Below are 72,089 nucleotides of genomic sequence, written 5' to 3'. Positions count from 1 at the left end.
TTTGGCTGGTACACATACAACAGTACATCATACATCATACCTCTGGAGCAGTAGAAAGAACCTGTATGGAAGTATCCTAACACTTATCCAACTTCCTGGTACAATGGCTTCCTCTTGGAGTAATTAATTAAAATGAAGATTTGTGTGACCATGTATAGACAAGAAATTTCAAATTTGAGGAGCTATTAAGATTTTTTGGGGAGAGTGGATTATGAGTGGATCCTCAATCAGATAACCAGAAATACTACAATGGTCTCAAATATCAAGATACCAATCAAAGGTTCATTGTAACTTACAGTGAAGAGGGAAGTGATGAAGTTTTAAATGGTGTGCTATTCAGCCACAGAAAGGAAGAGGACTCATGCTCCAATTCTTCTCTTTCCTGATCTTCCTAGTATAACTGATATAAATATTTTCAGGTGAGTCTGGATGCAATCCTCACTTGAGCAGGAACTCTGATTTTCTAGATCAGGATGAGGAAAATCCGATTTTCCAGGGTTCTTAAACTACCCGCCTGCAGCTGAACTTGGTTGTATTCATGCCTCACCCAATGCAAAGTTAATATGGAGAACTTAGAGTTAAACCTACTGTTCTGTTACTGTTTCACTTTTACTCATATTCACAAATACTTGAGTAGAGCTTCATTTCATGCAGGAATATGTAAGGTTGACAAGAGGTTTCCCATTAAGCTAGTGTGCATTCTAGGACATGCCACAGAATTCTTTGGCACGTACAGGATATTGTTGCAAACAAACAAATGTAGTGGGATTTTGTTTTGCTTTGTTTTGTTTCTGAGTAGAAAATCAGAAAACAGTGGTGTAGGCAATAATTTGATATTCTTCACAATATATTGAATATCAACAAAGGATACACTTTAAATATTCCTTCTCTTCTTTACATGTCTTGAATTTTTAATTTCCTAGTTACTAAAACAAATTGAGTTAGATCTTTGTTCTCAACTATGTGTGCAATAAAGAACAAACAATATGATGTTAAAGTTGCTGGCAATTTACTTCATTTGTTTTCTAAATCTTGATGAGCTTACTGTAATTATGAGTCATTTTAGTAAAAAACAATAAACATCTTATGTAAAGAGAAAAGAAAGGGGGGGCTCAGAACAATTAGGCACTACTTCAATACCAAATACATGTTATATACAGAGTATTAATGATATCTGTTTTCTCGCATTGCACCAACAGTAATAAAAATGGTTCTAAAATTCTTATCATTTGAATTTTACTTTTTATTTCACAGTATTAAATTATTTGTCTCCCTTATCAATTTGGAAACCTTACTATTCTAGATTTCTCAGTATAATCCTATATATACTGTAACTACACAGAGAGAATACAAGTGAGTAAATAAAATGTATGATTGCAGTGAGGTTTACATTATCAATATGTGTGCACTGATAAAACACCTGGAAAACAACAAAGCAACCAGTAAAATTGGTGCATGGTTCAAAATTGTCATTGTGTGATGCTTGTCACTTACAAAGGACTTACAATGGCCCAGAATGTCCTTAGTTTATTAGTATTTGTGAACATAAGATATTTTCTGCATACAATAGTAGAGATACAGGTCTACTGTCCAGTTTGTGTTTGTGTGTTTGTATATGAAAGTCTCCTTGTTAAGGAAAGCCTGAGAACATTAATGAAGAGGATGGTAAGGTTTTAATTAGTGCAGGGGTCTCCAACCTTGGCAACTTTAAGCCTGGAGGACTTCAACTCCCAGCATTCCCCAGCCATCTCCAGGCTTAAAGTTGCCAAGGTTGGAGACCCCTGATCTAGTGTGATACTCATTTAAGGGATATTCATTTTCTGTCTTTTCTTTTTCTTTCCTCTGTAGTTTCTTAGGCTTCTGAAAAATGCTATATGAAGTTATGAAGTATCTCATGAAAGACCTAAACTGTGAGAGGAAAGCAGATTACATGAAGAAATGTTATGATTGTTAATGATAAGCAATCATAGAGTGTACACAAGTCCTAGAGAAGCCCCTTTATTATCAAATGTAGCAAACCTTTATTTCTCAGTAGTCAATATTCTTGTTAATGACTAAGCAGGATGATTCACATAATGGAACTCATTCCAGATGTCCAGACTGTAAGATAATTTGGACCATAGGGGACTCAATCATTTGCAAACAGGTTTTTTTGTAAGATACTTGATGCATTCAATAATGACAGAACAAAGTGACAATGCCTGCTTCCCCCATTATCTTTAAAATAACATTCAGTATCATTTTTACAGCTGTCTGTACAATAGCTCCCTGCAGCATCCCTTGGCTAGGTGCTTTTCTATTGGACAAGAAGCACAAATTTGGTGCAAGGTCTGTTAAATGTTACCTGCAACATCACAATCAAGCTGATTATTATTTCATATTTTGATTCCTAGAGAGATTTTCTTAAAGACATATTCTTCAGCTTCTAGAAGAATAAAATAATGTCGCATAAAAGCATTTTCTGCCTGTTTAAAGCATTGTGTGAATTCCTGCTTTATATCAAAAATTCTGTCTCTATGCATATACAAACACACATTTTCAGAGTGAAAGACCTGAGATCAATGTTTCCATTTTACAAAGTGACTCCAGCAGCAGACAAGGAGATTTCAGCAGAGGCAGTTAATCATTAAACCTAGTTTCACTGTAAAACACATAATTTAAAAAACCAAGACAGCAGATAGACACAGACACACATATGCACACGCATTATATGTGATTCAATTATATGAAGATAGTAATTAGGAATCAAAGATTCCAAGGGTTCTATTCCCTCAATTTTTTTAAAAAAATACAACTGATTTTTTTAACAAATATTCAACTGAATTTGGTTCTTCTTCAATTCTGTCTTTCCTGAACAACAACAACAACAAAAAATAGCTTTGTCAGAACATATGAGAATTAACTGCTTGAACATGCATCCAAAATCTCATGGATTATGCAGAATTACTTGCATCATCATTTGAGAGGGAGAGGGTATCCTGACAATACATATAAAATGCTCAGCCATCTGGCAAAGCTTTTGATGGGGCAACATTCCAAAAAAGTTCTATGAAGACACAAAAAATACGGGACAGCTCAGATCAAAAGCGATAATTAAATAAACCCTCTGTCTAGTTGCTGAATTTTGTACAACGTTTCTCCACTGGAAACAAATATGGAATTAGATGATTCCTAAAGAATGAAAAAGTTTGATGAATATATCTTTTCTAAAGAAGAAGGAAGCAAGAAAATATGTCAGATGGCGATGGAAACAGCAAGAAAATTAAGTAAGAGACCCACTTTTGTTTTATTGACTATGGTAAGGTCTGTGACTGTATAGAATTAATCAATTAATTCATTAATTTCATAACCTAAAATATGAAATATATTAAAACTACCAGGCCTGAATATAAGCAGAGAAGGGGCTATATAGCCCAATTAATAGCAATAAAAATAATTATTATACTGCCCTGTAAGGTACTAAGAATAGTATTTGAAAACATGGAAGCTCCTTTTTTGTACATCCCCAAAATCATCATCATCATCATCATCATCATCATCTCTTAAATTTACGATAGCCACCATTCCCATAGCCTGGGTAACTTACAAATACAAATACAAACAATAAAAATCAATTAAAACATACAACCTCATAAATTGTAAAGATTAGTAAAAGTTAAAGGTTCCCCTCACATGTATGTGCTAGTCATTCCTGACTCTAGGGGGCAGTGCTCATCTCAGTTTCAAAGCCAAAGAGCCACCACTGTCCAAATACAATTCCATCATCATGTGACGTGCATGACTAAACGCCAAAGGCACACGGAACACTGTTACCTTCCCATCAAAGTAAAACAATCAAATAACAAACCAAACCAGGAGCTGCAGCCTATGACCAAAATCAGGTCTAAGTGCTTTCTGGAATCCTAGGAGAGAAGGTGGTGTTCATAACTTGGGGGATTGGGAGATGCTGTTCCAGAGGGCAAGGGCTGTAAGAGAGAAGACACTAGACACTAGACACTATAGATGTGACATTTATAAGATGATGACATTTATAAGGTACTTGGAATGTACTCACTGTGCCAGAACATATGGGTCAGGCAGAAACAATTGGAGGCTGATGGCCCCATAGATATTCAGGCCCTTTGTTATAGAGGACTTTATAGGTAATTACCAGCACTTTGTATTGCACCTGCCAACCAACGCAGCTTGCATAGCAAAGGTGGAAAATCGGCACATTGCTGCGGGTGCCACTGAATTTGTACCAGCTACAGCATCCAGATGGTTTTCAAGAGCAGTCCCATGTAGAGCACATTGCAATAATCCAGCTGTGAGGTGACCAGAGCATGAGTAACTGTCTGAACCTTCCGGATGAGGAAAAGTTACAACTGGTGCACAAGATGAATCTCTGCTCTTCTGGTCAGAAAATGCTGGTTTGACATAACTATAAAATCTGACTTGGCAAACAGCAACTTCCTACTTTATATTAGAGATAATGCAAAATATCAACCAAGATTTGCCAAGGCAAACTAGAACAGCTATTTCCTTAAGATGAGTCGTTTGCAGAAAATACAACTTCAGCAACAGTCAATGCCTAGAATTGCACTACTATTAATCGTTTCATAGTTCCCATCGCCAATCTGCGCTGGACTGGGTTAGTTTTTTAAGTTATGGGTTTTTTAATGGGTTTTATCTCCAAATTTTAATTGTGGCCAATTTAAATAAGTTTTTTAATTGTATTTTAATTGTATTTATAGTGTATTGTGCATTTTTACTTGGCTGTGAACCGCCCTGAGTCCTTCGGGAGAAGGGCGGTATACAAATTTAAATAATAAATAAATAAATAAATAAATAAAATCTCTTTCCACTTATGACTGTATGACTATAACTTGTTGCTAGCAATCCTTATGATTATGATTGATATATTGATATATTGATCATCAATTGTGTTGTAAATGTTGTACCTTGATGAACGTATCTTTTCTTTTATGTACACTGAGAGCACATGCACCAAGACAAATTCCTTGTGTGTCCAATCACACTTGGCCAATAAAAAAATTATATTCTATTCTATTCTATTCTATTCTATTCTATTCTATTCTATTCTATTCTATTCTATTCTATTCTATTCTAGAATTCTCTGCCCGACTCTACTGTTACAGCCTCAAACCCTCACAGCTTCAACCTCAAACTGTTTACTGTGGTCCTCACCCCGTTCCTAAATGGTCAGTAAAGGGGAAGTGCATAAACTCACCAGCGTGCTTACCGTCCCTGTGTTACTGTTCCCATTTATCTCTACTTACTTCCTTTGTTTCTGTTTATACCTATACCTGCTATCTTGTATATGTTTGAAAAACAATAAATAAATAAATAAATAAATAAATAAATAAATAAATAAATAAATAAATAACTTAAATAAATACCTGAATGGGTGATTTGGGAGACATCTGAACCTTATGCCAAACAAGTCTGGGATTTTTAAAAGTGACCTGAACTGAACATACTCTATCTTCTCCCAAAGTTTCAGAGGACTATAGAAATCCAGAAGTACATTTGAAAAGGCATGTAACATTTCCTTTCAACATTGATGTTTTTCAGGGATGGGGGAAGAAGAATGATAATGGTCAAATTGTTCTTTCTAAGACAATGAAGTGAATCCAAAAGATTCCTAGCAAAGAGAATTTAAGCCAATTTAAGAATTTGTAAATGGGCAGAATTGGGGAACATGCCACCTCATTGATTTTTCTTAACAAATGGGCAGATTTATGTGAAGAGAGACATTTTCCAGAATGTACGGCCTACATACAGTGCATTTTAAGGTTAAGAAATACAACTTTTGAAGCCAGCCATCAGTTCTAAGTCAAAACCAATGGAATTGCTTTGACAATATTGGAGGCTGAAAACCAAGTTGACCCCACTGTTTTTACAAACTGACTCAAGAAGGAAGAAAGGATGTATTCAAATATACACATATCTTTTTTTAAAAAAAGAATCTATCAATGAAAACTGAATCTATTAAATGTAGTAAGCTCTCCTAATCTTATGCCAAATGTCTTCCTGGATAAAGACCTATATTTTGCTAGAGAACAGTAAGAATGATGGACACAGCCTATTTTGGTGATGAAATAGTAGTGTCATCTTTTAAGGTATCTTTTGAACTTTACGTTAGTTTTCATATGGCAGCATCTGAAGTTTGCATGGTGATACCTCATCCAAACACAAAGCATATTTTCTGGCATGCAAATGACTCCATCATTAATTCATTAATCAATGCATTAATTGTCCTGATTTTTTGTTTCTAATTTTGGTTCTTAAGACCTTCCTGTATTTATAGCTAGGTCCTCCCCAAGTACTTCAAAACAAACCCAGTTCTGAAGAGATTTGTCATGCATGCAGCTGTCAATCAGAACAGACATGTCCTATGGAGGGACCATAATGAGCATTCCACAACAGAGACACTACCTATGCTATGAAATATATCAGTGGCCCATGGTGGAAAGGAGGTTTTCCCAGCAGATCTTGCCATGACCAGCTGCACAAATCAATTTTCATTAATTCTGTCTCTTTAAATCTGCCTTTTGTTTTAGAGAGATTGTGATCTGTTTCTGACAACTATGGCAAGATAATTAACAAAACATTGTAGGAGACTGATAAGCACCAGTGCTCGGTATATTTGGCAATTAGTTAAAAAAAAATACATGTCTTCAGGGGACATCATGTACACAGTTCTAGAGTGGTACATGCTTCAAGTACAATTTAGGATAAATGTTTCAGCCTCCTATTAGCACAACACTTCTCTGCCATTCACTAAAGCATCTAATGTGACTCCCACCCCCCACCCCAGCAAAACTTTATTGTGGGTCTAAAATAAATAAATAAATGGTCTAAGGTTAGTTTCTTCCATGCAGAGGCAGCAATTTTAAGAAATCCTAAGAGAAGATGAATCATTTAATGAATTTTAGAGAAGAACTTTACTTACATAAAGTTCAGAATATTTCTTCTGAATAATTTGTGAAGTATACAGAGGCCAACAAAACAAAACAAAACACCAAAAAAACCACACACCCTCTAATATTAATCCCAAAATAGTATTTCCTCATATTTTATTCCTCTGACTTCATGAAAGAATTAATGACTTTAGAGTTTTTAAGGAACACATTCAATTTTACTTAACCATGAATAAATCTGAATTCAATGCAAGGTTATTAATAGCTCAAATCAATGACTTCAAGTAACTATAAAGTTCATTTTGGGATTCCTAAATTGATAACCCTTAGTATTTTAAGTTCTATTTTATGTTTACTTTGAGCCATTTAGTATGTAATCTTAATTTCAATGAGGCAATGCTGCCACTCCATAATACAATTTTATTTTCTATCTATGGGATCAATTAAAACAGAACTTAGTGTGGCGGTGGTTTGATATTCGATGGTTCTTTCCTCCTTGTTCCTCTCTCCCTCTTTTCCTTCCTTCCTTCCTTCCTTCCTTCCTTCCTTCCTTCCTTCCTTCCTCCCTCCCTCCTTCCCTCCCTCCCTCCCTCCCTCCTAGGTGGATGAGAAAGGAAGGTATTGTGAAATTGGCTGGGAAACTATCATGGAAAGTTGAAAATGAAAATTGTAAGACTGCAGCAGTGCCCAAGCAATGCAACAGCAGCCAGTAGTACTGAAGCAGCCACAAGGTTTCCAAATCTCATGATCTCAAAAGTCATGAGTCCCAGATTTTGAATACAGTCTGTAAGTCATCTTGGTTCAACAAAGATTGCCCTTTGATGTACTGTTTTACCTGGTTAAGTTTTAGTATTGTATAGATATTTATGTCCATATTTAATATTTCTAACTGACTTAAATGATTTGTTAATTAGTTACTAGGTTCAACAATATAATTCATTATACACCTAATTATTATATTTGAAGCAATTTACGATGGTTGAAGCAATATCTGAATAGCTGAAGCAAGGGCCTCTGGTGGCTCAGCAGACAAAGTCTGTCTATTATTAACACAGCTGCTTGCAATTACTGCAGGTTCAAGTCCCACCAGGCCCAAGGTTGACTCAGCCTTCCATCCTTTATAAGGTAGGTAAAATGAGGACCCAGATTGTTGGGGGCAATAAGTTGATTTTGTATATAATATACAAATGGATGAAGACTATTGCTTAACACAGTGTAAGCCGCCCTGAGTCTTCGGAGAAGGGCGGGATATAAATTCAAATAATAAAAAATAAAAAAAAATCTATGAAGGTTGCCTGGTTTACTATCTTTTCTCTACTTCTAAACTTATATTTCCAAAGTAGTTCAAGTTCAAGCAGTCTATATTAGAACTCAAACCTTTAAACAATAACAATCATACTAAATTAACTAGTATGTACAGTAATCTGACTCCCAGTGATTATGGGATATCCCAGAGTGCAAGTGGGAAACAATTATTTGAATCTTACCTACTGAGTTAGTAGGTATCCTCTGAAGTAATTCCATGTATTTTGGTCAGAAGCCAGGCAACTGCAGGATTCTGTCCAGGAACCCAGAGTTAGTCTGTAAAGCAATCACTCAACTCATACAGAAGGTTGTATTGCATTAGCAGGAATGGCATGGCAACTGTTTGGTGTTGTATAAACCCATATCTGCTACAGGGAAGAAACCAGAGGAAAGATATCACATAATTTTATAAGAATTTCATGAAAAATGCTTCATCCTCCAAATCATTTAATTAATAAAACACGTGGAGTTGTTTTATCTAATCTTTCTGTACTAAGATAAAACTGGAAATTAAGCTGATGGAATAGCTGAAGGATAGATATAGTTTAAATATAGAGTCAGATGTGGTAGAATATATATATATATATATGTATGTATGTATATATATATATATATATATATATATATATATATATATATATATATATATATATATATATATATATATATATATATTTATATATATATATATATATATATATATTTTCTGAGGTTTTCGCGGGTGTTTGTATGTAGGTCTTTGGTTATTCGGGTTTTCTCCTGCATAAAATTGGAAGTGTCTTGGCGACGTTTCGACGAAGTCTCATTCGTCATCTTCAGGCTTCAGCTTCGTGCTTCTGGGAGCAGTGTGTGATTGCAGCTGTTTCTTCCTTTTTAACTGCTAGTGGGGGTTTGATAATATAATAATCAGAGAAGCCATCGAGATAGAAAAACGCCCACACAGCATGAACAAACGAGATGATACCTCCCGCCTACCAGCCATTTGGAAACCCACCCTTATTGACAAACGAGTCCCTAACACGAGGAATGACACCAGACCCACACTCACGAGGTCCACACAGGATGTCACCACCACACATCCACCCAGAAAGCAGACCCAAACCCACACTGATCAGGAAGCATGACCAAGGACCAGAAGCCAGACCGCAGCTGCAACATTAGCCATTTCAAACCCCTCCAATCCATACATACAGCAGACAGACACCCACTATGAAGATGTAGCACGACCACAAACACGAAGCCAAACAACAGCAATGCAACTCACCAGCTCAAATCCCCCTGCAACTCACATTAATCTGAGCACAACCAAGCCCCCACCCAAACAGGACACACCCCCAGCCAATCAGAGCACAAAAAAACCCCCATCCAATCAGAGCACAGCCAAGCTCCCACCCAATCAGTTCAAACCCCCACTAGCAGTTAAAAAGGAAGAAACAGCTGCAATCACACACTGCTCCCAGAAGCACGAAGCTGAAGCCTGAAGATGACGAATGAGACTTCGTCGAAACGTCGCCAAGACACTTCCAATTTTACGCAGGAGAAAACCCGAATAACCAAAGACATATATATATATATATACACACACACACACACACACACACAGAGAGAGAAACCAATACAGAAATAGATAGGTTTAGTTTTTGATCCTTTATAAATAACCATCTGCATGAGTGATTTCAGAAAAACTATGAGACAGAATATTGCTACATTTTAATTTATTGAAAGTGCCTGGTTATTTGCCAGGTGCAGAAACATTTTGCAATTGGGGCCTGAACCAAATGTGCTTCTGAAAATCAGCTCTAGCGATCAAAAGCAAGTTCCCAGGAGCAGAGGGTAGTGTGGAAGTAAGTTTGAAGCAAATAAATAGTGTAATCTTGGTTTTTTTTAAAAAAGGAAAGAGAACATATTAGAGCATTTCTTCTATGAAAGAGAAAATTGAAATGTTAAAGTAACATTATCCTATAATTTATATACATGAACTGATTTCTTTGAACAGGTATTATACTACTGATATCTGAGGATGGAATCCTTGGGGTTTATAGCATATATTTATAGCATATATTTCAACAATTGTATTGTCATGATTTATCTCCTTCCCACCCAGTGGTGGGTTGCTATTGGTTTGGTCCGGTAATGGCAGTGAGAGGCTCTGCCCACCCACCCAGATGTCATTAAATACAATCTGCGCATGCACAGAAACTTCTGCACATGTGCAGAAGTGTGTGTGCTCCCGTTGCAAACCAGTAGTGAAGGTAAGTGGAACCCACCCCGTTCCCCCCCAGTTCATGTTATGAATGATAATTGTATTAATAAATTCAGGTGAAAATATAACCCTTATACTATTCTTTATTCAAAGTTGTAAGAGTTTATAATGAGATTCAGATTACTGTTATTTTTATTGAAATAAATGTAAGGGTTTGTAAAGAGTCAGAATAAAGATGGAGAAGCTCAGGTTTTTATGGGGATGCTGATAGCCGTAAGCAATGAGATATAATAATTTTTTTCTGCTTTGCTTGAAGCTATCTACTTAATAGGATATGTGCATACCAATTTGTTATTTTACAGGATTGATGCATACCAATTTGTGCAATTTATGCCAGATCTTATGAGCAGTGTTATTTACCTGGATCCCAAAGCAGGATAATAACATATATTAACAATTGCCAAAATCAATTGCCTCAGTTTCTAATTCATTATTTCTAATCTGATCCTTATTCAAATATACATTTTATATATTTATTATGGTTGTATGAAAAACAGAAAGGTATGATCAAATATTGAACCCTATAAATGTGAGAATTGTTGTTTATCAATCAATCATCAAACTACCCTAAAAGTTAGAAGGGCATGATTAAAAATGGGATAAGATCAAAGATAATCATGCAACTAGAATCATTTTTTGACAATTTTCAATTTTTAAGCTACAATAACTAGAATATATTAACTGGTTCATACATAATGCTTAGACTTTTTTTGACTTAGTGTATTATGTGACCCTAGATACTGTGATTTATGGTTAATGACATAATGAATTGTGGGATTCAATTATGGTTTACTGAACAAAACACAGTTAATATAGCACTAGGTACTAAACCTTAACTTACAACCCCAATGGAGCTTGGAATTTTGGCCATTATTGCAGCATTAGTCAAGGCACTACATAACATTATGTAGTGTAAAAGACTAGCTGTGATTCAGTAAGAAAAAGAAGAAGCAAGGCTTGGTTGAGTTTTGAATATGATAACTAGGAAGGGATCCAATCTTTAAGAAAATCACAGGTCATGGTGGCCTGAATTATCACAATGTAGTATGATATGAATAGGTGATATAATGAGGGAGGGGAGAGGCTACCTCTGCTCTGCTATGCAGGGATGAAGCTTGGGTGGCAAACTTCTCTTCTCAAGAGGAATTACAGCAATTTAGGGACAACTGAGTTTCAAAAAACAATGGAACTCATTACAGAAGGAAATACATTAATTGCATGTCATTTTAGCAGTAAGTAACCAAATGGAAGTTGACATGCTGGGGATGGTGAGTGAAATGAAGAGTTTAATTAAACGAAAAAAGGAGAAAAAACAGTTTTTGAAAAAGAGCTATAATCCTAATGAATTACCTGGAACTGTTTTAACTGTTTAAAAAGGGGCATTTTTAATAAGAGTGTTGAAGCTTAACCAAAGCTTTGCTTTAATAGCATTAGGATACTCTAGAGTATGTTTTATTGTGCCATTAACATATACCTCTCTTGACTTGGTCACACAATGAAATAAATAAAAAAGCATTAATTGACCAATAAAGCAAGCTCTGTTGCATGTTGATGTCGACCGTGTAGTGACAAAAGTTGTATGCATAATTTTGTTGGCAAAAGTATCCCCAGACAGTTACTGGAAACCTACAGAAGCAGTTTGCTTAAAGATGGTGTGTGTGTGTGTGTGTATCAGAGAGAGAGAGAGAGAGAGAGAGAATGGATATGTAGATACATACATACATATGCAGAGTATACTGCCCATATTTATTTATTTATTTATTATTTGTCACACAGTATATATAAGCATAAGCATGTAATAACTATACAATATATAAGCATATATATAAGTATGAGTATGTAATAACTATATTAATTGGATATAACGAAAGGAAACAATAGGACAGGAATGGTAGGCACATTTGTGCTCTTATGCACGCCCCTTACAGACCTCTTAAAAATGGGGTGAGGTCAATAGTAGACAGTTTTTGGTTGAAGCTTTTGGGATTTTGGGAAGAGACCACAGAGTCAGGTAGTTTATTCCAAGCATTAACAACTCTGTTACTGAAGTCATATTTTCTGCAATCAAGATTGGAGCGGTTAACATTAAGCTTAAATCTATTGTGTGCTTGTGTATTGTTGCAATTGAAGCTGAACCTGTCAAAGACCTTGGAGTTTTCATATCAAATGACCTAAATGCCAAAGCCCACTGCAACTACATAGCAAAAAAATCTCTAAGAGTTGTAAACTTAATTTTACGTAGCTTCTTTTCCAAAAACTCTACACTACTAACCAAAGCATACAAAACATTTGCCAGACCTATTCTTGAATACAGCTCATCCGTCTGGAACCCATACCACATCTCTGACATTAATACTATCAAACGCGTCCAGAAATATTTTACTAGAAGAGTTCTTCACTCCTCTGAAAACAACAAAATACTTTATACCACCAGGCTAGAAATCCTGGGTTTAGAAAACTTAGAACTCCGCCGACTCCGACATGATCTGTGTTTAACACACAGAATCATCTATTGTAATATCCTTCCTGTAAAAGATTACTTCAGCTTCAATCACAACAATACAAGAGCAAACAATAGATTTAAACTTAATGTCAACCGCTTCAAACTTGATTGCAGAAAATATGACTTTTGTAACAGAGTTGTTAACGCTTGGAACTCACTATCTGACTCTATAGTCTCTACTCAAAACCCCAAAATCTTCAACCAAAAACTGTCTACTATTGACCTCACCCCATTCCTAAGAGGACTATAAGGGGCGTGCATAAGAGCACAAAAGTGCCTACCGTTCCTGTCCTATTGTTCTCTTCATTATAGTATTATATGCATACTTTTACTTATACTTTTACTTATATATACTTTTTCTCTCATGATGAATTATTGTTTATGTTGATGATTGTATATACTGTTGTGACAAAAAAAAAGTAGTCTTCGACAGGAAGGACATTGTAATAGATGACTCTATGAGTTAAACTCAGGTCATGTCGAAGGCGGTGTAGTTCTAAATTTTCTAAACCCAGGATTTAAAGTCTGGTGGCATAAGGTATTTTGTTGTATTCAGAGGAGTGGAGAACTCTTCTTGTAAAATATTTCTGGACAAGTTCAACTGTACTGATGTCAGAAATGTGGTATGGGTTCCAGACAGTCGAGTTATATTCAAGAATTGGTCTAGCAAATGTTTTATATGCTCTGGTTAGTAGTGTAGTGTTTTTGGAGAAGAAGCTACGCAAGATTAGGTTTACAACTCTTAAAGACTTTTTTGCGATGTAATTGCAGTGGGCTTTGGCACTTAGATCATTTGATATGAAAACTCCAAGGTCTTTAACAGGGTGTGGGTCATCTGTAAGGTAATGTCTATCAAGCTTGTACTTAGTGTTTAGGTTCTTTTTTCCAATATGTAAGACTGAGCATTTGCTGGTTGAGATTTGGAGTTGCCAAGTTTTAGACCATTCAGATACAAAGTCAAGGTCTTTTTGAAGGATAATTGTATTGTTGGTGGAGTTAAATAGTTTGACATTGTCAGCAAAAAGAACACAATTACTTGTAATATGGTCACAGAGATCATTAATGTATAATATGAAGAGTGTTGGTCCAAGAACGCTGCCTTGGGGAACGCCACTTTTGACAGGAACAGGATTTGATAGACCATTGCCAATTTTGACCACTTGTTGTCTGTTTGACAGGAAAGCTGTTATCCAATTGTGAAGGGGTCCTGAAATGCCGTAGGATTTTAGTTTTAGGAGAAGTTTATCATGTACTACTGAGTCGAAGGCTTTACAGAAGTCTATGTAAATTGCATCTATAGTCCCTCTTTGAGGGAGATGAGTGATCCAGAAATGCAAAATGTAAACACACACACACACAGAGTGTATATATGATGTGGGTGTGCAGGTAAGGATGTTTGTGTGCACACACTCTATATACAGTATATGATATACGTGAGGACAAAATGTGAGGACCACATGTGAGGACAAAATGTCCTGAATTTGCACTGGATAGTACTGAGCATCTAACAGTCACATTCAACATTTGTAGAAAGCTAAAACAGACAACTTGAGGGATATGCACATTTTATCTCTTCAAAACTGAGCCACTATTGTCAGAGGAATACTGACTATTCTTGGATCTTTAGCCTAAGGGAAAAAATGAACTTCAAATGTTGCTTTGCACAAATTCTAGTGATAACCTAAGAGCTAGCAGGCTTTTTCTGAAACTATGAATTTTACTACTGTAATGTTTTACCTAAGGAAGACACCCAAATAATCATGATTTCAGTGGCATCTCTAAAATAAATATGAAGGAACATATTTTGTATCACATTATTTTTTATTAGTATTGATATTATAACCAAAATAGCTCCCATTTTGGGCCAGGAGATCAGGGCATCTTTTTTTTCCTCCATGCAATTTTAATCTCCCATGGCTTCAGGCCATTGCTCCTCTGTAATATTGCCTTCCTTTCTTGGGTCAAAGAACTCAGATAGCAGATGAAGTGACTTTGAAAGTTATTGCTAGTCATAGTATACATATTAGCCTAAATGTGTTCTTTAAAAAAAATAGTAAGATTTACAAATAAATGGAATGTAGCCTAATACAAACTACAAAAAATATAGAAATCCAAACAGAAACACACAAAAAGAGAAAATAAATGTTGAAAACAAAAGAAAGAGAAGTAATTTCCCCCTTCATCCCAATAAGTAAAAACAATTTTAATAGCTTTTCATCATCTCCTAGTACAACAACATACTCCCTTCAGCTTGTAACTCATCCCTTAACTAAAAAATAAAATCCAAAAACCTCATCATTCATTCTTTATCAGGATATAACCAGTAAGGGAAATCAGATATAACCTTTTTAAAAAAATAACCTTGATCAAAGAAGCTAATCCTGTATTCCTTCCCTATATTTTTAATAATCTTAATTTTAATTCCTTTAAATATAGTCCTAGCATGGAGAACCGGAAGCATCGCGGCAAGACTGGCTGGAAAATAGCAGGCTCCAATCAGCCTTGAGAAAATCCAGCCAGACAAACTGCTGTTGGAGGGTTCTTCGGACTGGATCCATCTGGAAGGGACAGTGAAGAAGGAGAGGCTCCTCAGATGACCAAGAGGAACAGTCAAGTTCCTCGGAGATCGGAGGAAACTCTTCAATCTAATGGTGTGGGTGGCCACTATTACAACCATCAAGAAGCTGGGGCAACCAGAATAAGATTTGTGCAGTGGTGTTTTGGATGGAATATTGGTACCAGGTGAGTGATTGGCCAACTCACAGATAAAAAAAGAAGTATTTGAAAATTTTTAAAAGAAGTCCCGGTGAGGAAATAGCAGCTAATTGGCATTGGGGAATGTTAATGGAGGGAGAAGAACAAAACAGAAGTTAAAGCACTAAAGCCCAGAATGGAGCTTGATATTTGGACTGAAAATTGGATTTGGAGATATTAAAATTATTATAAGAAAAAGAAACCCGAAAAAAAAAGTTTTTGAACAAGATTGTACATAATTTTAAAAGTTTTGAACTTTGAAGGAAGAATAAAGAAAAATTTAAAATAGAAAATCCCTGTAAAGGAAATTTTTCAATTAGATTTGAAATTGGATTTTAAACTGGAATTTGAGATATATAAAATTAAGAAGAGAAAGAAGAAACTTGAAAAGCATTTGATAAGCAGATTTAATACACAAATTGGAGATTTAATACACAAATTGGATATTTTGCAACTTTGTTGATTTGAAACTTGTGGATTGGAGAGAGACATTGCTGGTGGAAAGAAAAGCACTACAACAAACATTTTGAAATTCAGAAAAAATTACAGTGACCTTGAGCTACAAGAGCCATGAGAAGTTTGAAGGAGGATTTATTTTCTTTTAAGCTGTTTGATCTCGACAACCAAAGGAGGTGGAAAATAAGAAAACTGCAAATTGGAGTTAAAAACAAACAAGAATGTCAAAATATGGCAGGAACTAATTGAGATGGTCAAAAAGACGCGTGTATCATTTAATCTTGATAGAAAATGAGAAATTGTGTCAGAACATTGGATAAAGAGGCTAAAAATGAGAAGCAAGAAAACAGCACTGAATATAAAGACATTGATGATGAAAATTTAAATGATTACATTGGGAGTAACAATGAAAAAAAGAGAAGAGATAGGAGGAAACAACCTACAAAAAAGAAGCAAACTAAGGGAAGAAAAGGAAAAGGGGAAAAGGCTAGAGGAAAATATTTTTAATGATTACACTGGGATTAACAGTGGCAAAAATGGAGATGATAGGACAAAGCAAGAGAGAAAAGAAAAGGGGAAAGGATTAGGCACAAAAAAGTTAAATGATTACACTGAGATCAACAGTGGGGAAATAAGAAAAGTGAGAGGAGAAAAGGGGAATAGATCAGATGGGAACTAGACAAGTAAAGGATTTAAGAGTCAAAGGAAGGGTACAGAAGAAAAGACATAATAGTTTTAGAAAGAAATGGAGAATGGGATAAAGTGAGGAAAATTTTAAGAGGTGGATTGCTGGATGGACCAAGAGAAATGGTTAAAAGGAGTAATTAATGGAAAGGAGGAAGGGTAATAGGATATATACCTATAGTAATAAATGTGCTTTATTATTATTAATATTTGTGATTGTAATATGAATTAAATGAATTGTATTAATATCAGTATTGTAAAAACTGAATTATGATATAAATTGTGAAATACAAAAGGAATGGTGGAAGGGTTAATATGACCTTATTACAGGGGTGAAATGATCCCGGTTCGGACTGGATCACCCGATCCAGTAGTGCTGGCGGCGGGTGGTTTGGATAATCAGAAGCAAAAATCCCTGCTCCCCTGTCCCAGCTGAGCCATGCGATCATCAGAGGGTTTTTGTTTTTTTTAGCCAAAGACGTTGTAGAAAAAATGTTTTTAAAAGGTTCTGGTGATCAGGCAACTCATAAATGAAGAGATAAGATAATGAAATGAAATAAAATTAAGATTGGACGTTAGGGCGGATGATAATATTGATTATATATTAAATATTAAGTAGAGATGAAAAGTAAGAAAAATATTATGGCAGAAATTGAAATATATAATTATATTTGGGAAATTCTTATGTTATAAGCTGTATAAATTTTGACTCGGTCAATACTCAATTCAGAAAAAAATGTACTGTTTGTTTGTATGTTTGTTTGTTTCATATATATATATATGTATGTATGTATGTATGTATGTATATATATATATATTCCTAGCACTTGATTTCTGTTAATCTTTTTTTTTTTGTCCCAAGAATCTTTCAGAACAGATTGGGAAGGAGGGGGAGTGTCAGTCCTGGATCTCTTGTAGCTGCACAATGATTCAAAGCTAATTCCCAACTTGATACCTCCTCTCTGCCTGGCTGGGCATTTCCCAATATCAGCAAATTAGGTGTCCAAATGATTTGAAATTATAATTTTGAATTAATTAGAAGAATTCTTTCTGTGAGAAATGGTGTCTGTTTTGGTCTTCTTTTCAGACTTCTTTTGACAGACTTCTTTTCCAGATCCTTTTTAAAAATTACTTCTTATAAACCTTTTCAAGACTTTAACTGATCTCATATGTATTTCTGAAAAATGATGGTTATCTAAATCAGTTTTCTGATTATATACTTCCTTTAAGCAATGCTTTATTACTGGTTTCATTTGTATAGCCAGTATTTTTCCCATATCCTTCTTATTCCTTGACACATTTAAATCCACAAATTTATTTCAAATTTATCCAGTCTTTTGTAACTTCATAAATACACAATTTATCATATCAAGTAATTTCAAAGATGAACAGTGAAAAATATTCATCCAAGCTTTTTGCTCCATACTTTATTAACCAGACAAATTTATTATCCTCTAGCTTCCTCTTGTGTCAAGCCTTCAAGGTTGCATTATCATGTTTACTTTTAAAAAGAACAAAACAGTCACCATTTTCCACAGAAAGAACTCTAATTAATTCAAAATTGTAAGTCCAAGTCCATCAGGACACTTAATTTGCTGATATTAGGAAATGCGCAGCCAGGCAGAGAGGAGGAATCAAATGGGGAGCTAGCCTTGAATCATTGTGTAGCTTGCAAGAGATCCGGGACTGACACTCCCCCTCCCTCCCTAACTCCCATGGAACCTTATCTAACTGTCAAGGGAAGTCAAGCAGTCTGGAAAAATTCCTGTTATTATAGGCAGAAATCAATAAAGCAGTTAGCTTGAATTGTACACAGGTAGATCTGGTCACTTGTGCCTGACAGTTGTTAACGTTCAAAAATCCATATTCTAAGCCCACTTTTGCTATATAATTAAAAAATAATATTTTCCAGAACTTTTAAAATTATATTTTAATTTTTTTAAAAAATTTTTAAAAAATTCTTTCTCCAAGAAGAAAGCAACTCACCCAGTCAATAAAAACTTGCTGATCTGAAAGGTCTTAATTTTATCAGAAACAATGAAAACACAATCCAAAAAATGATTACTGAATGAAGTTCCTTTGTCCTTAAGAGGCTATGTTAGAAGTATGACCTTAATTGATATTCCTTGACTCCCAGCCATTCAACTCATAAACTAACTACAATTCCTTTGTCCTACTCACAGGGAAGAGCTGTCTGAATTATCTCAATCATCTTCTCCTTCCTTGAGAGAGATTTTGCTATCCAGATCTAGCAGCCATCCATGATTTTCCTCATAAACGCTATCCCATCAGCCAGACATCAGTTGCTATAGCTCTCACTGGAAATCCAGTCTGTGTCTATTCTGACTTGAGGCCCCAACTGATATGTAAACTTCAATTCCCAAAATTCCTCAGACAGAAGGACCTTGGCTGAGAATTGTGGAAGTTAAAGGTCACATATTTGTAAAATGCTCATGATGGAAAACAGTCCTCTAGATTAACAAATAATCTGGCCTTCTAGGCTATAGGGTTACAAATAAAGTTGAAATTATGCAAGATACAAGATTCATACAAGCTACCTGCCTCAAATTTATTTGCTACTCCTATAAGATCTCAAAGAATTGCCCTACTGAAGGTGGCATCATGGAAGAATTCCATCTGCAGAGATCTCATAGTAGATGTCTCAATAGTGACACTCCTCTTGTAGAATAACTTGCTACATTGATCTTCTTTTAACGACCCCATAATCTCTTGCGGGGTGGAGTCTAAACAACTGAATGGAACAAGTAGAGTGTTTAATGGCCGGATGCCCTTCCTGTCACCAATATGGAGTTTTGTTCAACAAGTATATTCTCATTATGCCCAGAGAGAGAAATATCTGCCTCTACCTAGGATCGAACTCACAGCCTCCTGATTGTGAGGTGAGAATTCCACCTCTAGGCCACCGCACCACTCAATAACTTGATACACGCATGCATACAAATATAAACTACCAATTTCCTGATGAGCTTCCACAAAAAAGTGATAATGGGTCAGGGAGAAAACATTGAAATGTTTGGGATCTAACCCTGTTTGAGATCAGCTCCTGCTAGATTGTTTTATGATGGTTGATATTGTTTCCTGTTTGTTCTTTTGGTTTGCATTCTTATTTTGGCTGCACACTGCTTTGGGCCATTTGGAAGGGAACAGCAGAAATATCAGTATTCAAAAGAATAAAAATCAGGTAGATAGGTTTAAGAAAACACAAATAATTGACTGGTGCCTGCATTTTTGGGGAGAAATGAAGGATTATGTTATCCCAATTGAAGGTATCTTGGGAGGATGAAATTGCTGTGTTTTGTTTTGATGGTTGGCTTGTTTTTAATCAGTGTTATCTACATTTTCACCTTTTGAAATATTGTGACAAATGATACTGAAGAAACAAAAAATAATTCTGTTTGGTTCATTACAAAAGAATGTATATAGAAAAAGAAGTCTTCAGGTATAAAAATAGCAGAATCCTTGAAGTTGGTGGGCTGAAAATCCTAAGTTTTACAACATTTTGTCATGTACTATTGCTGTCCTTTTTTGCCACTTATGGCAATCTCAAGAAAGAAATCTCAGCTGAGCTAGCAAATTATTAGATATTTGTGTTCCACTGAAAGTTTGGCTCTCTAGTGACAAGAAGACAAGACTGAAGGCATAACCAAAGCCTGTTCTAATATGTAATATTTTAATGAATTCTTGGAAGAAATGTAAACACACACTGACCTAGTAAAAGCATCCTATTTTAATGATCTTGCCATCCAGAATGTGCTGTCACAAAAATAGTTTGTGTTATGGCTGCTTGGTTTGCAAGTTAAGCTTGATCAATTGTGAATAATAAATGTATATTTTATTTACAATGATGCAAAATGAAAAGTTCTTTCAGTATGTGGAGGCAGGTAAAACTTCATTCCAATTGTATAAGGAAGCTTCAAGGTAACTAGAAAGAGGACCAGTTTTGAGTAACTCATACAGAATATAAAAACGTGATTGGCTATTTAAAAGGCAAATCAGGAGGCAGCAATATCTCTATGGGGTGGTTCAAAAGCGAGAAGATCCCAGCAGGGTTTTGATCATGATACTATGACTACCAGGGACACGGTGGCTCAGTGGCTAAGACGTTGAGCTTGTCAGTCGAAAGGTTGGCAGTTCAGCAGTTTGAATCCCTAGTGCTATGTAATGGGGTGAACTCAGTGGTGGGATTCAGCCAGTTCGCACCACTTCAGGAGAGCCGGTTGTTAACTTTCTGAGCAGTTTGCTGAACTGGTTGTTGGAAGAAATCATTAGGGCAAAGAACCGGTTGTTAAAATATTTGAATCCCACCACTGGGTGAGCTCCTATTACTTGTTCTAGTTTCTGCCAACCTAGCAGTTCGAAAGCCCGTAAAAAATGCAAGTAGAAAAATAGGGGCCACCTTTGGTGGGAAGGTAACAGTGTTCTGTGCACTTTTGGCATTTAGTCATGCTGGCCATATGACCACAGAGATGTCTTCGGACAGCGCTGACTCTTCGGCATTGAAATAGAGATGAGCACTACTCCCTAGAGTCGGGAATGACTAGCACATATGTGCGAGGGGAAACTTTACCTTTTATTATGACTACCATTTTCCTCTTTTGACAACCCATGTAGCAGACTTACACATCAAATGTTTCTAATGTTTATTTACTAATGTTATTTATTAACATTTACAATACTTTATTGTAAGCATAAAGTGTTCTGGATATGATCACTGCACAGCTTAAGGGGGTCATTGAGTGAGAAGCAACTCATTTATCCTTTCTGCCCAACTGGTTTTTATGTTTGTTTTCCTTCCATATGCAGGTTTTAATTTTAACTCCCCAGCACCACCACCTGAGCTTATAAAATAAATGCATAAATAAATAATCAAGTGCAATTAAATTGAACAAAAACTAAGGATTAAGAGTAAAGAAAAATACTAAATCTAGAAGAGGTTGTGTTAATTTACAAAGAGTGACTCTCTGCCAACAATTAAGTAAATCAAATTGGGAACTAAAGCAATTTGCACATTGCTTACTTTAGCCCTAAGATAGCGTGATAAGGTTTTACTTACCTATGTCATTTGAATATAAGATATTGGCTATTTTTAAACAGAGCATTACCTGAGAAGCTAATTATATGGCAGTATTTGCCTTCCTTCTTCCATTAACTCTGTTCTACCTTTACCCTTTTGATTGTTTTAATGTAGATGAAATCTAGAGATCTCTTGAGTTTGAGATAATGAAATTGCAAATAGCTTCAGCCATTGAAAAACTATTTCTGAGCCCTGAAAAAGAAGTTACATATACCTGCATCTCTATTTGGCAAGAAGAAAGACAGGAAGTGACACAGACCTGGTAAAAGACCATTTGAATGCTATAGTTGCTATATGTGAAATAATACTTCTATTTGGAAAATCTCTTGGGAACTCATTAAAGTATTTGACATGTGCAATGCTATAAAACAGGTCACCACTTTTTTTCCCCTTAAAGAGACAGGCCTCTTTTCCCATTAAAGATAAACATAACACTATAATTGCCATATGAAAAGTTATTAAAGAATTGTAATACAATAAATGTTTTTTTTACAGAAACAACAAATCTGAGCATTTTAATTTTTAGGCAATGCTTGAGGATACTGACTGCTTCCTTGGGACTGGATGGTAAAATACACAAAGCATATTGACACCATCCAATTCCTAAGTTTTTTATGACCTTCCCCAGCAGTTTCATGCAGATGTCAAAACAGTATGTCAGACAAAATGGAACTCTGTGGGACAACGCAAGTCAGTAGTCAAGATAATGATCAATGGTCCTCTAGCATCATACTCTGAAGTGGACTGACAAGAAACACTGCAAAGAAGACACTATCTAAAAGGACACAGTGATCACCAAACTCATCAAGAGCCTTGGAGAATTAGCTGTTCCACTATTTTTCAATCTATTTTGTGGCATAAGTCATCCATCAAAGCAATCAAAACAGTGTCAGTGAACATTACAAATGAAACCACATTTGAAAATATCCAGAAAACCAGTATCGTCCAGATGTTTCTGGAATTGCTGCTACCTTCTCAATCACCTTTCCCAGAAATGTTTGACAAAATTTATGTCTTTATCTTTTCTTAGATGTTCATTGATTAATACTATGTTTACATCAGTAGACAGTACTGAAATATTAATCAAAATGCTTTGGAATCAGAGACAGCCTTAGATTTATTTTGCAGCTTTAATAGGTGATTTATGCTAGGGTGTTTATATAGATATAAGGCCCATTGTTTTCAGTGGTTCATCTGTGAGCTGACAGCCTGCAATCAAATGGAGCTCCTTATATAAACCTAAGAGTTTTTGAGTCTATTAATATGCTAGTAGTGGAACCTTAAACCTTAATTCATCCGAACTACCATATACCATGTACACCACTGTACTTAGCCGGAAGAAATATATTTAAGTCAGAGAATATCCCTCTTCATTTAATGTGTGTTAGGGGAGGGAGACACTAGGGATATCTTGGACAGTGGGACTTGTAAGGCCGCAGTTCACTTCAAGCAGGTTAAGCTAATTCCTTGACATTTTCCATGATACTGCACTTCCTAGATTTTCTTGTCTCATGAGTATATCAGCCATCTGTTCCCTAAGAAGTGTACTCAGGATTGCCATCTGCAATGCTGTGAATTGGCAGTTGGTAGGTAATCTGATAGTAGCTGCAATCATGTTTTATTTGGTTTTTCTCTCTCTCTCTTTCTTTCTTTTATCATAAACTATATTTATTATGCTACTTCTGACATGGACTCACAAGATGCACTGCAAAGAAGACACTATCTAGAAGGACACCATGCTCAGAAACTCACCAAGAATTCTAAAGATAATTCTTAATCTATAGCCTTGCTCCCTGTTAGGTTCCCATCTGCCCTTGTTTATTGTTCACCATAATCTATATTCATCTTACGAACATAAGCATGGTCACTAGCCTTAACAGCAATTTAACAGGAGAGCTTCACGGCTTGCAAGGATTGTGTGGTGTGCTGTACAACAAAGGTTTTGTCACTTCTGAATCTCAAACAATCTAATGGAAGCATTAATGAGGATGGAAAAAAGCTGATATTATATATTGCAAAATAATTTTCACTATTTCCAAGGCATTATGGCCTCCCAACACATCCAGAAACATCCCAATAGAGAAGATTCCTACTGTAATTTAAAGAGGAATAAAAGCAAAATCCAGAATTGCATGCAGATTTGCTGACCTCAGTTTCTCTCTCAAGATTCATCATTGAGGGGAGACAAAATAACTGCACTTCCTTCCCGGTATTGCACAAGGTTTAGCATTAGATTATCAACTTTCTTCTCATCTAGCCTGACATTTCAGTTTTCAGCACTCTAAAGCAATTTCATTACTGAGCTTAAGATAGCTGAATTCAGGTTTTGCAAGGTTAGAAAGTCGCTTATCTTGCCCCCGAGTTCATTGATCACATATTAATATACCAGAGCTATACAATCTGAGGCCTCGGGGCTATACGATGCTCTCCGGAGCCTTGAGCACAGTCCTCAGAGACCATTAACACCTGTTGCTAAATTGTATTTTTTAATGTAACAGAAAGGGAAAATTACTAAATACAAGACTGAAGAGTAATCAGATTAATTTTAATTAAATTGAAATGTACAAAAGATAAAAATCAAATTAGGTTTTATCCTGACCCTACTCGTTACTTCTGAGAACAAAGCCCAGGCATGCTGCCCTAAGGTTAAGTGTACTTCTTGGGATGAAAAGAAAGTGTGCACTTCTGTTTCAAATTAAGAAATACATTTCCCAATATATTTTTTTATCCTCCTTTCATGCTTTCTTATAGTCTGCCAGGGTAGCTCACTTGCTGATTGATTGTACAGTTGGATGAATTTTATAGAAAAGCAAGTGCTCTCGTGGAGGATGGTGTATCAAATTTCATATAAATTGCAGCAGGGACTTTCAATTGTATTTCTTTCAATTCTAGCGGGAGGGGCAAATTATGCTTAGTTGTTTGGGGATGAAACACAATAAAGATTTAGCAATAACAACCACAGCGGCAGGGAAATGCCTGTGCCAAACAGCTATGCTGAAGGGGATGAAAAAGGAAAGAGTATTTTACAAAATTATCATGTTTCCTCTTGAAGTTGATGGGGCTGTGACTATGGGGATAAAGGCGTAAATGTAAGGAAATGGCTTTGGCCTTTTTTTCTTCTTCATAAAATGCATCAGTTGCTAATATAAAATCAGCTCGGGGACACAACTCACAGTCTTTGCACAATTTCTCTGTATGAGAGGTGAGTAACAATGAGGTGGAGTGGGTGGTAAAATTAAGGATCTATTTCATTCTTTTCTTCCCTTTGTATCCAAAGACATTGTGATTGGGGTAACCTGATTCTAATGGCTACTTTGATTCCAACAAAGATTAGGAGAGGTCAGAGCAGGGTAAGAATATGGTATTAGGTAGCATCAGTGAAGCATGGTTATGTTTGTTTTTATTGTTATATCTGGGGGTTTTATTGCTGGGTTATAAGCTGCCCAGAGTTTGGTTTTAAGTTAGGCAGCTATACAAATATTTTGAATAAATCTATTGATTGTTAAGTCCAGTATCACCTCTCTGCCTCATCATGGAGGTTTTCCGGTTTTTTTAATTGTTTATTTAACAGACACCATCTTGGTGTCTGCGAAATTCAGCAGCACAGTGCTAAAGAAAACAAATTAGTTACAGAGAACTGGGGGAAGCCCAGAACTGGGGCTCATCAGACATTTTTTTTCTAGAATTGTTTTATTTCTATATTCTTTCATTTTAATAAAGGAAAATGATGCTTTAATTTTACTTCCAGTATTTTCGGTTGGCTGGTCTAATATTTGTTTTGAGACCATAAACACCCACTGTGCTCTGTGGTTGAGCCAAGTTATGATTTTATATCTTCTCCATATGAAACCTGAAGAATTAACTGCCTCTCAAATGCCTGTTCCATACTGTCCTTGATTTTTTTCCCTTCCTTCTTGCCTCAGTCACACTGAAAAGGGTCTGTTGCAGATTGTATTCTCCCTAACCCCATTAAAAAGATAAGATGTCACAAATTTCCAACACAGTATTTGGGAAATCATTTCACAGTCAATTAGCCTTGCTGAGCTCTGCTTCATTTTGTGCAACATCATTCTTTCTTTAAAAAAAAGTTACTTTATTTCTGTATCACATTTCCTGGAATTATATGCAATGAAAAAATAGGGAAAAGATTGTTTTGGTTTGCCTTTTATTGGCAATACTGTAAAAAAAAACAACTTCCTACAAGTTTGTCTTTTTCCACACCCAGCAAAGTTAAAATTCAGAAACATGAGAAATTCAAATGCATTTTTTCCAATATACTCCCTTCTTAATTTGCACACAGCTGAATTGTGATTTTCTCCCATTACCATCTTTGTTATACACCATTCTATTTCATTTTATTGCTGCTTGAAAAGCTCATAAAAAGACTGTATCAAGAACAGAATTGGGGCACCTACATAGTATAATATCTCACAGCAAATGGGTCTTAGTCTATTTCATATTTCTTGCTTCATCAGAATACGTATTACAAGTGATAAGGCCCAAGTTAAGAATCAAATATTGTTTTTTCAAATAGCCATCCAGCAGAACCAGTGGTGAATGAACTGAATAAACTCTAGTTTTATTGCATAGAATGGAACACCTGTCTTTAAAAAATATAAGATCCATCCAGGATAATATTGCTAACCTTGGTGTTGTCTCATGACACAGTTCCCATGGCGAGTTCCAAAGAACCATTTATTTTGTTTGCTTGTTTGTTTAGAAAATTTATACATAGCTGCCTATATACTCATAGCGACTCTAGCCTTCTTTATGGGCTCAGATTTTGTTAATGTTACCAAATGATATAGAAAAGTACTTGGAAGTACAGTGGCCACCTTTGCTTTTGATTCCATCTTTGTTAAAAATTAGCTTGTGCGCATGACTTTTCATAGGAACAGCATATAATAACGCAGATAATATGGCACTGAGACTTAATATGTATTTGTGCCTGATAACAAGCTACAAGTGTAAAATTATGTCTTTAGGCAATATTGTAATGATACAGGTGTTGACATCAATGCTTGCAGGAATTAAAAATGGTTGTATCCCAGAGGCATTCATAAAGACCTTTATGAAGGAGGATATGACCATTATCTTTGAACCATTGGGTTGTGTAACTTAAGAAATTTCTTTTAGATTAGTGGATCATTGTCATTCCAACAAGATTAAGGTCATTGCATATAGCTCTGCTCTGATGTAGATCTACATGTCCTTGAAAAAATAGGTTTATAACATTGGCACAATTTTAGAGGATGGTTTGTTGATGGAAGCCTTTGTGATGTTGGGAGCACAATGTCTTTTAATAATTGTCAGTGTATCAACTACATCTACTCCTGGCTAGTAATTGCTTGACCAGGTGAGAGGCCACATATTACGATATTATCTCCCTAAGTGGAGTACTTCAAGCTGCTCTTAAAACTTTCTCTAGTGCATAATATGGATGCTGCCAGATAAAAATCATATTAGCCCAAATAAAGATAGTCCTTGCTGAACAACTGGCGTGTTTAGCAAGTTATGACAGTGCTGAAAAAATTAATTTTATGACCAGTCCTCACATGTAAAACCATTGTAGCATGTGATTGTCTTTTCAGTGCTTGATAGTTGCCTTCTTATATACTTCAAAACCTCGCTTTTGTTATTTATATTTCTCATTTAACTTTTGCTACTTAAATGGTATCACTTAATGCACAGTCAGATTCAAGGAAATGTGAAAAAATGTAAAAAAAATGTAGAAATTTATTTGTCTTTTAAAAATAAATTTACATGTACTAACTGATTATAGATGTTTTTATTAGAATATCTGTTTGTAAAAAGTTTCCTGGTTTTACTCTTGAATTTTCCTTTGAAAAAGCAAATTTAGAAACATAAACATTTATTTATTTTAATCTTTATGAATCTCTTTCAGATTTATCAGGTTTGTCTTTTATTTGTTTCAAGAAAATCTGGTAGGGAAGTAACTATGGTGTTAAAAAGGTAATCTACACCAACTCCTTATACCAATTGGTAGGAGTTTAGGAGCCATTCCTATGATAAACCTGAAGGGGTTCAACAGTCACCTACAGGGAATCCCACCCATAAACTTTTTATTTGAGTGACAGGAATGGAAAATACCTTCTGTATTATGGAATTCCATTTGCAAATCATTATCCACCCATTCCTAAGAAGACTGACTAGTATCATTATTATAATAAATTCAGCATCAATTCCAAACATTTCTCTTTTCTAGAGCATTTAAATTGTCCTACTGTATTTTTTTAAGGGATGTGGTGCCTCAGTGGCTAAAACACTGAGCTTGTCTATCGAAAGGTTGGCATTTCAATGGTTCGAATCCCTAGTGCTGCTGCTTAATGGGGTAAGCTCCCATTACTTTCGCAGCTTCTGCCAACCTAGCAGTTTGAAAGCATGTAAAAAATAGTATAAAAATAGGGACCATCTTTGGTGGGAAGGTAACAATGTTCCATGTGCCTTTGGCATTTAGTCATGCTGGCCACATGACCATGGAGATGTTTTTGGACAGCGCTGGCTCTTTGGCTTTGAAATGGAGATGAGCACCACCCCATAGAGTTGGGAATGACTAGCACATATGTGGGAGGGGAAACTTTACCTTTACTGTATTTTTACTGGTTTTATTTTTACTTTTATATTCTTGGATTTTTTTGCTCTTGTTAAACATGTTTAAAAACTATCCTTCATTACTTTGAGTGGTGCAAGTTGAGTATAGTTTTGTTCACAAGGCACAGTTCACATTATGTTTCAGTAATCTACTGCTGGATTAGTAGACTGGTGAACACATAATAATTAAAATCCTAACTAAGGACCTACAAATTATTAAGGCAACGTCTAAGCATACAGGCAGTTCCAAGTAGGGTGGCTTTTTTTATATAAAATTAGGGTGTTCAGGACTGATAAATTCAATATTTCCAGATATTGGGGAAATCCTTTAAGAATTGCTCCAAGAGTTCCAAGTGATATAACAATGGGATTCTTTTTCCATAAGCTTTGATGTACAAGCATTTCACAATTTTTTCCAATTGTTTTTCCTTAATTCTAGCATCATCCAGTATATCAACATCAATGAGTCAGACTTTCTTCTTTTCAATAACTGTTAAATCAGTCATGATATGAACAAGATGCCTGTCTGTTTGGATTTTAAAATCCCCTAAGATCTTAGCCCACTTATTTCCAGAACCTTCTCAACTTGATAGTCTCAGCAGTTTTTCCTACATTCAAATCCAAACCTCTGACAAACTTCCCAATGAATAATTCTGGCTACTTGGTCATGACACTGCTTTGGTCAGCTTATTAAATTTTGCTGCATCAAATGGCAATTGTTTCATCCTTTTTTACTACAAAGGCAACCTTTGCTTGTTATTTCTTACATGCTGAACTTTCACCTTCATGCAATTAGTTGGCAAAGCTTGTTCTTGAGCTGCTAAAATAAAGCCTTTAGTCTCTTTCTTTAACACTGACCTTAACCAACTTCATGTGTTTTTTAATCAGCTTCTCCTTCTGTATTTTTCAAGTATTGACCATACATTGGCTTGTACTTCCAAATAATAAATTGGTTTCCAATTGTTTCTGTTTTCTGTATTCAATTGTCAGTTTAAATTGTTAGCTTGCCCAGGTATTTGTAGCGATCATCTTCATCCCTCTCTTGATGCTATTTCCATAGGGCAGTGATAGCAAAACTTTTTGGCACCGTGCTGAAAGGAAGAGCTTGCGCTCACTCGTCTGGGTCGAAACCCAGAAGAGAAGCTGCCAAGGGCGCATGCGCATGCCCGAAAATGAACTTCTGGTTTCATTTAGCTAGCTAGTCTTCAAGTTTCCGGTGCGCATGTTCGTGCAACAATCAGCTGGCCAGAGTACATGATCATGCAGGAAAACAGAAGACCAGCTCTTCCAGTTTCCGGCACTGCCACATGCACGAAGGCCAGCTGATCATCACGCGCACATGCATGCCAGAAACCTGGAAGAGAAATGGGCGACGCTGCACGTGCCAGGCGACATGGTTCCAAGTGCCATTTCGGGCACGCGTGCCATAGGTTCACCATCACGGCCACAGAGCATCTAGAGTCTTTCAGTTTTTATTATTTTTCCTCTTTTGATGTTGAAGGTAGCGCAATTGTCCAGTCCAAACTCCACTGCAATACCTTGGCTGCATATACTGCAGTGTTGAGCAGGGCTTCTATTTCAGATGATGTTTTTCCATACAGCTTCACATCATCCATATAAAGATGGAAGGATAGCTTGGTGGATGTTTCTGATGTTTCTAATGTTTGATAGCCATGGCCTGACTTGCTCAGTATTGTTGACAGACAGTGAATTGGCAAACAGTGGTGGTGATAGTGAGTCTCCTTGAAAGATCCCTCTCTTGATATTAATCTCTCCCAATCTGTCACCGTTGTCCAAGAACTGTGTCTTCCCCTATGCCATTGATCTTTGCACAAAGCTTCTACTGACACCTGTTATTTCTAGGCACTTATTTATCCAATTATGTGGCAGGGAGTCAAATGCTTTCTTATAATCAATCTATGCTACATTCAAGTTGTTTGTTTGTTAGTTTGTTGTTTCTCTGCTGTTTGGGTGGTTTTCTTTCTGCGCAGATGGAAAGAGCTTGTTTTCAGCTAGATGCTGTTGAACTGCATCAACTACCACACTAGTCAGCAACTTGAAAGTTGTTGGTAAGCAAATGATTTCCTGATGTAGCCCCTTTGGATCTTCCTTTATTAGATTTGCCAGATGTTAACCAATCTTCAAGTTTACTTCCTTCCTGTATGTTTATTATCATCCTTCCCTCTGCTTTCACCCTTAAATTTCCAAACTATTATTTTCAGTCTTTTGATTGCTTTCTCCCCAGATGCTTGACCTCAATTTTTGAATGGAAACACTGTTTCATTGAAAAGGAGATGCTTCTGAGCTAAAACCTCAAACTTCAACAATTTTTAAGGTGCCTGTTTCTGAGTCTTCCTCTTTTCCTTCCCATCTTTTATCCCAGGACAAGCTGCAGCCTCTTCTGAATCTATATCCAGATGCATCAACAGGTACCAGTTAATGCTTTCTATTAGTAAAGTTCAGCCATCTGTTCTGCAACCAGCAGCTTGAGTCTTGCATTCCCCCAGTAAGTCTCAGAATTTCACAGTACAGTGCCAAAGAAAAAATAAAATTATCATTGCAAACCGATACAAGCACAAAATATTCTTATCCCTTGTGCAAAAAAAGGAAGGATAAGATGCAGTGTGTGTGTGTGTGTGTGTGTGTGTGTGTGTGTGTGTGTGTGTAGGTCTTTGGTTATTCGGGTTTTCTCCCGCGTAAAATTGGAAGTATCTTGGCGACATTTCGACGAAGTCTCATTCGTCATCTTCAGGCTTCAGCTTCGTGCTTCTGGGAGCAATGTGTGCTAATCAGAGCCAATCAGAGCACAAAAAACCCCCCCATCCAATCAGAGCACAGCCAAGCTCCCACCCAATCAGTTCAAACCCCCACTAGCAGTTAAAAAGGAAGAAACAGCTGCAATCATACATTGCTCCCAGAAGCACGAAGCTGAAGCCTGACGATGACGAATGAGACTTCGTCGAAACGTCGCCAAGATACTTCCAATTTTACGCGGGAGAAAACCCGAATAACCAAAGACCTACATACAAACACCCGCGAAAACCTCAGAAAACAAATATATATAGATCCATTTCGTGAATTTCGCGAAAACCTCAGAAAACAAATATTGCACCTTTACGGGGAGGAAATCCACCATCTGACCAGGACCTATGAAAAACTAGAAGTCCAAAGAGCTTCCATTTTATGTGACCTTGCATTCCTACGAAACTGCCGAGATCAAAATTTAATCCCCACATGCTTCCAATTGAAATTCCACTCCAACTCTGCAGCCGCCAAACGCATCCTAAAAAGAACAGAATTGGCCCTAATCAGAAATGAACTTCACACAAAAAGATTCCTCCTAGATCAAATCAACAAAGATCTCCTCACACTTCACCTCAAACTCAGCAACAAGATGCACCCTGCACTTTGGGACAAATCCAAACAACTCGCCGTCTGGAGAGCCGAAACACAGACCATCCTCAAGACAGATACACACACCAACAAACTCGGAAGACTACAAGAACGCCAGAAACAAACCCCTCCCCCATCACAGCCACACATGAAACAAACAGTGCATAACATCTCGGATAGGATCCTCACCAAAGCTGAAACCGATGTCCTTTCCAAAGCATTCAACTTTGCAGTCACTCCCAAATACATCCCCACTGAAACCATTATATGCGGAGTAGAAACCAGCCTGACCAAAATCAACCCCGATGACACTAACAGAATCAGACTCGAAATCACCAACATCCTCTGCAGCAGCAAGCCACCCAAAAGCAACTTACCCAAAGAGGAACAGACAGCACTACTTAACCTGAAAAAAGACACCAGCATAATAATCCTACCAGCAGACAAGGGCAACGCCATGGTAGTTATGAACACATCTGACTACCAAACCAAATTAACCAACCTACTCCAAGACCCTGCATACAAGCCCCTAAAAACAGACCCCACCACCTACCTAGAAAAAACCACTAGATCCAAAATAAAAGCCTCCCCATCTGCCAAGAAATCCAACAAAGAATCATTCCCAGAGAAATCATCCAGATGCCCTAAGCTCTGGCCTCCCAAGATACACAAAGAAGGAACCCCACTCAGACCCATAGTCAGCTCCATAGGCTCACCTCTACAAAACCTAGCCAAATTTCTCGCCAAACAACTACAGCCCTATGCAGAATCCATTGCCTCACATGTCCAAAACTCATTCCAGTTCATAGAGATCATAAAGAAACAAAACTTACAGCCCAGCGACCTACTCGTGAGCTTTGATGTCATATCCCTCTTCACCCAAGTGCCAATCAAAGAAGCCTTGACAGCTATCCAAAACAAATATAACCCCCCCAAGCACATCCTAGATCTGACCAACCACTGCCTATCCAACACATACTTCATCTATAATGGACAAAAATACAAACAAATAGAAGGAGCACCCATGGGATCACCCCTCTCACCTGTCATTGCCAACCTCTACATGGAACACTTTGAAACCCAAGCTCTAGAAAAATCTGATCACAAACCCAAACTCTGGCTCAGATACGTAGATGACACCTTCATAATCTGGCCACATGGGAAAGAAAAACTTGACAACTTCCTCACACACCTCAATAGCCTACACCCCAAAATACAGTTCACCATGGAAACAGAAGTTAACAACCAACTTCCCTTCCTAGATGTCTTAGTCTACAGGAAACCCAATGGCTCCCTAGGACACACCATCTACCAGAAGAAAACACACACAAACCGCTATCTGCACGCACTCTCATACCACCACCCAGCACAGATCAACTCCGTAGCCAAGACACTCATCTCCAGAACAAAACGCTTAGCTGACGAACAACACCTAAAAACCGAACTACACACTCTCACAAACGTACTAACATCCAATGGATTCCAGAGAAATAAGATTACCAAACAAATCCAAAAGAACCCCCACTAAAATCCAAGACAGAGAACAAGAAAACGGCACAGCCCTCCTCCCATATATAAAAGGCACCACAGACAGAATCAGCAAGATCCTCCACAAACACAACATCAAGACAGCATTCTGTACAAACAGAAAAAATATCCACCATCCTAAGAAACCCCAAAGACAAAATTGAGTTAGAAAACAAGGGTATATGAAATCCCATGCACCGCCTGCCCCACCACATACATTGGACAAACCAACAGAAGAATAAGTGCACGCATTGAAGAACACAAGAACTCAGTCAAAAAAGAGGAACCAACTTCTTCCCTGGTCCAACACCTTAAAGCCACAGGACATGATATTGACTTTAAAAAGACCAGAACTATCGCCAAATCTGAACACTTTAACAACAGAATAATCAGAGAAGCCATCGAGATAGAAAAACGCCCACACAGCATGAACAAAAGAGATGATACCTCCCGCCTACCAGCCATTTGGAAACCTGCCCTTATTGACAAACCTGTCCCTAACACGAGGAATGACACCAGACCCACACTCACGAGGTCCACACAGGATGTCACCACCACACATCCACCCAGAAAGCAGACCCAAACCCACACTGATCATGAAGCACGATTAAGGACCAGAAGCCAGACCGCAGCTGCAACATTGGCCATTTCAAACCCCTCCAATCCATACATGCAGCAGACTGACACCCACTGTGAAGATGTGGCACGACCGCGAACACAAAGCCGGACAACAGCTCAAATCCCCCTGCAGCTCAGACTAATCTGAGCACAACCAAGCCCCCACCCAAAGAGGACACACCCCCAGCCAATCAGAGCACCAAAAAAACCCCCATCCAATCAGAGCACAGCCAAGCTCCCACCCAATCAGTTCAAACCCCCACTAGCAGTTAAAAAGGAAGAAACAGCTGCAGTCACACATTGCTCCCAGAAGCACGAAGCTGAAGCCTGAAGATGACGAATGAGACTTCGTCGAAACGTCGCCAAGACATTTCCAATTTTACATGGGAGAAAACCCGAATAACCAAAGATCTACACACACACACACACACACACACACACATATATATATATACACATATTTGTTTTCTGAGGTTTTCACGGGTGTTTGTATATAGGTCTTTGGTTGCTCGGGTTTTCTCCCGTGTAAAATTGTCACCACCGCACATCCACCCAGAAAGCAGACCCAAACCCACACTGATCATGAAGCACGACCAAGGACCAGAATCCAGACCGCAGCTGCAACATTAGCCATTTCAAACCCCTCCAATCCATTCATGCAGCAGACTGACACCCACTATGAAGATGTAGCACGACCACAAAGCCAAACAACAGCTATGCAGCTCACCAGCTCAAATCCCCCTGCAGCACAGACTAGACTGAGCACAACCAAGCCCCCACCAACACAGGACACACCCCCAGCCAATCAGAGCACAGCCAAGCTCCCACCCAATCAGTTCAAACCCCCACTAGCAGTTAAAAGGAAGAAACAGCTGCGATCACACATTGCTCCCAGAAGCACGAAGCTGAAGCCTGAAGATGACGAATGAGACTTCGTCGAAACGTCGCCAAGACACTTCCAATTTTACACGGGAGAAAACCCGAGCAACCAAAGACCTATATACACATATATATATACACATACACACACACACACACACACACTGCTCAGATTTGTGCCACTTCCTCTAAATCTTTCATAGGAGAAAAACACTCAGCTAATTTGCTGTATTTGTTTTATTTTGAATATTCCAAGATAACTTTCCCCTACTTTGGCATAACCATTTGAATCAGAGTTATTGAGGAAAAGTCTTATGCTGCAATAGTTACTTTTCTTAAATTAAAAGCAGAGAAGTATATACACCAAAAGCCATTCTGAAGGAGTGGGGGAAAACAATAATAGTTTTTGCTAATATTTAAATTTTTTCCCTTCTCTCTTCCATTTTTGCTATCCTCTCTTATCACTTTAGTTAGTTTTTCTATAATAGCTACTCTGATCTAACTCCTAAAATGTAGAAACATGGTTATTTAAATTGCAAATTAAGAATAATATAGAACAACATGGGTATTCCACTGTATATTTTGTTTGCAACTTTGCTTCATCCGAAAATGTTTCTGTTTTTCCAAATAAACTCACATAATTTTTGCTAATGCCTTATCCCTTTGTAGATCTCAGTACAAAGTTGTCCCAGAAGTACATGTTCCTGGCTACTCAGCATTAATACCCTCTTGTGTCTCTTTGTAGAATACAATTAATGGAGGGAGTAGCTTTACCCCAAATAGCCAAAAGCCTAACAATCTCTTTTTCTCTCTTCTAATGAGGTTGGGGTGTTCACATTATGTTAACAAAGTCCCTTGCTTATAGATGAATGATTAAGTTTTCACATCCTATGTTATTTTTGTTTATTTATTTATTTGGGAGAGGTGTAATGCAGGGGTGGGTTTCACTTACCTTTGCTATCAGTTCGCGCTCGCGCATGCACAGATCATATTTGCTAATATCCAGGTTAGTGGGTCAGTGGAGTCTCTCGCTGCTGCTGCTACCGGTTCGCCCAAACCGGGGTGAACTGGTAGCAACCCACCACTGGGGTAATGTATAGACCCAAACACTTTGAACAATAAACATAGTCCATGGCTTAAGGCTGACTATACCCACATGTTGTATGGTTATGTATTAATCACATTTAAATAACTGTTATTTTCCTAATAATCCATGGCAGTGTATATCACATTTTCTTGTTTTATCCTCCCAGCAATGCAACTGAGACATTTTAGATTGCAAGATAATGACTCATTCCCGACCATCTTCAGAGCTTCAGGGTTGCCTCTGAAGTTGATTTGTCTTCACCTTTTAACCTTTTGCTAAAGGCAAATTTCATAGCAACTGTAGCATATGGCACATAGCACGAAGTCAGTATCTTCGTCAGTGTCAAAATAAGTGATGGGACAAAGTTGGAGCTTTGTTATACAGTGACATTTACACACATGTTTTGACTAAGGCTGCAACCGCAGTGACTTTGTGACCAATTAAAGATTTGAGAAACCTAAAGAATAAAGTGTTAAGATAGTTCCTTGTCTGTGAACCCTATGGAATGGCACTTTTAACAAAGAGAGTACACCTTAACTACACAAAACAAGCAAGGTCATGTATTCAGAAGGGAGTAAAAATAAATTTGCTCCCAGGAGTCTGCCCTATGTGTAAATGGAGGGCAGGAGATAATTTAAAAGAGATGCTTGATGCATGAAAAGTATCAGCCTGCATTGCATGTGGCCTAGCACACTATTGTAAGAGGTTGTTAATGTGCACAATAATTGTATAATTTGCATGTTAGTGTGCCCCTGTGCAGCCACCAGCACATAGCTGAAACGTCTTACAAACTGATGTTAAAATACTCAGAATCATGTAACAATAATTAATCTAACATAGTCTGCACCTCATAGAAATAAATTGAATCTCAGCTCAACATTAAAAATGTGCATTAAGAGGGCTCAGTCATGTCCTTACAGATTCAACATAAATTGTACAATTCCATGATTTTCTCCTACCATTTGAATATCGTATTACATTGCACTACTCAGAAAAGAAAAGGAATAAAAGAAATAGATCTGGATAAATGGAAAAATCTGCAATTATCATTGATAGGAAGAATAGCTACAGTTAAAATGAATATATTTCTGAGATTATTGTATTTATTCCAAACAATTCTGATAAAACTGGAAAAATATTTTGAGGAACTTAATGAAATAATATTAAAATATATCTGGCAAGGGAAAAAAGCAAGAATTAGATGCAAGGAGTAGAGGAGGTTTTGGATTACCAAATTGCCAACTGTATTACCAGGCTGTGGCATTAACATGGGTGAAAGAATGGACTGTATTGAGAAATATAAGATTATTAACTTAGAAAGGGCATGACTTGCAACTAGGATGGCATGCCTTCTTGCGGTATGGGAAAAGTAAGATACATGGTTACTTTCAAAGACATTACATAAATAATGCATTATTGTTAGTATGGGAGAAAATTAGAGAGCAACAATATTTCAGGATACCAGTTTGGCTTTCAACCATGGAAACACTGATTCACCCTAACATTATCAACATGGGAAATATCATTAGATATAAAAACATTTTGAATGAAAAGGGGGAATTCAAAAATAAACAAGAATTGAGTGATCAAGGGATTGATATGGCATGGTATTCACAAGTGCAGATACATTCTAGATATGAGAAAGATGCTAAATCGTATGGTTTCTATAAAGAATTAACAGAGTTAGATAAGATATTTGCAGGGACAGAAGAAAGATGATAAAGAAATTGTATAGCTATTTATTGGGCATCAAACTGGAAGATGAACAACTCAAGGAGACAATGATATCAGGGGGAAAAAGAATAGGTTACTCAATAGAATTAGATAAATGGGAGAAACTGTGGGACAGGAACTATAATTTAACAATGTCAACCGCATATAAAGAAAATTTGTATAAGATGTTTTATAGATGGCACTTTGCACCAGCAAGGTTGGCAAATATTTTTAAAGATAAGTCAGCTAAATGTTGAAAATGCCACCAGATACCTGGGTCTTATTATCATATGAGGAGGACATGTGTAGAAGCAAAAAAATATTGGACAAAAATACATACATGGCTGGAAAAGATGACAAAATGGCATATTGATTTAAAACCAGAAATATTTTTCTTGGGGATTTTATCTGAAACTTATATTAAAGGGAATGCATATTTAATTATTCATGTATTAACTGCAGCTAGAATTGTATTTGCACAAAACTGGAAAAGTGAAGATATCCCGACTGATCAGAATGTGATTAGGAAAATATTAGAATGTGCAGAAATGAATAGTTTAACACTTACAATTAAAGAGAAAGAACAAACTGAATATTATATGACATGGGAATTATTTTATTGATGGTTAGAGAATAAAAATGGAAGTTAGAAACAAAAGGAGATTTATAAAATGTAGAAAATGTGTTAAAATAGAGATGTAAATAATATGATTGTTATTATCATGACTATTAGGATTATTACATTTAACATTATTATTATATTCTTATCAGAAGATATGTAAAGAGGGGGAAATTTCATATTCATTATGCTCAATATTACTACTTTAAAATCAGAGAATTATTATCAATGTAATGAATACTGTTGTAAATTTTTATGGTAATTGCACAGTTATTTTTCTAGACAACACACTGTTGAATGGAAGATGGAATGTTTATATATTTTTTTTAAAAAGAAATTCCTAGAATCATGTATAAGCACATGACTGATAAACAACAGCATATAAGCAACAAGAAAACCAAGTCTGTTTTACAACAGCCAATCAAATTCCATCCTAAATCTAAACTGAAGATAGTAATCTCAGTGTTTCTAAATATCCAGACCACTGATCCAACTAACAATTTTCCCCATTCCTAATATGCAAAGTGATTGAATTCAAGATCATTTATTTTATTTTATTTTTATTTATTTATTTGTCCTAACATTATACGTAAGCATAAGCATGAAATAACTATATGATATATAAGCATATATATAAGCATAAGTATAAAAAAACTATACGAATTGGATACAATCAAAGGGGACATTGGGTCAGGAACAGTAGGCACGTTGGTGCTCTTATGCACGCCCCTTACAGACCTCTTAGGAATGGGGTGAGGTAGATAGTTTTTGGTTAAAGCTTTGAAGATTTTGGGAAGAGACCACAGAGTCAGGTAGTGCATTCCAGGCATTAACAACTCTGTTACTGAAGTCATATTTTCTGCAGTCAAGATTGGAGTGGTTCACATTAAGCTTAAATCTATTGTGTGCTCATGTATTGTTGCGATTGAAGCTGAAGTAGTCTTCAACAGGAAGGACATTGTAATAGATGATTCTATGAGTTAAACTCAGGTCATATTGAAGGCGGCGGAGTTCTAAATTTTCTAAACTCAGTATTTCAAGTCTGGTGGCATAAGGTATTTTGTTGTATTCAGAGGAATGGAGAACTCTTCTTGTAAAATATTTTTGGACACACTCAATTGTATTAATGTCCAAAATGAGGTATGGGTTCCAGACAGGTGAGCTGTATTCAAGAATTGGTCTAGCAAATGTTTTATATGCTCTGGTTAGTAGTGTAATCTTTCTGGAGAAGAAGCTATGCAAGATTAAGTTTACAACTCTTAAAGCCTTTTTTGCGATGTAGTTGCAGTGGGCTTTGGCACTTAGATCATTTGATGTGAAAACTCCAAGGTCTTTAATGGGGTGAGGGTCATCTGCAAGGTAATGTCCATCGAGTTTGTATTTAGTGTTCTGATTCTTTTTTCCAATGTGTAAGAAAGAGCATTTTCTGGTTGAGATTTGGAGATGCCAAATTTTTGACCATTCCGACACAAAGTCAAGGTTTTTTTGAAAGGTAGCCATATTGTTGGTAGTATTAAATAGTTTAACATCATCAGCAAAGAGAATACAATTACTTATAATTTACATTGTATTATGTATTAATACAATTAATACATTGTATTATGTATTATAATTGTATTATTATAATGTAATATATTACATTACATTATAATTTATATAAATTACAATTACTTATAATTTACATGCAAAACGTGTGGTTTATCACTGTTAGAGTCACCTTCCATTGAGAAAGTCTTGCATAAACTCAAATATCCATAAGTATAGCTATGGCAGGCAGGACATTACTGCCTTGCACTTTATTGGCCTAGTTTTTATTCCTAAAATCAGTTAGCAGTCTCCATGGAGACAAGGCTTTTCTTTTTAAAAAAAAAATCCCGTGGCCTCCACTTCTTTCTTCAGACAGGCCCTAAAAATACTTTTGCTCCAATTCACGTTTTATAGGGAATTACTTTGATTGTTGCTCAGCTTTGACAGATCTCAGAAAGCTAACGAACAATGCACTTGGGCTAGCAGCCCAATCTGCAGGAATGATGAAAAAGAAAGAAAGAAACTTTGATAATAGCAAACAACTTCCATATTGTGAAGAAAACTTCACGAAGGTAAATGGAAAATCACCAGGAGAATAGCTCAGTTTGAGGGTGGTTGGGAATGATTACTTTTGGAGATTTATTTTTATTTTATTTATTTATTTATTTTGTCACAACAGTATATATAAGCATAAGCATGAAAGTAACTATATAATATATAAGCACATATATATAAGCATAAGCATGCAATAACTATATTAATTGGGTATAATGAAAGAAAACAATAGGACAGGAATGGTAGGCACATTTGTGCTCTTATGCATGCCCCTTATAGACCTCTTAGGAATGGGGTGAGGTCAATAGTAGACAGTTTTTGGTTAAAGCTTTGGGGATTTTGAGAAGAGACCACAGAGTCAGGTAGTGTATTCCAAGCATTAACAACTCTATTACAGAAGTCATATTTTCTGCAATCAAGATTGAAGTGGTTAACATTAAGTTTAAATCTATTGTTTGCTCTTGTATTGTTGTGATTGAAGCTGAAGTAATCTTTAACAGATGTTTTTTTGCAATTAGGTTATGGACTTTTGAATGTTTGCTGCTTTAATAGTCTTACATAATATTATATATTTGCTTATAATCTCCAAGACTGCTTGGAGATAACTTTTATTTTTGTTCCAGAATATAGGATTTTTTTTTTAAAGATAAAGCTAAAGAATACAAATGCTATTGTCTGCACAAGTACTTTCTTTCAAAATATCACACAGAGGCATAGCCCATTGACTTTTGGCTCAAAGTGTGTTAGAAATTTCAGCTCCTTATTCTAAGGCTTATTTTCACTGGCTTTCAGGAAGAGGAAAATAGGGGAAAAATTAAAGCAGATTTTTGAATTCGAACAAGTTCAGCAAGCTGCAAGAAGAGTATGTCTATGACCTATAATTTACACCCTGCCAATCCTCAATCAAGTTAACACAAGTTATTAATCTGATAGCAGTTATATAGCATTTATAAGACATGTTTCATAAATGCCACCAACAGTGGAGTCATCACACAAAAATGTCTTCTAGGTAGCAAATTAAGGAGAAATTTCCTAACCGTGAGAGCAATCAACCAATGGAATAGCTTGCCTTCAGAAGTTGTGGGTGTTCCGTCACTGGAGGCTTTTAAGAAGAAACTGGACAGCCATTTGTCTGAAATGGTATAGGGTCTCCTGCCTGAACAAGGGATTGGACTAGAGGACCTCCAAGGTTCCCTCCAACTCTATTATTCTATGTTCTAATTTAAACTCCAGAGCCACTGATCTTATCTTACAAGATGGAGCCCACTGCATGGACAATTTCAAAAATGTTTCCTATAACCATCAGTGCAATTCTGGTTTAAGGCAGTGGTGGGATTTAAGTAATTTAACAACTGGTTTGCCCAAGGTCAGGTTGGCGATCGTGGGAGGCATCTTTATTCTCCAGCTACGCCGCACATGTGGGATGAGCTTCCCACGATGGCCAACCTGACCCTGGGTGAATGAGTTGTTAAATTACCCACCCTCCCATCCATCCCCGCTATCAAAGTGGATCCTGGGTGTTGCATTGCAATGGAGAAATGGGAAATTGAGCAGCTGGCATGAGGGAAAGAGGAGGAGCAGGGAGAAGAAAGAGGGAAAGTGGCCTCTTCCTTCCCTCACACAAGCTGCTCTATTGCCCATTTCTCCATTGCAGCACCGCACCATGGAGTTTGCCCCACTCTCCACCACCCAGATGCTCTCGCTTCCCCCAAGAAAGTTGGTCAAAGAAAGAGGATTCCATTATGTACTGAATACCATAATTAAACCATGGCTTCCTAAGATGCTATCTCTGTCAAGAGGCAGTGAGCGCCTCCAGCCCCAACAAAATGAAAGAAGAAGAAACATGAGAGTAGTGCCCACCCGCAACTCTTTTCCACCCACGAACAGTGTGCTTCTCCTAAAGGCCTCTGATTTAACACACCCGCCTGCTCTGCCTCTTTCCATGGCACCCCTGCCATGCCCGTGTTCGAGTCGTCGGCACCTTTCCTCAGCAGCATCTCAAACCTGTGGGGGATGGCAGGGTGGCTCCCAGCCTGTGTGATGGAAATTTAATGGTGGATTGTAGCACCAGGTGAGCCAAGGGAGGGGGTGGGAAGGAGGGTGGGAGAAAGAGAGAGAGAGACAGAGAAAGAGAGACAGAGAGAGACAGAGAGAGAGAGAGAAGACAGAGAAACAGAGAGAGAGAGAAGACAGAGAAGACAGAGAGAGGGAGATGGATGGATGGATGGATGATTGGGTGTGAGACTGAAGGCTTCCAGTGCCGGAGAGGGCAGGGAAGCAGCAGAGCTGTCATTGCCTTTCATTAGGGTGCATGGTATGAGACGGGGCTCCTCTTGCCATCTCTTCTCCCTCCCTTGCGGAGCATGGCAGGGCTTCCTTCCCCTCACTTCAGCTGGTTTGCCAAACTCAAGAAAAAATTAGCTACCAGTTCTACTGAACTCATCTGAACCAGCTGAATCCCACCACTGGTTTAACAGAAGAGTGGAAGCATATATGAAAAATAACCTGAAAATAAAAGCTTCAGATTCAAATTCAAAATATCAGACTAAAATGTTGTAAATATATGTAGTGGGTGATGAGGTGGGGGTAATATTTATGGGAAAAGGAAAAGAGGGATATTTTCAAACTAATTTTTTCTTGTTCTATATATACACATATATACATACATATGTATGTAAGTGTGTGTGTGTGTGTGTGTGTGTATGTATATGTATATATATATATACATATATATATATATATATATATATATATATATATATATATATATATATATATATATATGTAGGTCTTTGGTTGTTCGGGTTTTCTCCCGTGTAAAATTGGAAGTGTCTTGGCGACGTTTCGACAAAGTCTCATTCGTCATCTTCAGGCTTCAGCTTCGTGCTTCTGGGAGCAATGTGTGATCGCAGCTGTTTCACCCATGAAAACCTCAGAAAACAAATATATATATATATATATAAAAATCCAATTCTGGGTTAATGGGGGAGGGAGATCAGAGGGAGGGAGGAGAGGAATAGAGAGACCAGCAGCAAGTCATTTGCAAAACTGAAGTTAAAACTTGCTTTAAGAAAAATACTTTTTTGCAAATGTGCCAGCCTTGACATTTATAGAATGGTTTGTGAATGTCAGTGCTTTACTTTCCTCCTAAGTTTTTTTCTCTTGGTATTGAAAAGGACTCTTTTTTTTAAAAAAAAACAGCAATATTCTTATCATGAAAAGATATAATATTCCTATCTTTTACAGACTTTGTAAAAGTGCCTGTCAGGTTTAGATTCTGCTTTTGAAAGAGACAGAAAGTCAGGTTGTTTCATTCACATGTTACTTACTATCCCTCAACATTCAGTAAGCTAATAATAGAATTAGGACTGCGTATTAGTGCTGTAGAGCAATCTGAATGTGAAAAGTAAAGTTGGTCCTTGGAGGCCCAAGGCCTGGATGTGTCAGGTGCAGGCCACGCCCACCCCAGCTTCGCAAAGGGGAAAAATATCATGATATGTCATGTGATGGCAATGTGATGCCCTGAGTTTGACACACGTGATTCAGAGCAGGGGTCTCCAACCTTGGCAACTTTAAGACTTGTGGACTTAAACTCCCAGAATTCCTAGGCCAGCTTTGCTGGCTGAGGGATTCTGGAAGTTGAAGTCCACAAGTCTTAAAGTTGCCAAGGTTGGAGACCCCTGATTTAGAGTATGTGTGAGAATGCATGGCAATCCCTTACAAACATTTAAATGAGATTCCATGAGAAAGATAAGTTTTTTATATGGAAGAATGACAAGTGCTTCATGCGTGCCTATCCATGTTCCAAATCATGTTTTCCCTTTCACTACGCAGCTTTAGTAAACATATATGACCATATGCTTATTGCATACACATACGTCAAGATTCCCAGATCCTCTAGTGCAGCGGTCACCAACTGGTGGTCCATGGAATGTTGGTGGTCCGCAGAAAAATTATTTGCATTTTTTATATTGCACTAAATCAGGGGTTCTCAAACTATGGCCCCTAGGACGGATACGTGCAATGAATGTTTGTGTTGCTGCAGAGAGTCTCCCACTTCGGGGTCTTTTTATGTGGGTTGGAAAGGGGCAGAAATTCCGACTTGGAGTCTGTTTTAGCCTCCTGGTGCAGGGCTTTGGGCGAAGGCTGGAGAGAAGCACCACTGGTGGTGAAGAGCCAGAGGGCCTTGTTTCAGTAGGACTGCATCATATCCTGGATCTAGCTGACCATCTCAGCCCACTGAGCCTCCAGGCAACTGTATCTGGCCTTACACTTCCACAGGTCTTCCCTCTGCTTGGAAAGCCTATGTTCGTAATCCTCAGTGAGGTGCTTCTTCTGATCCTCCTTCTTGGTCAGATCCAATTTGAACTGAGCCAGCTGTTTTGCCAACTCTTTCTCATGGTGGCTGCTTAGCTCCAACATTTGCTTGCTGTTGGTGTCTAAGGAGCCCGGGCGGGCAGGAGAGGAGTGGGTGGGAGGGGTGAGTAGAGGCTGGCGAGGCACCCCTCAACATGAGTGACATTGAGCTGGCTATGCCTACCCAGTCACATGACTATCTAGCCCTGCCCACCCAGCTGGTCATTAGGCAAATCATATTAGTGGTCCGCAGAATTTAAAATTAGGAATTTAGTGGTCCTTGAGGTCCGAAAGGTTGGTGACCCCTGCTCTAGTGAACTGCACTCTTAGGACTTCAGGGGCAATGCTTATATTACTATAAGCATTAAATATTACTTATATTGTTTAAAAATGAGATTACAGCTAAAAGCTACATGGGAGAGAGACACATCTCATTAATTATGGAGGGGGGAAAATATTTTTTCAATAGTCTTTCCATGCTGGAATAAAAATAACCCCACAAGATATAATTTGAGAACTGAATCTCTGAGAGCTAAAAATTCTACTTTTAGAATTTTCTGCTACCAGGAATCTCTCTCTCTCTCTTTTTAATGCAACAGAACACTGTAAATATGATACATTTCTGCAATCTGATTTTTTTTTACAGTGAGGGAAGATACCTTCAACTCACTGTTATCTTCTGGATTTGTTCCTGCAGTTTTCCTGGCCAGAATTTTTAGAACTAGTTATTGCCTCCTTCCCAAGACTGAGAAAATGAGATTGGCCTAAGGTCACCTAGGTAATATTATGCAGAAGGCAGGACTGCAAACTCATAGTGTTCCAGTTTCTAGCCTAGTACCTTAACCACTATTCTAATCTGGCTCTCTAATCTGAAATTATGTGTCATGTCCTACTACCTCCTGATGCTTGTCCACCAAACATGTTTTCCAGCAAGATACCCAATGACTCATAACTGAAAAGTTTCAATTGTGATGGCTTTAACTATACCAAAAGTTAGTTGGAACTCAAATCTTGTTTATATGCTTCCTCAAATACTTGCTGAAGTCATTCTTTCCACGAGACCTTGAATACCATTAAGCTCCTGCCAAGACTTAATACATGTCTTGGTTTTGTTCCTTAGGTAGGACAGCTCAAGGCAAGGAGAAAGGAATCTTGGTTAATTAAGCTTCTGATGCAGGGGTGAAATGCTCCCGATTCGGACTGGATCGCCCGATTTGGTAGTGATTGTGGTGGGTGGTTCGGAGAACCGGTAGCAAAAATCCCTGCCCCCCCCCTCCCCATGCCCAGCTAAGCCACACAATCATCAGAGATTTTGGGGTTTTTTTTTACTTTTAAAAGCATTTTTTCTTCAGCCAAAAAAATGCTTTTAAAGGTAAAAAAAAAAGTTACCCAGGCCCATCCAGTCACATTACCTCCCAAGCCACACCCACAGAACCAATAGTAACAAATTTTACATTTCACCATTGTTCTGATGGGTAATAACATTCTTCAGACATGAGTTCCACAAGGGTTTTTTAAACCGTGTACCATGGAAGTTGAGGGGTTCTTTGAGAGACTAACAGCAAATAATAAACATTAAATGCAGCCAATTTTCTATTCCTATAACTATAGCCCTCTCAATCAAGGATTGTGGGAGTTATTTTTAATGTTAAAAACTTTGGCAGCCTCATAAGTCCATGGTGTCATGATGGGTTGGACACAACTTTGCAACTAACAAAAAGCAGCCTCATTTCTTCAAAATGTACTGAATAGGAATTGTATATATTATAAGAGGTTGTATAAGTTCTAAATTGTATAAATTATAAAACGTTTGTGCTGTTTATGGGAAAACGTACTGGACCCCTCTGAGGAAGAATGGCTAATTATGTTGAGGGAGTACGCTTCAATGTCTGGAATCACTTCAAAGTGAAATGATAAATACATAGAATTTATTTTGAAATTATTTTAGCTTACAATACTTGAGAATACATGAATTTGTGCCACATCCAAAATTGGGATTTTAGAATTTATATTCTAATTAGACACATTACCTAGATATAATTTACTGTAGTTCTTAAGGTATTATTTGTCAGCTATAGTCTTTCTCTTTGTTTTTTTCAATGACTTCAACTGTGTTAACCAAGTAACTTTAAAATTTAATAGAGTAGATATTTTGATTAGCAAATGGGTAGGGAATATCTTGTAGTATTATACACTATAGCTAAACTATAGTAATCATATGATATTTTATATATGATGGCTATCTACCTGCATTCTATTGTTTAAAATTGGTTTGTATCTATGTTAATTACTTCAAATTTTGTGTTTATGTCAGCTTTTTCTTTAGCTTTTTAAATAAGAAGAATAAAAGGAGTTGTGACAAGGAAAGGTTTTACATGGCTTGTACATTAAAAGAAAAAAGGAAACCTCAGGAGGCAACACAGATAACAAGACCTGGCAATGGATAACAGCAGGAAAGCTGAAAAAAGAGGAACAGAGGGGCTAATTCTGACCACACAAGACCAAACCTTAAAAATGAATGCATACAAGCTAGAATTTAGAAGACAGCAAGAGACAGAAAATGCCTCCTTGACAAAGAAGCTGAAGAAATAGAAGACCTCCTAGGTAACAACTGCAAAGTCACACAAATTAGCAACAAAGAAAGGCATGAAAAAAGTTGCTAGAAAGGTGCATTGGAATAGCTGCAAGAAACACTACTTGTCTGAAAGCAAGAACAATGGTAGTACAAAGTAGACAAAGTAATAGAAAATGAAGAAGCTAAAATGCTCTGGGATTTTAGATCTGAAAGAGACAAGCATCTCCCACACAACACATACTGGACTTAGCAATTGTGGATAAGAATAACAAAACTGTCTGGACAGGGGTGAAATCTAATTACCTTCCCTACCAGTTTGGAAGCGCACACATACACGCGCATCACTTGCAATTTTGGACCCTCTGCACATGTGCAAAGTATTCTGCACATGTGCAGAGGGTAAAAACAAGTTACCTCTTGGTTAAAACCAGGAAGTAATGATGTCCAGGCAGGTGGGCAGAGCCTCACGCTGCCACCAATACCAGTTCTCTGAACCACTCGCCACTGCTATCGGTTTGCCTAAATTGGTGCAAACCAGTAGCATTTCATCCCTATGTCTGGATAGTGTACATGGCATACCTGAAGACAATAAAATAAAAGAGAAAGAACTGGAGAAATTCACAAAATATGAAGACCTGCAAATAAAAGTAGAACTATGGCAAAAGAAAACAAAGCTAGTCATAGTAATAGATGACTTGGGGGCAATTCCAAAACATCTGAAGCACCACTTGAACTTCATTAGCATTACCAAAATCATCATCAGTCAATTGCAAAAGGCACCTTTACTTGGAACAGTTTACATTCTAGGACAATACCTTTACCATTATTCAACAACCTCTGCCTATCCCAGGCCCTTAGGGAAGACTCAATAGGTAAACAAAAATGCTAAATTCAGTTTAAACATCTAGCTGACTGTGTGATGAACCATAATAGGAAAAAAAATGGAAAAGTGAATCTACATCAAAGATCAGTAGCATAGCACTCACAGGCATCATACTATTTGCTACTGAATGTTTCTAGAAGTCATTCAGGAAATTCCAAGTTTATGTGTGTCTAGATTTAGATAGATATTCAGCTATCCAAATGTTGCAAAATTTCTGTTTTCTCACAGGAGATTTCGTAAAAAAGTTCACAATTTTTCAAAAGGTGTTTTGTTTATTTAGCCACCCACAATTTTATGTGAAATCACATAATGGTGCCTATCTTGCAAAATGACTCTGATTCACTGAACTATACTGTCTAGTCATCTAACAAGCATCATTCATCCCTGCTTCCTTCATGAGTTCACTGTCTAAAAGGGTTCCAAAAATAAAGAGAGACCATGAGATTGCTCAGCTATGTCCCATTCATTAAGATAAAAGATTGCAAGCAATCTTGCAATCTGGGTAAGTAGAAGGGGAGGCTGTGGCATCCCAGAACAGATAAGGATAGTCCGGTTGTGAACAATGCCAATTTGTTCTAAACAGGAATTTAACTTTGCACATGCCAATGAGTCTTCAACTCCAATCCCTGTGCTCTCAATGACTCATTTGCTTATAAAGAAAAGCAATCAAGACCAGTAGTTACAAATCTACATGGGAAATAGTAAGCATAATTTCTTACAGCTGCCACATCTCTTCTGCACATTTAAATCTGAGGCATCCTGTTAGTTTCACACTTTTTAAAAAAAGGCTTAAGGCTTGGCTAAATGTAATGCTAAACAAGATTTCCTACTGAGACAACAAAGCTCCACAGGGGAATACTGTTTGCCCACACTGATTTCTCAGTATATTTGATTACTGTAACAAAACAAACACTACAGTTGCCTCTTGTGGGAAGCCTTCACTGGTATTTATTGGAGAGTAGCATATTCTTCCACAGTCATTTATAAAAACCCATTCAAATCTATTTAGTTTGGGGACCAAATCCATTCATTTGGAAACTACTTGCTGCAGTGGCTTTCATGAGATCTCTCTGCTTTCTTTATAATGAAAAAAGCAGAATCACAGCAACATGACACTTGTGAAGTTGTGACATAGGTAGAAAAGGATCGGGATTTCTTTTGTGATCCAGTGATCCCTCCTTTACTCATTGTGATCCCCACCCCTACCCCCATCTCCAATACTGCTGTTCTTCCCCATTTCAAATTGTGTGATCTGATTTCCTGTCTGAAGAGGGTTCATTAAAACACATCTTCTTCTTTTCTGTTAAAATTTGCCAGCAAGCTACACTTTTATGCTTATACCAAGTCTGCCAGAGTTCTTGCATTTCAATGTAAGGATTTCTGGGTCTGCAACATACTAATTTTGAGAAAGTTTATAGCATTTACAGTGACAGTAACCCTAGCTAGTGGGAAGAAATTGTGCCAAATTTCAGACAAGTTGTGCAAAAACAAGAAGGATTTGCAAAGAATAAGGGTACATTTTCTGAATGTGGTGAAACTGATTGTCAGAGCTAAAAATATACATCACCATATGCGCAGAAGAATCAAAAATGTTGAAATGTTTCTTTGGTGCAGTTAGGAAAATAATTAGATGCCTGAAAACATGTAACACAATTAGTTCATGAACTCCTAAGAAAATTCCCAAGAGATTTATGTTTCTATCCAAGATGTTTTTTTCACTGAACATAAGCACACTTTTAATTTGTTTGATTGATTGATATAGCAGCAATCTCACATACATGGTTCTGGATGGCTTACATAAAATAAATAACAAGTAAAATGTACAATATGAAATAAATAGCAGCTGAGCACCATAAAGTAATTATCAACAAAACTGGCATGTTCTAGCACACTTCTCAGACTCACCTCAGAGTCACCTGAATCAAAAATACACACACATATATATCAGATGACTCTGAGGGCAAATTTATAAACCCCCAAGTGGCCTCAAGAGCTCTTAGGGAGAGTGCTAACTTCAAATAAATACAATCCTCCCATTTCCCCCTCCCACCATCCTGTCTGTTAGAACCTATCCTTCCACTCTCCCACACCATCCAGTCTCAACTGTCAACTGTCAATATCTACCCTTCCATTCCCCCTCCCCTCACTATCCAGTCTCAACTGTCAACTGCCAACTGTCAATACCTAGCCTTCCATTCCCCCCACCCCTCAATCACAACTGACAAAGCTGCTTGGATGAGAAGCAAAACGTTTTGTTCTTCTTCCTTAAGGGAAGTTGTGGGGGTGGGGGGGGAACCCAGCCTGATTGCCTTTTGAAAAAGCATTTTGGAGAAAACAGCGAGGGGAAAAAATGCAACAGAGACTCTGGTTTCTTCTTTGTGCCCGAGTTCACTGTTTCGCTAGTCTTTGACCTAATTGAAACAGAAAAAGGAGTCACAACTTTTGCTGACCCCACTTGTGACTGATATCTTGACAGGTATGAAACTGGCACTAAATGCTACTTTATGTTCAATGTACAAGGCATGCCAGTAAGAAAAAAACCTGTTCAAAGGTAGCAAGGGAACAACTAACAGACATGAAAAGAGTTGTGCTGTCAAAGTGTCAGAAAAATGTTCCTTTGTCCTCATGCCACTGTTAATGGGATTGATTCAAATCTCCCAGATCAGAAAGACACCCATGTTTCGATGAACTGGCCTCTTTTTCTGCCCAAAGCAGAATAAGCCCTGGAAAATACAGCCTAGGCACTGAAGGACATAATATATCTCCATGGCTACCTAAAGAGATGATTATGATATCACATGATGACAACAATAAGGTGCACTGAGCATTGAACCCTCAGTGCTTGTCAGGCTCAAGCAATTGGAGCCACTCGTAAACTGCCAGGTAAGCAACTTTATTATTTTCCACCAAAGTTACAAGAATCTCCTCAAACTGCTCGACTTCCCTTGATAACAACCAGATAAGCCTTCATGGATCTTGAGGAAGATCAATCTTACGCCTTTTGTGGCTGCCCAGTAACTCCAAGCTGGTTTGTCATCTTGTCCTCTTCTTCCAGCCTAGCTGGTAGTTTCCCAACAGCACTTAGCTTGATGCTTGCTGAAAGGCAGGTGGGAGTGGGGGAGAATCATTTCACATCAAAACAGGCAGGAATAACTTTAAGCTACCTCAGGTATGAGTTGAGGATGAAGTGACAAGAATAAAAAAAAAAGGTGTCAGGCCATGTCTACACCAAATTAGATGCAGGTGAGAAAAGGCATTTCACTCATATAGGCATTCATAACAGGTACTAAATTCCATTGTTGTTGTTTTTCAGGTCAAGCTTTAGCCTGATTTTTTGCCTGCTTTTCCCCATTTATTCTCCTCTTTAAATACATCCTGGAGAAATCATCCTATTTATTTTTCTAAGCTGTCTGCGGTGATAGAGATATAAATGGGGAGGACACCATAAGCATGAAAGGACAGGCAGCACATTAGCTGCAGTCCAATTAAGATGATCTAAATGGGGAGGAAACAACACCCCACACAGTAGCATTTATTTAATTGATTCACAAAATGGTTTGAATCTGATTTATTCGAGCGCTTGGAGCTAGACTCTATGCTGGCGCATTTCAGCGCCACAAAAAAAGAAAGTACCATAGAAAAATTAAGAGAAAAAATAAATCTAATGGGTAAGATAGGAATTCAGAGACCTTCACTTCCTTGTCAGGCAGGAGCTCCTGATACAACCTGTTATTTTGGCTTTATCAAAATGATTCCTGCAGGTTTTGCAGACTCACATGTCCATTCTTTCTTGCTTTGGCTGATGGTTCTTCTAATTTTTTCTAGGGAGCAACCAATGTGGGAAAGGTTCTTTATGAAGCTTCATGGGCTTTTTCATTGCTTAACAGTCTGAACTAGAAGGTATGCTTTACATATATAAAATCTGTGACATAGAGAAAACTTTTTTTCCCTTTATCTACTGTGCAAAAGCACAATACAATCAATGAAAACAGCAAGGCTAACATCAATGTTCTATGTATGAAAAACTACAACAAAAAACAAGAACAGCTGTGTTTCAAAGAGCTTACAATTTAAAAGTTTTTTTAAAAAAACAGGAAAGGGAAAAATAACCAACAACTGAGAAGAGGAGGAAAAATGTATTGGCATGGGATGGGAGGAGTGAGGAGAGAGATTGTTCACCCCAGGTGCAGGCAGTAATGAGGGTGCTACCAAAATACATGAGGGACTAATGATGGGTGTGGAATTTCATCACTGTTGTATGACTTCTAAGCAGTTATTTGGTGATTGTCATCAGCACAGCAGCAACACAGGAAAAAAGTGTGTCCCCCTCAAGTGAGTTTTGTCTCCTGGTGCCTATCCCCTGCAGTTTTCTTGGCAGCGTTTTTACCGAAAAAGCTTGTCAATTCTTCTGAGAAAAGTGACTGATCCAAAAATCACCCATTTGGTTTTGTGACTAAGGTAGCCTCCCAGTTTCGGATGCTTGTACATCAAACTTCAAACTGATTCTCAGCAATGAAGGAGGGCGACATTAAAAATGATCCACTCTGACTATCAAATAGACTAGGTATATCACTGAGGGAAATGTGCTTGTTCATGTCTAGTACAAATCTTGACATTTGGATTTTCTAACTTTTAGAAGAAAATTCTAAGCATGTATGGCATCAAGAAAAAAATGGATAATGTTATCAGAAAGTGCAGGAGAGCTCTAGTCCAGGGTTCTCCAACCTTGGCAACTTTAAGACTTATGGACTTCAACTCTCAGAATACCTTCAATTCTGGGAGTTGAAGTCCACAAGTCTTAAAGTTATCAAGGTTGGAGAACCCTGCTCTAGTCAACTGAGCGACGATAAAGTCAAATGAACACAAGCCAGAACAGCAGATATTCAAGATAATAAAGGTAGGTGATACAATATTTATCTGATTTTTAGATCTGTGCCTTCTTTTCTTCCAGAAGTTTAAAGTGTCTTACAGGGTGTTCTGTTTTTATTTCAGTTTGATGAGAGCAATCCTATGAAGTTTGTTTGGATTATCTTAACTCAAATTGAATCTGAGAGTTTCTACGATTGAAGGTATGCTTGAACCTGTGTCTCCCCAATTTTATCCAACACACTAATTTCCACACAGGATATTTATTTGTTGGGTGGTATCTCACCTTTCTGCAGTAGCTCAAGATAGTGTAATAACACTCTCAATATAAGCTTATAAGGCAGCGCTCCTGAAAACAGCCCTAAGCTGTTCTAATTTCCAATCAGTTTATTCATGGGGAATCTATAGAAATACACAGAATATCACCATTATTTCTGCATACTTTCATAGAGTACAACTTTCATTAATCTATTAGCGAGAAGCTAATACAGGTAGTCCTCGCCTTACAACAGTTCATTTAGTGACCTTTCAAAGTTCCAACATCATTGAAAAAGTGACATGACTTTTTTTTTACACTGACAAACAGTTGCATCATCCCAATGGTCACATAATCAAAATTCAGACGCTTGGCAACCGATTCATATTTAGGATGATTGCAGTGTCCCAGGGTCATGTGTCTCACCTTTTGTGACCTTCTGACAAGCAAAGTCAGTGGGGAAACCAGATTCACTTAACAACCATGTGACTAGCTTAACAACTGCAGCAATTCATTTAACAACTGTGGCAAGAAATGTCATAAATTGGAGCAAAATTCACTTAGCAACTGTCTCAGTTAGCTACAAAAACATTGGGCTCAATTACAGTCGTAAGTCAAGGACTACCTGTATATTCAGTGGGACTAGAATTAGCATAAAAATATCACCTTGCAGCAAATTACTATGCATATCTTCTCAGAGTAAAACCAAATGTGTTCAATACATCTTAGTTTCAGGATATAGAGTTACAGTAACGATGAGGTTTTCTGAAACATTAGGAATGCAGGTAGTCGTCAACTTAGAACCAATTTTTAGCAACTGTTCAAAGTTACCACAGCGCAAAAAAAAAAGGGACACATGACTGGTCCCCGCACTTTTAGATGTTGCAGAACCCACCCCCCTCCAGTCATATGATCAAAATTTGGGTGCTGGGCAACTAGCATGCATTTAAAATAGCTGCAGTTCCCAAGATTATGTGATTGCCATTTATGACCTTCACAGCTGACTTCTGACAAGGAAAGTCAAACGGTGGAAGCTGGTTTTGCTTAAAGACCATGCAATACTTCACTTAACAACAGAAATAATTCCCTTAACAATTGCAGCCATGACTCATTTAACTACCTTGTTTAACAACTGAAATATTGATGCCAATTGTGATCATAAGTCAAGGACTTCAAGATAAATGTATTACTTTTGCTCTTTAAATAATCTATATTTACTTGTTTAGTGATTAGCAGTTGCAATTGCTCCATTATTATTATTAAATATCGAGAAGAAAACACTTTAATAAACCAAAATACTGCTTCTTTTAAACACTGCAGTATTTATAAATCCACAGAGTGCGCCAAGAGAACTTATTAAAATCCTCTGCATGTATTTGCACACCATCATGGCAGAGTTCAGCTAACAGCTGGATGTTTTCTTCTTCGATTAATTGATTTTTTAACCTTTATAAATTATGGAAAAAAAACAACAATTCTGAGTCATGTGATTGTGATGAAAAAAAATTTCATTCCACAGTGAGGATGGATGGGATCTAATTAAGTACTGCACTAAATGGGCATCATCTGATGCATTTTTACCCATTAAATGAAAAGTTATTGCTAGTTTCTTTATTAGATATATTCACATCTTACAGCTCGGTAAACTTGAAAAGATATTGTATCGAGAAAAAGAAGAAAAAACCCATCAATTTTACAAGAAAGTATCATATAATTTATGTACACAACATTTTCATTGAGTCTTTGGGAATATTCACTTTATTTTTAGCTTTCACTAGTGACAAATGTATTTGAATTTGTTGTGGGAGTATATGTAAGGTTTGCTGCACTTTAAGGCTTTGTAGATACTACCAGCTGTTTTAAGAGCCCAGTTTGGAGTTATAAAAATAGTTCATTGGCTAGGTTTAGCTGAGACACTGTAATCTGATCTGAGAACCACATAAGGAGCAATTATAAAAACATAACCCATAAAACAGACCAGTCTAGTAGAAGAAATAGAAATGACTGTTTTAATAAAATCACCCGTTAGATGGTTAAAAAAAAGGTATCTACTGTATTTTTCGAACTATAAGACGCCCCGGAGTATAAGATGCACCAAGATTTCGAAGAGGAAAACAAAAAAAAAGTTTTGGGCCTCTGCGAATATGGTTTTTGCCTTTCTTGGCCCTGAGGAGCACTCTGCAGGCCTCCCAAACCCTCTGCGAGTCCTGTTCTTGTGAAAAGTGGGTACAATTTTGGCCTCCTGAATCCCCCACATGTCTCGTTTTTGCCCTCCCCAGCCCCCAGGAGCACTCTGCAGGCCTCTGCACATCCATTTTTGGCCTCTCAAACCCTCTGCACATCCCGTTTTTGCCCTCTCTGGCCCCCAGGAGCACTCTGCAAGCCTCCCAAACCCTCTGTGCATCCTGTTTTTGTGAAAAACGGGCCTGTTTTTCACAAAAACAGGACGTGGAAGGTGGGTGGGGGTTTGGGAGGCCAAAAATGGCTGTATTCAGTCTATAAAACACACTGACATTTCCACCCTCTTTTAGGGGGAAAAAAGTGTGTCTTATACTCTGAAAAGTATGGTAATTACAAAAAATATTTAAAAATGTGAAAGTCCATATGACATATCACAGCTTTCAGGCTATCATTTTTAAAACTCTAAATTTTATTTTCTGTTTTTTTTCCTTAAATGTGTACATAATGTTTTTCTTCTGATACAGCATGCAATACAATTTACCCTCCAGGGAAAACCTCCCATATGATGCCTGCAGGTTGATTATTTTGAGAATGGGGGGAAATGCAGAAGAATTTTGATAGAGAATGTTGACACTCTTTCCTGAATGATTCGGAACTGATTGTAAAAGATTGAGGAAATATACCAAGTTAACTCAGAGATCTTCTCCATAAAAACACATCAATCACTACATTGGGTCAGTTAGCTAACAGCTCAAAAAATACGGACAATCTGATGACAGGAGAAGAAACAAATAATAATATTCTGAATCATTCTCAGTCTCCAAGTTCTTACTCCACCCCTATTGTCAGTCTCACTTCCTAACTGGGACATCCATAAGTGGCCTAATTTGAAGAGAAATACATTCCATATTTCTTTATTGTTCCATTTTCCCATCATGGTCATTGATACGAAGTTTTAAAGGTTGATTTTTGTAGTGTAGCTGCTTTCTACTACTTATATGGTACAGTGGAAAGGTCACTAACAAATAGATTTGGGTTGGAATTTAAATTTCAGATTCTTATTATTGTTTTAATGTTTTATAGTACATTTTATTCAATGTCTATAAGCCACTTAGAGTTGCCTCTGGGGAGAGGGGTGACATACAAGTTTGTTCAATAAAATAAAGACTCATTTATTACTTGAGAATCCTCCAAGGAAATGAAAACATGTTCCAAATTGTCAATGGAGATTCTCAATCATCCAGATCATGGTTGCCCCAGAATTGATTTTCAGTTCTTTAGGAACTGAAGAAGCTTCTTGAATGAGAAGCAAAACATTTTCAAGAAAAAAAAAACAACCAAGGAAGTCTGGTTGCATTTTGGAAAGCAACTTTGGGTCTGCTCCAAATTATTCCACCCTGCCTTGGGAACTGGGCTTCAGCCAGATCCAGTATACATTCCTACTATATATTGAAGTATTGTAGAAATAAAACATACTATTTAGGAGTGTGCTGTACTTCAGATTAAAAGGGGAAAAGGTACTTTACAGCCTATATGAGTGCCAGGGGTGCTATTCAGCAGGTTCTGATAGGTTCTAGAGAACCAGTAGTGGAAATTTTGAGTAATTTTGAGAACTGGCAAATACCACATCTGCCTGGCCCCAGAGTGGGGTGGGAATAGAAATTTTGCAATATCCTTCCCCCAGGAGTGGGGAGGGAATGGAGATTTTGCAGTATCCTCCCCCTGCCATGCCCACCAAGTCACACACACAGAACCGGAGTAAAAAAAAATGAATTCCACCACTGATGAGTGCACATGTAACACTTATTGACAACTCCTTAACTCAAGCACAGATTTTTCTACGATGCAATGCAGCTGTAAAGGACAGGAGCCCAATCCTAGGGAAAGACTTATAAGTTTTAAGAGTTGTCATGGAAATGTACCAAAATTTAAATACAGAAAATGATATATTGCACAAGGCCATTTGTGAAACAAATTGCATGCTAAAGAAAAAGATAAAAATCTAAGATCAGATTTGAAACATAAATGATATAAACAGGAATTTTATTAAATTATCTAGATGAAAGTTTTATTTGCCTAAATCCAGTACTCTTTGACATTTGATCTACATATCTGTTGAGATTTTATAATCCTAATATATCCATTACAATGTGAAATACTTGACATTGTTTGAGAGACCAGTGCATTTTCTAAAATTATGTCAGTAACTTGATAAAAGTCCAGTTACGAGGATAATTACAATTAGAATTAGTGATCTGGTCCATTCCTTTTCTCCTCTATTCTCTCTGTAGATGTTACATACTAAAAAAAAAAGAAAGAAAGAATTGCCTCAGATTGACTCAAAACCTCTTAGCTGAAGCTGAGAAAAAAATACTGCTCAGAGTTACTGCATCTGCAGAAATCCAATTTTGGAGAACATAAAGGTGCTTCTGTAAACTGGAGATAATGGGGAATATTAGTATTCCTGCAAGAGATTGGACATGGGTTCCCTTTTTAATGATACTTTGGACATTTTGTGGATCAATCAAGAGAGGGAAGGCAATGGATCCTGGATCCTTACCAAATGATGAAAGATGAACATTCACTTAGGCTATTAGGTAATTGTAGCCTCTAGACTGTATAATTGTGTCATTCCCTCCTTTTAGACAGCAATATCTGTTATTGGTAAATTGCTAAATCATTCCTGATGCATTTGGGAATCATTTTGCTCATTCATTCTTCTGAGCAATGACTCAGAAAGTTTTGAGGATGCTACTGCAAACCAATCCCTTCAAATAGGAGAAGATTATTATTTCTGTAGTTGGAGACAAACTTGGATTGGTGTTACACATTCGAAGTCCTACAGATTAAGATCAGAGGTGGTATTCAGCTGGTTCAGACAGGTTCAGGTGAACCCGTAGCAGAAATCACGGGTGGATCCACCCACCCGCCCAGGCTCTATGCCATCCTATTTAGGCACATTTTTGAGGTCGGGCACACGTGCAGAAGGCACGTGTGCGAGCAAAGCACATGCACGGAAGGCCGGGCATCTGTGTGGAAGGCGGGCATGTGCGCAAACTGGCCATGCATGGGGGAACTGGGTGTGTGCATGCACGGTGAACTGGTAGTAACAAAATGTGAAACCCGCCACTGATTAAGATGATGCACATACTCAGAAACTGAGCCTCAGGTTTTATGGTGAATGCAAGCACAGACTTGCCCCCTATTCTTAACTTTGCTTGATCCAGTGAACAAGAGGATAATTTGTCGGTATAAGCTTCTTTGAATTCTTGTAAGCTCATATTTGTGCTATCAGTCATAGCATATAGCTTGTCTTCTACCTGCCTCTCTTACTGTTGCCTTGATTTTTGTAAGCAGCAAGGGCACTATTTTTTCCTATTTATTATAACAATCACATTTTTAAGCCTTCCATGCAACCCTAAAAGAGAAGATTTGTGCTTGAAGTTGCCTTAACTTGAATGGGTGGATTCTTTGGAGCAGCAATATATTTTTCCAGCCTTACTCAAAAGCCCAAAATAGCAGAAAGGTTCTGCCTTCATATGAGGTGTCAAACACTTATTCTGAATCATTTTCTAAAGGTGCACAGCCCTTCTACCATTGCTGTTAGAGCAGTAATTGAGAAAACATCTGAAACAACACAGCTGGTGATCAGAGAGATTCTTGTCAATTGTAGATTCTTCAAGGTTTTTTTTTTAAAGCTAGTACCTGCCCTGATTATCAAACAGCAACAAAGAAAAGTTAGTACTCTCTCCAAACCAATCCGGCAAATTCTAATTGGTGTTAATATTTAATTAAATTTGAGTGTGAGCATCAAGTTGCCACAATTAAGTTCTGATAACTCTGGAGATGTGATAGTACCGCAATGCTTTTAGTCTGTTCACTAGGCTTGGATGTTAAACAAAGTACACGGAGTGTGTTATATGCAAGCCAAAAGGCAAGATAAATGCCCTGCTCTCTGCTATGATATTGATCAATGCTGCACTCCAAAATAGCATATGCATAAATATTAGATACTGAAAAAGTACTCTGTCATTGTACAGTAGAAGCATTTCATTTGCTGCAATAAATTGCTCACCTGACAGGCTGAAGATTCAGTCTTCAATTTACTGGGATTTTTATTTTTTAAAAAGATATTCTTAACTTTTGTCTTGTCCTGGCTTTATGATAATTTATGCTTCTCTTTTATCTTGTTACAAAGAGAGCTACAGTAAATTATTTCTACGTTCCCTTTAGCCAATCATGGGACCTGATTATTTGCAGTCTAATTATGGAATAATAAATGGGGAAGTAACAAATTTCCTCTTCCTCATTTATTCCTGTAATTAAATGGCAGAGTGTGCATCAATCAAGTAATCTATGCTATTAAGATTCACAAACTTTTGGGGAGAGGGAGATCACATTTTGCTTTGCTGGCAGGGGGCATCCATCAAGGTTTATAGCCACCTGTCAGATAATCAAAGAACACTAAATAGCTAATAATGACCTCCAGGTAGGATGGTAAATAATCAGCCAGCCAGCTTGCTAAGAGGTTTTCAGGAACCTGCCTGTTTTTGCATTAGCAGTATAAGCACACGGAGGTATGCAGTATTTGGGTAGATTTTGTTCAGTTGCCAACTGTCCCCAATCCATTTTATCTAGATTCTGAAAGCCCTCTGAAGCATAAACCAATTTCTAACGAAAAAGGAAAGAAAGAAATGTAATTAAAGCTAGAGTCGCCAAAACTCTATTGTAGCTGTGAGAACATTAGTTGAATTGTGTAACATTTTATTTATTTATTTATTTTGTCAACCATGTATTTTATGACAGATACAAGTGTAAACATAATTATAAATACATGAAAAGGATACAAATAAAAGAAAACATTAGGACAGGGACAGTACGCACGCTGATTCGCTTATGCACGCCCTTTACAGACCTCTTAGGAATGAGGTGAGGTCTACAATAGACAGTCTAAGGTTAAAGTTTTGGGGATTTGGGGAAGAAACCACAGAGTCAGGTAGTACATTCCTGGCATTGACAACTCTGCTATTAAAGTCATGTTTTCTGCAGTCTAGTTTGGATTGGTTTACCATGAGTTTGTATCTATTGTGCGCTCTTGTATTGTTTTGGATGAAGCTGAAGTATTCATTGGCTGGTAGGATATTGTAGCAGATAATTTTATGTACTATGCTTAGGTCAGACTGAAGATGGTGAAGGTCTAAGCTGTCTATGCCCAAAATTTCAAGTCTCGTGGTATAAGGTATTTTGTTGTGAGCAGAAGAGTGGAGGACTCTTCTTGTAAAATATCTCTGGACTACACACATTTTATATGTGATAGAATGGAACCCCTGTTCAGCCTCCTTAATTTTTGTTAAAAGTGATGTTGATCTTATGATGAGGTTGATTTCTCTTGGAAATCTAGAGATCTGCTTCTTGCTGAAGAATTAAGTATGGAGTAGGTAGACAATCTAATTTGATAAAAAACAATGTCTCCATAATGCATCCAAATAGAACATTGAACCATAATGAAGCCCTTATTGTAATAAATTGATAATAAATCATTGTTTGGCAATGAATGCTGAAATCCTGACAATTTATTATGGTTGAGAAAGTTGTTATAGTTTGTGTAATAGAGACCTAGCTACAGCAAACAGGTGGCCTGGCATAGTATTGATGGAACCAGAGTTAGATTGGGGATTGTGCTAGTATATTACTTCTCTGGTGCTTAATAGAATATGTGAGTAAGCTGACAGAGTTCATATTGAAAACCCTTAGTCTTATCGTACTGAGGAACATCAATATTCAATTTGGGACTAGTTTGTGTGGAATGGCTCAAAGGTTTATAGCACCTATTAAAACAATGAGCCAGTTTGTCACAAGACCAACACATCATGCAGTTCATCTGTATAATTTGGTATTTTGTTTTTATCAGGAAACACTGTAATGGAACCTCAGTTTCCCCATTAGCATAGACAAATCACCTTCTGCATTAAGGATGGATTAGTGGCTATATTGCAGTTCTGAGGATGCAATGGGAAACAATACACTGAAATTGATTCCAGACACAATGGAGATGCTCTTTGGTAGGACTACAATGTTAGAAAATTATGGATATGCTATTCTGAATAGCATTGCACTACGGTATGTAATTTGGGGGGGCACTTCCTGACTGAAATTCTCTAGTCCCCCAATTGAGGCAATGACCACAATCACTTTAAATCAGTTTTTGTTGATATGCCAACTGCATGACCTTAACACTGTGGTAGGTGTCTAATAAGAAACATAGGCCTAATCCCTTCTCATGTAGCCACTTTTGAGTAATTGTTTACTATGTTGTAAAACAGAGGGAAGTTATTGTTGGTTGATGTTTTGTTTTTGAGAAAAATGTTGATCACCATATTCTTGAGGCAATGGATTGTTACAATTCCACTTCTAGTCTGGAAACAGCTAGGTCTTGCCCTTTAAAAAGCAATATATTACTAAGGAATTCAAAAGAAGGAAGGGAAGAAAATTCTCCACTTATTTGAATAAATCAGGACTGGGTTAGAGCTAAGAAATGGCATAGGTTGTACTGTATATGTCACTAACAACCTTACAGTCCATCATAGACAGTAAGTTTATTAACCCTTGTATAACAGAGTGCACAGAGAGAGTGCACAGAGATCATGGCATGAGGAATATAGTGTTAGCTATATGAGGAATATGGCTGACTTTGGCTGGCTTCCGTCTGTGACTTTTGGACAGATGGAAATATATATGTACTGTTGCATCTGGGTATTTTGGCAGCTTTTCACACCATTGGCCATGGCATCCTTCTGAGCATCTGGGATTAATCTTTTGCTCTGTAAATCACTATTGTCATTGATCTGCATTGCTAATGAAGATTAACCAAGACCAGGCAATTCTGGATTAGAATGACTGAAATGACCACCTTCAGAACATCAGCTCCAAATGATGCATTCAAATGCCTGATGACAATGTTGAGGTATTTCCAAGAACAGAGAATGTCAAAGACCTCAGTCAAATGAAGTGTGCAAAACTTTTGAAGTAATTATACAGCAAGTGCTTCTAAAGCCATCATTTTCTCCATTTTCACAGTAAGTGCATTTTAGAGTGCAGCTGGGTTAATGAGTGTTGAAGACAGCTTTAAAATTGGTCCAGAATTATAATGTTAATGAGGCAATGCTCACAATTTAATGAAATGCTTCAGTCATTTTCTATTGTCCACATTCTTCTTGTTGGCGATGCCCTCAGAATGGCTATGGCATGATTCCCATTTGCCAGGTTTTGTCAACCAAGAAAATTTTGTCTTTAAGGTTTGGAAATTCAAATTTCTTGCCGAAAAAGATAAAACTATCTGGCTTACTGCTCATTCTGTTGCTATGGGACATTGGCCATTCCTTTGTGACATAGAAAATTAAATAACTATTTTATCAGGACCCCCTCTGCTCCAATACATTCCTATCTGGATTTTTAAAACACAGCTTTCTTTCCTGAAAAAGAAAATGCATCCTATAATATACAGGAGTTTCCCCCTTGATAGCACCTGATGAAACATCTTTCAAAAAGAGTAGCCAATCTAATTCTCTCTGAAATACAAATTTCTGTCAGTTTTTTATCTGATACTTATATGTCTTAGAAAAAAAAAGAAATCTGCTTCACTTTCTCCTTTATAATTGATAAATCTTGCAAGTGAAGAAATCCAATAAACTTATTGTCTTGAACACACACTTATTATTTGTATTCACTAGAATGTTTGATAGTCTCTTGATATTCACCAAAGTGAAACTTTCAAGGTACATTCTAATTCTAAGGGCCTTGCGTACATTTTTGAACAGATCATCAACGAGAAGATAATACTAAAGAAAAGGCAAGTGATTCCCTCTTGCCAATTTTTTTTCTTACCAGAAAATCTCCTAGAAAAATCAGAGAAAGGCACCAAAATAAAGGTTCAGACATATCTCTTCTTTTAAAAATCATAACAAACTTTTTTTGTTTGCTCTGGAAAAAGTGGATGATGCCAACTGTTACCTTTTGCACTTACTCTGTGCCATGGAAGAACCAATCACATTGCACTTGTTCTGCTAAAAACCTGGGCTAATTTTTCTTTTGCATCCCTATTTTTAGCTATGGGAAAAAATGTTGGCTGGGAAATCAGTCAGCCTACAAAGTTTTGAAATGAATACGAGCCCAAACTTTCAAGAACTGGAAAGTTCAATTCAGACATTCAAATATATTTAAAGTTGTCACTGTTTTTTATTATTGTATTAATTATGCCTCTTCCCAGCAGACCATGTTTGATAGTAAACTGGCGTCATCTCCAGGAATGAGGAGATGGCTTGCCTCATCATTTAAATGCAATAATCTAACCCAGGCAAGCATTGGGAGAACAACACTCTGGAAATGGTACTGTGTCACGATCCATCGTTAACCTTCTGAGCTGCTGCATTACTGAAACAGCCCTCTAAATGAATAGGTCACAATTGATTTGCAGGCTCTGAAATGTGTTAATGCTATAGAGACTTAAATTCTATTAAAGTACACGGAGGAAGTAGAAGAAAGAATGAAAACTAAGTACTCTCTGTACAGATTATATGGATTCAGCAGTAGAAATAAATGTCTGTTTTTGACATTACAAAGTCATTTTAGAGCAGGGGTCTCCAACCTTGGTCCCTTTAAGATTTGTCGACTTCAACTCCCAGAGTTCCTCAGCCAGCTTTGCTGGCTGAGGGACTCTGGGAGTTGAAGTCCACAAGTCTTAAAGGGACCAAGGTTGGAGACCCCTGTTTTAGAGGGATACTCCATAGAACTTGAATGCAGGATAAGAAGCAATGGGTCAGTAGTGGGTTTCAAAATTTTTTACTACCGGTTCTGTGGATGTGGCTTGGTGGGCGTGGAAGGGAAAGGATACTGTAAAATCTCCATTCCCTCCCCAATCCAGGGGAAGGTTACTGCAAAATCCCCATTTCCTCCCAATCATCTGGGACTTGGGAGGCAGAGAATAGATGGGGGCAGGGCCAGTCAGAATTTTTACTACTGGTTCTCCGTACTACTCAAAATTTCCCCGACCGGTTCTCCAGAACTGGTCAGAACCTGCTGAAACCCACCTCTGCAATGGATGGAACCTTGTGAGAGGAAGATCCAACCTGAAAATAAGGAAGAATTTCCCAACAGTGAGAATGATTAATCAATGGAACAGTTTGCCTCATGAAGTTGCCAGTGTGCCAATACTGAAGGTTTTAAGGAAAAGATTCAACAACATTTGTCCAAGATGGTACAGGTAGCCCTTGACTGACAATAGTTTGTTTAGTGACCATTCAAAGTTACAGCAGCACTGAAAAAAAGTGACTTACGGCATTTTTCACACTTATGTCTGTTGTAGCATCCCCATGGTCAGGTGATTTATATTTGGATGCTTGACAACTGACTCGCACTTATGACTGTTGTAATGTCCTGAGGTTATGTGATCCCCATTTGCGACCTTCTGACAAGCCAAGTCAATGGGGAAACCAGATTCATTCAATGTAGTGGCGTAGTCATGCAGTGATTTACTTAAGTGTGATTTGCTCCGTTTTATGACTTTTGTTAACAAATTTTTCACTTAGCAACATAAATTTTGGGTTCAATTGTGGTCGGAAGTTGAGGACTACCTGTATAAAGTCTTCTGTCTTGGGCAGGGGGTTGGACTTGAAGGCCTTCAAGTTCTCTTCCAGCCCTGTGATTCTATGATAACATATATATATATATTTCCTAAGGGAGGATGATACTCTGATTGTATAAATACCACTTTCAATTCAGAGTTACTGTTGATTAGCTATTACTGTTTTGATTCCTCCTCCTCCTCCTCCTCCTCCTCAAGGAATGTACTTTTTCCTGATTTAGAGCATATCTTCCCTGGTAGTCCCACCTAACTAAGAAACTCACTATGGGAGCTTCTTTCTTCTTTTTTATATTAAGTCTTCATGAAGTTCCTCATCCTATGGACCTGAAGCAGCACTGGGTCAGCCTTAGCTGTTCTGGGGTCAGCGTTTTCCTTCTTAGCCTGACACTTTTTTCTTTTTTGCAGTGGATATAATTTGATACGCTTCACCAGCCATTCTGCTGGGGCCATAGTCAGGTCACCCCTTGGAGGTTACAGAGAAAACTACAGTTTTCTATGCAAATATTTATCTTGGGAAAAGGGCAAATAAAGTGTTTTCTTGTGTTGTTTTTTTAAAGCCAGCTCTATCATGGAGCTCAGAAGAGGGCCTAAAAGTTAATACAAATTAAAATAGCAACTTCTAAAGTGAAGGAGCAACTAATGAAGAATTAGCAGTGCTCTTCAGAGTAGATCTCTTGAATTGAACTTATGCAAGTTTAAAGATTAATTGCTGCTTTAGGAATGCTGGATTTTTCATAAACGTGAATCCAGGTGTTAATACAGATTCTTCTCTGTTCCATTCCGATAGCAGGCCTCAATTTCAAACCCAATTAATAGGAAAGTTTCAAAGGCTTTGTCACAATTGCAAAAGCTTTAGTTTAATCAGAGAAAATGCAGCAATCTGGGCATATTGCACAGTGCAGAAACTGAACAGGTTTTTTTTAAGCATTGCATTCAAGTGAGCTGTCCAAGGTTAACATTTCAGGCAACACTTATTTTCCTGCTATATTTTAGGCGGTTTGATCTCCTCTTAGCAGGCTGGTTGCAAAATATTGATACACTGCCAATGCTTATTGGAATGAATGAATCTTCTAAACTCTTTGTGGTTTGGCTTGATTTAGATTTCCTGAAATTCACTTCTCACAATCAGGGAATTCCTCAAAAGCTTGTGACCCATTTTTGTTTGTTTGTTGACTTCGCTGTTGCTTTCTTAGCAGAGGAGGATCAATTGCCTTGTTCTGCTTTTCACCTCCATGTTTCCTTAAAGATGGAAGTGATAGGTTTGGGGTTTTGTGAGGGCAGGGAACAGTTTGAAAATGTGTCTTACAGCACTTTTATGTGGAACAATTGATTTCAGCCATAGGGTCATTCTGGGTATATCAAGAATATTGACACAATAGGGCTAGCAAATAGCCAAGTTTTAAGCTGAAGGCACCAAAAGATTAGTCCATAAAGAGTTTGAGGAGTAAGCTACATTTTAGTTCAAATGGCAGCATCATATCTAGGTCATTTATAGGTCACTCAAAATCAATTATACTTTGAACATGCTAGACTTCAGCCATCCTAAATCTCAGGCCTTTAATAGGGTTCAAAACAAAAGTCAAAACTACCTAGTTTTTGTTTGCAACCTCAACAGAGATTTGAGGGCAGGATTAAGAAACTCTGTACAATGGCTACAAAAAGGAGAAAAGTTGGGAGAAAGGCTATTACTCTTCATATGCTCAAAGAGTAATTTGCATGTACGACTCTATATTCTACAGATGTCAGTGGTGGGTTGCTCCCAGTTCTGTCTAGTTCTTGAGAACTGGTAGTAAAAGCAGCGGGAGACTCCACCCACCTGCCCTGATGTCATATTTGGCAATCTGCACATGCGCAGAAGCATGCACATGCGTGCAAGTGAAGCGAGTGCATGTGTGCGCTCCCATTGCAAACTGGTAGTAAAGGTAAGTAGAACCCACCCCTGATGGTTGTGTATATACTATTAAAATAATATAAAGATTGGAGAGCATATAACGTTTTTGAGAAGAATGGAGTTTCCTATGTGATGATGCTCTTGCAGCTGGTAACCCCACCTCAAACAGCTCCAGAAGTTTCTCTAACTTTGAGAAACAGATTTTTTGGGGTTCACAGCAGGTTGAAATAAACCTAGTTCTCTTCCAAGGTAGTACCATGAAAGTTAGAACAGCAGCAAGTATAATGAACAAGAACAGCAAGACTAATAGAATGAGAATATCCAGAGTGTTACAATAAAAAAAACTCCTTTCAATCAATAGAAAAAAGTCAGATGGCATAATTGATTTTTTAATTTCCCTCCTTTTTCTCTTTCTCTTTTTCTTTTGTATACTTTTATTACAATAAAAATATTTCATATCTATATTTGTACTTTTAGCTACCTACTACAAGTTGTTCCCAATTTGCCTCAGACAGCAGTATCTAATCTACAGTGTAAGAAGTATGGAGGACAACCCAATCAGAAACTGATTGTAGCAAATAGAGAAGATGAATTAGATTTATGGGTTCTGTTCAACATTCATTGTCTGTTGTATCTCATCGGCAGGTTATACAGGTAAGTAGGCATTCATTCTGAAGTAAAAGAATAATAAATGCTATGGAACTGAATTATGAGAGAACAATTTCAAAATTGTATAGGGCTCTGAAAAACTCTTTTGTCAAAATTTGTATATTAGACTGTCACTTTCAGAGAAAGATCACAGAACAAATTAATGAACCATAACTATATCTGGAGCAGAATATATTAACTCTTTTAACTGAACAAATAACAGCTTAACCTAGAAAACAGAGCTTTTTACCTAGATATGAACCACAATATCATCATATTATTATTTTCATAATATTACTTTTTGGGTAGGCAAGCTGCCTTAATGTTTTAGGGCACAGGTCCCATAATGGGCCTTCCTGACATGATGGTACAACTAGAAATCAAAAGCTTTTGGTAGATAATATTTTACTTAACCAATTCAGTATGAAATCTTTTCCTATTAATCTATTAATTAGCTGTATATTCTAAATCTTGATAAAAGCTGTTTTGATCTAGTTTAGATACCAACCCTTCAAGGTACACAAAGTCAAGAAGAAATCACAAGAAATGCTAAAATTCTACTTTATTGATATACAACACAGAAACTTAAAGGTCTGGCAACATGTCCGCTCCCCTCCATCTTAGAATAGAATAACAGAGTTGGAAGGGACCTTGGAGGTCTTCTAGTCCAACCCCCTGCCTAGGTAGGAAACCCTACACCACTTCAGACAAATCGTTATCCAACATCTTCTTAAAAACTTCCAGTGTTTTTATGTGTTCTTATAGCAAAGTGTTCTTATAGCAAAGAGCATCAAGGAAGAGCAATCTTGAGATTCTTTCTCATGCCTTCCTCTTTTCCCAATTTAAGTTCATATTTCATTTCTAATGGTTGTCTTATATTTTCTTCAGGACTACTTCCATATCCCTCTGCACCATACAATTACTTGCCAGTCACAGGAAAAGACACTATTTTAATTTCAAACCACAGATTTTATTCCTTAGTAAGCTAAATGAATTTTCCTCAAACCAGTTAGGATGCAGTCCCTAGCATAGAACTAATCAGCTAAAATTGGCTGAAGAAAATTGACATGTTTTCTTAATGTGATGATTGAATGAGTTTCCTATCTGAATAAAATGAATTTAGAGTTTGTCAATAATATTTACAGCCCAAAACACCTATTTAGGCTAGATCAACTCATTTAGAAAAGTCCAAATTAACACTGTTTTGTCAGCTAATTCTAAAATGCCAGACCCAAACTCTGAATAGAAATAGTTATTACTATCTATGCTTTTATAGTATCAGGTTAGATGCTGTAATGTATTATGTACATTGTGATGCCTTTGAGATCTGAGGTTTGGAGACCACATATTCTTCAAACCACAACCACTAGGCTGCTTAGTGGGATGAGAGATTAAGAATAGACCACCATTGCTTCTGATCCATTTCCAGATACAAAGCTGAAAGTCTATTTATGGCAGGAGTCTTCTTTCTCTCTAGAAAGTAAATGCTATCCTGCAGAATCTCAGATATCCCTAAGGCAGCATTTCTCTGACATTCTGCATATATGATCACTAGATGAACATTAGGAAAATATGGAAACCACCTAATTAAATGACATTTTCAATTTTTAAAGACATAGGCATATTTTTCAGGGGGGGGGGAAATAACAGTTTATAGTTGCATTTGTGCATATCTTTCCATCTCCTCCATTTTTAAAGGCCCTTTTAAACCAAGTATTTACCAATAGGTGGCTCAGTGGCTAAGACACTGAGCTTGCCTATCAGAAAGGTCAGCAGTTTGGCGGTTCAAATCTCTAGTATAGGTCTCCTGCGTGAGCACGGGATTGGACTAGATGACCTCCAAGGTCCCTTCCAACTCTGTTACTGATTTACTTGTCAAAATAATTTCATGTACCCCATGTGATTTAATAGCAGCTTTTAGTACAACTTTCATTGTAAAGATCTTCAATAGCATTCCCTGAATACCATATATTTTATATCAATAAGCAGAATTATGCAATTCCTATTCTTGTACCAGAAGATTGATATCCAACTTAAGGGAAGACATTATGAACTATAGGAGAGGAGTACTATAATGTTAAAAGAGCTAACTGATAATAAACATGGGGATGTTGCAACAGAGCTGAAAGAAGGCTGTGATTTCTTGATCGACAATGAATGTGGGGAGGCTTAGGTAATAGTTAGACACTGGTTGATGAATGTAGGGAGATTGGGCCACTTGATCCCTTAACACAGACATGATTTGTGAATCACTACCCCATAGAGTTGGTCCTTCTTTCATCTTTCACATATAGGAAAGATAAGATTTTCTTAGCTGTTGAATCCCTAATGCATTTTACTCCACACAATAGCATGATCAGTTATTAGATTGGGTTTCCTAATGTGGTACTGCCTTGGAAATATTAAGAAGAGTTCACAGATGCTTTAACTGAATAATATGTGGTTAGACTTCATTAGTTTTAAAATATCTGCTTTTCTCCCATCCTTGATGTATGACATACTTTATGGAGATTAATGAGATCCGGGAACTTTGGTAATTTTCTGCAGTGGCATTCCTAGAGTAGACAATATGTTCCTATTTTATATTATATCAGGTCTTCAGTTTGATACTCTTCTGATCACAAACAGAAAGGTTTCCTGCCCTTTGAAGATACTGTCTCACTTGGAGCTACTCTGAAATGTCCAATTCTCTGTTGTTAATCTTGCTTTAGAGTTGCTGGCAGAGAAGAGGACTGCATTTGATTTTATGGAGCTTTTTTCCCAAATAGCTGGTGGATAAAACGGGGGACAGCGCTTGGTTGACCTTATCTGGGCTTCAAAGCTAAAGGCATCAAGCCGGGTTACTGCTTGGATAAGAAACTGCTTGGATAGGAAATCCCAAGGCTATAGGCTAGACAAGAAAGTCAGACAAAATATTGTGAGGCAATTTCAAGACACTTATATATTGTAGTCAAAAATACTGCATGAGTCACTTCCATGAAGTTACCAGGAACTGAGCTTTACATGAAGGACTTGTATATGAAAATCTAAATATGATCAGCTTTTGTTCAAGATGTTACCAACTATGTTTCTTTTCTCTACCTTGTTTATTCCTTTTTATCAACATAATTTGTGTTGTTTATTTTTTTTAAAAAAATATTCTTAACAATTTATAAACCATTTGGAATCACTTGGATTGGGGCAGCATATATCGTATATTTAATAATTTGTCATTATTATGAGTAGTTGATGACCCTGACATTTTGACAATATTCCTTCTTAGAAGGACATGTTTGTCCACATGTCATAAAAGGTTACTAATGTGCATGGAAAGTGGCTTTGCTGTACCATAAGCATGATAGATACATTATATCAAATTCTATTATGCTTTTGAAAAATGTTTCTATATTTGGAAATTTATGTAAACATTTCATTAAAGAGGAGGCACTTCTATGAGACAATTGTGTTGTATTAAAAAAAAGAAAGAATTACTAAAACAGTTATTTTCATATTCAAAACTACTTCCAGAACATTACAGATCAATAGGTTAGAAGTCAGTAACTGCAGGCAAAAAGTATTTGAATTATGTATGTGTAATATTCATAATTTTGCTTTATTGCCATATTTTAAAATATGACACTATTATTACAATGGTTGCCAGTTTTTGTTTGCTTTGTTTCTTTATAATTTCTTACAGTTAAGACCTGTTTTAGGGGAGATGTATATCAAACTCAAGAGGTAACTAATTCCAATACATCTCCAAAAAATTTGTGTTTCTAGAACTAAATTGATTTGATAGATCACAGGATGTATGCATACTGCATGCAAAAACTGCGTGAATATGCACAATGTGCACAATAAAATATATACAAGTAGTCCTGATTTAATGTCTGCTCTGTTTAGCAACCAGTCAAAATGATAATGGTGCTTGAAAAAGTAACTTTACTACCAATCACTGCACTTATGATTGTCTCTGCATCCTATGATCACATGATTAGTGGCCATTAGTGCATTTTACAGCTGGCTTCCAACAAGCAGAGTCAATGGACAAGCCAGCAATCATTGCAAGTTGTAGTCACATGATGTCTCCCTTAATCACTGTAGATGATTTGCTTAATGACTGTGGCAAAAGTGAGGTTTTAAGTCCTTCATGGTCATATGATGTTTTACCCAATAGCCATGTCTCTTACTGATGGAGTTGCTTGTTACAATTATGATGGTTAAGTGAGGACTATCTGACTTGAATCTGAGTCCTATTTTTACTTCATAACATGGTTGTTGTATTTCTACAGCTAGTTCAC

The sequence above is a fragment of the Ahaetulla prasina genome, chromosome 3 (assembly GCF_028640845.1).
Source record: "Ahaetulla prasina isolate Xishuangbanna chromosome 3, ASM2864084v1, whole genome shotgun sequence".
Taxonomy (NCBI): Eukaryota; Metazoa; Chordata; class Lepidosauria; order Squamata; family Colubridae; genus Ahaetulla; species Ahaetulla prasina.
The sequence above is the reverse complement of the archived record's forward strand: the minus strand, read 5'-3'. Positions refer to the sequence as shown.